The sequence below is a fragment of the Budorcas taxicolor genome, chromosome 7, assembly GCF_023091745.1.
Source record: "Budorcas taxicolor isolate Tak-1 chromosome 7, Takin1.1, whole genome shotgun sequence".
Lineage (NCBI taxonomy): Eukaryota > Metazoa > Chordata > Mammalia > Artiodactyla > Bovidae > Budorcas > Budorcas taxicolor.
In genome coordinates this window covers 11442832-11514920 of record NC_068916.1, presented here as the reverse complement: position 1 = coordinate 11514920, position 72089 = coordinate 11442832, and the positions used below count along the sequence as shown (strand labels likewise).

The window sequence follows — 72089 nt, the reverse complement described above, 5'->3', positions numbered from 1 at the left end:
ATATGTTCAGTTGCTTCTTGCTGTTCTTTTTCTTCCTTCAGCAAGTTTGAAGAAGCAGATGCCTCGTCTGGCCTGGAGGCAGGAGTCGGCCTCGCTTTCATGTTTTCTTTGGTTGGGGTGGAAGTGAAGACTGGAGTCTGGGGGCCATGCCTGGAAAATCCCATGGACGGAGGAGCCTGGTAGGCTGTGGTCCATGGGGTCGCTAGGAGTCGGACAGGACTGAGCGGCTTCACTTTCACTTTTCACTTTCATGCCTTGGAGAAGGAAATGGCAACTCACTCCAGTATTCTTGCCTGGAGAATCCCAGGGACAGGGGAGCCTGGTGGGCTGCCGTCTATGGGGTTGCACAGAGTCGGACACAACTGAAGCGACTTAGCAGCAGCAGCAGCAGCAGCTGGGAAAAAAAAAAAGCCAAGAATCCTCCCAGAGGAGGAGAGAGGTACTGCAAGCTCAGAGAACTCAGACTTTTTTATTTTGATTTTGAAATATTTAGTTTTATTTTGAAACATAAATTAAGAGGAAGTTGTAAAACACTGCCAAGCAGTCCTGTGTAATCTTCAGTCATTTTCCCACAAAGATTACATTTTTATATAATGATAGACCAATATTTTGGAGAAGGCGATGGCACCCCACTCCAGTACTCTTGCCTGGAAAATCCCATGGACGGAGGAGCCTGGTAGGCTACATGCCATGGGGTCACGAGGAGTAGGACACGACCGAGCGACTTCACTTTCACTTTTCACTTTCATGCACTGGAGAAGGAAATGGCAACCCACTCCAGTGTTCTTGCCTGGAGAATCCCAGGGACGGGGGAGCCTGGTGGGCTGCTGTCTATGGGGTCGCACAGAGTTGGACACGACTGAAGCGACTTAGCAGCAGCAACAGCAGTCCAATATTTAAATGAAGAAACTGACATTGGTACGATGTGTGTTGTAATTCCAAGTCGTTTTATCGCATATGTAGATTCCTGCAACTGTCACTGTAATCAAGATCCATCAATATTCCATCACCACAAAGATTTCCCTCATGCCACCCCAGCATCCCTAAACCTTGGCAGGTCTAAAACTAAGGATTTAATTCTTTTTTTTCTTTTTTTTTTTTTTTTAAATTCTTCAACAAAGCTCAACATAGTCTGAGATTCATATCTGATGACAAAAGAAAATATTCCTGATATGTTTTTAAAGATGAGAAACACATATCCCTCAAATTTTCTAGTAGTCTGTGTGATGGAATTATGATAATTTTCCTTGTTTGCATTTTTCACCTTTATTGTTTTCTATGTGGCCATGATTATCAGTTCTGCTAGAACTGCCACAACAAAATATAGACTGAGTGTCTCAAACCGCAGAAATTTATTTTCTCATAGTTTTGGGGCCTGGGTGTCCAAGATCAAGTGCTGGCAGGGTTGGTTTCCGAGGAAAGTGCTCTCTGGGCTTGTACCTGGCCCTCATCTCACTGCATCCTCATGTGACCCTTTCTTCTCTATGTGGAAAGACAGTGATGCCTGGCATCCTCTAGTTCTAAAGGTTGAGCTCTTATTGTCCATCTCTTGGACACGACAACACCAGTGCCCTATTCCCTTCACTCTTCCCTTGGCCTCTGTCCCCTTATCGAGGTGCTTCTGCTCCCTAATCCTACAGACACCCCGCAGTTTGCATATTGTTCTCCATAGTGGCTGCACCAGTTTGCTTTCCCATCAACAGTGTAGGAAGGTTCCCTTTCCTCTACACCCTCTTCGGCATTTGTTGTTTGTAGATTATTTGATGATGGCCATTGTGACCAGTGTGACCTCTTGAGAGTTTTGATTTGTATGTCCTAATATTTATTTATTTATTATTATTATTTTTTTCAGGAACTACAGGGTTTTTACTTAATTTCACTGATTGTACATCGTGTTTCCTTTTCCTCACGCCAATTCTTTCAACAAAAGCATAATTGCTCATCTTCTTTATTCCGTTACACACACACCCCAGTCTCAGAATAGCAAAATATCAATGTCGCCATCAACAATATGATGGAGTATGTCCTAATATTTAGTGACGCTGAGCATCTTTTTGTGTACTTTTTGGCCATTTTATATCCTCTTTGGAGTAATGTCTATATAGACCTTCAATGCATTTATTGATTGGATTGTTGTTGAAACATGAAATTGTTTCTTTAATTTCTCTTTCTAATATTTTGATTTTTGTATATAGAAAAGCAAGAGTCATACTCCATTGTGTATAGGTACCATAGCTTTCTTATCCATTCATCTGCTGATGGACATCTAGGTTGTTTCCATGTCCTGGCTATTATAAGCAGTGCTGCAATGAGATGGATGAAGCTGGAGCCGATTATACAGAGTGAAGTAAGCCAGAAAGAAGAACGCCAGTACAGTATACTAACACATATATATGGAATTTAGAAAGATGGTAATGATAACCCTGTATGCGAGACAGCAAAAGAGACACAGATGTATAGAACGGACTTTTGGGCTCTGAGGGAGAGGGAGAGGGTGGGATGATTTGGGTGAATGACACTGAAACATTTATACTATCATGTAAGAAACGAATCGCCAGTCTATGTTCAATACAGGATACAGGATGCTTGGGGCTGGTGCACGGGGATGATCCAGAGAGATGATATGGGGTGGGAGGTGGGAGGGGGGTTCAGGATTGGGAACTCATGTACACTCGTGGCAGATTCAAAACCAATACAGTATTGTAAAGTACAATAGGGTAAAAATAAAAATTTTAGAAAAACAAGAGATTTCTGCTTCTTAACTTCATATCCTGCACTTTTACCAAATTCATTGTTTAGATCTAGTATTAACAGTTTTCTCATAGCATGTTTAGGATTTTCTATATACAGTATCGTGTCATCTGCAATCAGTGACAGTTTAGCTTCTTTTACAATTTCAGTCATTTTCTTTTTCTTCTCGATTGACATGTCAAGGACTTTCAAAACTATGTTGAATAATATTGGTGAGATTGGACATCCTCGTCTTGTTCCTGATCCCAGAGGAAATGCTTTCAGTTTTTCACCATTGAGAATAGTATTTGTTGTGGGCTTGTCTTATATGGCCTTTATCATATTGAGATAGATTCCCTCTGTGCCCACTTTCTGAAGAATTTTTATCATAAATGGGTGTTGAATTTTGTCGAGAGCTTTTTTTTGCATCTATTAAGATGATCATGTAGTTTTTAGTCTTCAGTGTGTTAATATGGTGTATCACATTGATTGATTTGCGTTTACTGAAGAACCTTATATCCCTGGGATAGATCACACTTGATCATATGATCCTTTAAATGTGCTGTTGGATTTTTGTTTGCTACTATTTTGTTGAGGATATTTGAGCCTTTAGGGATATTGGCCTGATGATATCTTGGTCTGCATTTGTTATCAAGATAATGGTGGGCTCATAGGTTGAGCTTATGAGTGTCCCTTCCTCTGAAATTTTGGAATAGTTTGAGAAGGATAGGTTTTAACTCTTCACGAAATGTTTGATAGTATTTTCCTGTAAAGTCATCTGGTCCTCGACTTTTGTTTGTTGGAAGATTTTAAGCCACAGTTTAAAGTTCAATAGTTGTGATTAATCTATTCATGTTTTTTGTTTCTTCCTGGCTCAGTCTTAGAAGGTTATTCCTTTCTAAGAATTTGTTAATTTCTTCTGGGTAGTCCATTTTATTGGTGTCTACTTGCTTCAACTAGTCTCTTTTTAATTTTATTTTTTAATTGGAGGATAATTGCTTTGCAATATTGTGTTAGTTTCTGCCATACACCAACATGAATTAGCCATAGGTATACACACAGCTCCTCCAACTTGGACCTTTCTCCCACCTAGCACCCCATGCAACATCTCTAGGTTGTCACAGAGCACTGGGTTTGAGCTCCTTGCACTATACAGCAAGTTCCCACTGGCTATCCATTTTATGTATGGTAAAGTATATGTGTTGGGGCTTCCCAGGTGGCACTAGTGGTAAGGAACCTGCCCACCAATACAGGAGACAAAAGAGATGTGATTTTGATTCCTGGGTTGGGAAGGTCCCCTGGAGGAGAGCATCATAACCCACTTCAGTATTCTTGCCTGGAGAATCCCCATGGACAGAGGAGCCTGGGGATTCTACAGTCCATATGGTCACATAGAGTCAAACATAACTGAAGCGACTTAGTATGCACACATGCAAAGTTTGTGTTTCAGTGCTACCCTCCCAATTTGTCCCACCCTGTCCTTCTCCATCTGTGTCCACACAGTTGGGTTGTTTTCTTTTTTATATGGAGTTCTATGAGCTATTTGTTATTTTGCAAATTAACTCCTTGTTTGTTGCATCATTTGCAAATATCTTCTCCCACTCTGTATGTTGTCTTTTCTTTTCATTTATAGTTTCCTTTGCTGTGCAAAAACTTTTGATTTTAATTAGGTCTCATTTGTTTGTTTCTATTTTTATTTCCATTACTCTAGGAGATGAACCCCAAAAGATACTGCTGTGATTTCTGTCAAAAGGCGTTGTGCCTTTGCTTTCCTCCAAGAGTTTTATAGTATCTAGCCTTACATTTTGGTCTTTAATCCATTTTGATTTTCTTTTTTTGGTATTGTGTTTAAAAGTGTTCTAATGTCAATCTTTTATATGTAGCTGTCCAGTTCTCCTAGCACCACTCATTGAAGACACTGTCTTTTCTCCACTGTATATTTTTCCTTCTTTTGTCATAGATTAGGTGACCATGGGTGCATGAATTTATCTTTGGAATTTCTATCCTATTCCACTGTTCTGTATTTCTGTTTTGTGTGTGTGTGTGTGTGTGTGTGTGTGTGTGTGTGTGTGTGTGAGTACTAGGCAGTTTTGATAATTATTGTTTGTAGTGTAGTCTGAAATTAGAGAGCTTGATTCCTTTAGCTCTGTTTTTTCTTCTCAAGGTTGCTTTTGCAATTCCATACACATTAAAATTTTTTTGTTCTAGTTTTGTGGAAAAGGCCATATAAGAAAAACCCACAATTAACATCATACTGAACAGTGAAAAGATGAAAACATTTTCTCTGATTAAAAGTTTAAATGAATTCCTCCTAATCATCTGTGACAGCTAGATCATTGTTTTTTGGGCTTTGCATATGTGTATCAGTGTTCCTTCCTGATGGTCTCTCCGTGGATGATAGTGTCTTTTCTTAGAGTTTAGGTTACTTTGCTGTATATCAACTCTCTCTGAGTCCAAGAAAATGAATGACTTTGTAGTTTATCTGGATATTTCTTATGAGTTTGCTGTTACTGGTTGCCATTTTCTATTTCCTAAGCAGAAGTGGAAATACCCTCTATTCCTCCTGTATTATAATAATGTTATTTTTAAGTTTTAGATTTTATATCATCACCATATAGCAATAAAAATCCATGTATTTATATCTATTTACAAAGTTAGTTTTCTAAACCTCAAAATTCATTAGTATATATACTTTAGGAGTTAATAATTAAGCATTTATTTTATGATAGATTTTATTTATAAGTTTAAACAGAGAGAATTTTGTGTAATGACACATAAAATTATATATACTCTACCTTGAGACCACAGTTATTCACATAATGTCATATTAAAAATCCTTCACAATGTATTTACACATACATATATTATCCTGCTAATACATGATTTTCAGGGAACATACTATAACACTTTTTTCTTTAATATATTTTCATCAAACATTGAAGAGTTTATAGAATATGCTCTACATAATTATAATGCTATTATATCCAAGAAAATAATTTCATAATAACTTTAAATATCTCATACATATTCAATTTATCCCAATTATTTCCAAAATATTTTTATAGCATATATCCAAATCCGAGTGCTACTGAGAGGCTGTTGCTGAGCCATGAAAGATGCCAGGATTCTTGGCCTCTGGAGGAGAGAAATTCAATCTGGGGCCAGTGATGAGGCTTGTTCTCTGAGAACTATTGTGCAATAAAGTTTTATTAAAGTAAAAAGAGATAGAGAAAGCCTCTGACACAGACACTGGAAAGGGGCAGAGAGTGCCCCCTGCTAGCCTTTAGCTGCATGCTATATACCTGTCAGCAAGCTGTTAATTAGAGAAAGGAGGTATCTCAAAACTCAGAGTGGCACCAGGCCCCTCACCCACAACATGCATTTTGAGATAACATTAGCACCAGGTGAGTCATCCCGGGCCATAAAACGATTGACATGAATCGTGAAGAAAGGCAGGTTTTCAAGTAAATATATAGATTCATTAATATAGATTAGGAGAACAATGTATGAGTAAAACATACAGGTTTGTTGAGCCCTCATTGGTTCTGAGTCTTAAGCAAACAGACTTGAAGAAAGACAGAGTCTGGGGTAAATACATAGTTCATTAACAAAGCTTAAGACAAACATTTCCATAAGAAAAACGCATTGGTTAGCTCAAGGTTTGAGAAAAGTTAAGTTCAGGTGGAGCCAGGTGTCATCATGGCAACACAGAATTTTAAGAAAAAACTCTTTTTAAATTTATATAGAGAAGGGGGAAAAATCGAGCAGTTTTTTTCCTCTTGACGCTTAAGAAAGAGGTAAAAAGTGTCTGACACTTGCAGTCTATTTCCTGCATTTGGAGACCCCTGGCCTTCTTGCCTGTTACCCTCTCACTACTAAAGTTGACAGTGAATTTGATTGCCGTGCCCCTTTCGTCACTTTAATCTAGATAGCCTTATGCACCTTTTACAATGAGACTGACATTAGAAAAATTTCCTGTGGTCTATATTTGCCTGACTGCTTCATCATGGTTATTTAACTTGCATGCCTTTCCCCTGTGTTTCATGTGTACTGAAAGTCTGGTCTCAAAGAACAGGTACCAGAAAGATTTTTCTAGAAAGGGCAGGATTGTAAAAATTTTGGCTTTGTGGTCTTGCAGACTGTTTCATAAGCACTCAACTTCACACTGCAGCCTGAAAGCAACTATGGACAATAAACCAGTGAATAGTGTGGTTATGAACCAGTAACAGTTTATTTGCAAAGACAGGCAGCTTCCTGGATTTGCCTGCAGGTTATACTTTGCTAAGTCTTGGTCTAAAGCTTAGATTAGATATAGGTGAAATTGATTGGGCTTCCCCGATGGCTTAGTGGGTAAAGAATCTGCCTGCAATGCAGGAGACACAAGCAGATGAGGGTTTGATCCCTCAATCAGAAAGATGCCCTGGAAGAGATCAATACTAGAGGCAACCCACTCTTGTATTCTTGCCTGGAGAATGCCATAGACAGAGGAGCCTGGAGGGCTGGACATGACTGAAGCGACAGCACACACACACACACACACACACACACACACATTCTTTTGATATGGACACAAACCTTTATTTAGCACACACGGGATGTTTTCAGTTCATGTCTAATCAGGAAATATATAACATCAGAGTGATATTATTGATGTTAAGATTGATCATTAAGTTCGTTTGGTGCCTATCTGGTCTAACATTATAAAAATACACTTTGGTCCTTGTAATAAATCAATAATCATTTAAGAGAATACTTTAGCATTGTGAGATTGGCCAGTCTTTCAACAAGATTTTCCCCAGTGCTTTTAGTGGTGATTTACAGGATACTGAAAAATTGTCATTATCGCCTTCTCTCATATCTTTTACACTTATTTTCAAATATGTTAAGTATCATTTTGTACTCACGGATGTTTAAAATTTAACACGTTATGATCATTTAAAGTCATTTTCCATTTGGTTTAAATTGATACAAATCTGGTCAGTGGATGTCCATGGGACATTTCTATGTCCCACTGGACTTGCATCTTGCCAAGATCACATTCTGAGAATGAAACAGTTTGTTATACATGCAAGTAAAACTTAAAAAATGTGCAGTAGCAATATACTCTTTCTAACCCAGTACATCTTACAATTGTCAGGATGTAGAGATTTTATTTATTTACAGGTTCTGATTTTACTCTTAACAAAGCCTTTTCTTTAACATGTAAGCTCTGTGAAATTAGAAATTAGATCTCTTAATTTAGTGCAGTACATGGTGTGTACCAAGCTTCCATGGTGGTTTAGGTGGTAAAGAATCTGCCAGCAATGCAGGAGGCCTGACTTCAATCCGTGGGCCAGGAAGATCCCCTGAAGAAAGGAATAGCTATCCACTCCAGTATTTTTGCCTGGAGAATTCCATGGACAGAAGAGCCTGGTGGGCTATGGACAATGGGGTCACAAAGAGTCGGACACTACTGAGTGATTTACAAACACCCACATGTATGGTGAGTAGTAAAATATATTTTTCTCATGCATAAGTTAGTAATCTTTAGCTGGAGGGTGAAGAAGTTGAAATATGTATGTATTGAAACCAACTGTCCTGCTTGCTTGTAACTCAAGTGTTTTTAGGACATAATCCAGGAAAAATTTGGGACATCATAGCAATTGTTTACCCTCCATGTAGGTATTTGAACCTTACTTTCCTGTCATATGGTATTTTAAGACAGTTTTCTGAAGCTCATTTTCCTTATCATATACCTTCAAATATCTTCATATACCTATAAACTTGAGGAACTTTGTAGAAAAAGGTTGAAGCAGGTGATTTAACCTAAGGCAACTGAGGAATTGCATCAGATCCCTTTGACTATGCTGAGAGTGAGGGGAGCATACCATATGGAGTAGAAAAGCAAAATTCTCCCAGCAACCTAAATTTCAAGAATTCCCATCATACTTCCTTACACAATGGTTCTGTGAAGAGTTCCTGTAACAAATATGAAAACATATTTTAAAAGTTTTGCCCAAAGATGACGGTTCAGAATTTTCCTTGCCGAACAGGATGCAAGATCATCTGATTTAGCCGTTAATTTAAGTCTCCTGAGAAGGAATATGTAAAAATGACACTTAGTTAGAAAGTGCAAAAGTTTTACACCGAAAACTAAAGAAGATTGTCTTAAAGAAGTCAAAGAAGACCCAAAGAAATGGATCAACACACCACATTCATGGATCGGAAGACAATATTGTTAATATGGTAGCATTGCAGCAAATTGACCTATAGATTCAATGGATTCCTTATCAAATCTCAGTAACCTTATGATGTTGAATAAATATCCCCAGTTTCAATCAACTGATATTACTGTGGATGTTTTGTGCATATGGCTTTGTGCTGACCTTGTGCATTAAAAATAACACAGGCAAGATTTCTGATTTCACAAATCTTACCATCTAGTGGGAAGACAAATACAAATGGTCAGTTATATTTGTGAAGTGGGAGGTCCCTCTGCCCTGGTCCCTCCGAAGATGTCCCTATCTTTTTCCTCTCCATGAAATGACCTAGAGCATTCTCTGTCTAGATGATTCTGTCTGTGTTAATGAAAAGAAAACAACGGACCTCCGTGGCTTCTTAGAAAATGTGATAAGTGGATAGTGAACCTGATTTCACCAAGTACAGTAGTGTGGATGAGGGTAGTGGGAAGTGCATGAATAAAGATATGGGCATGAATTGGTATGCTGGCTCCTAGGTCAGGTATGACATTTATCAGTAAAATGTCAAATAAATAACAAGATTTCGAGATGATTTTTGATGTCCTGTAAGACTTGAGAGTCTTTAGTTTCACCAGCAACATATCTAAAGAGTGTCCCCCCACCCATAAGAAAAGTACTACAAGCTAATAGAAAAATATACCAAGGATATGAACAAATTGTTTCCAGAGATTGAAATATTACTGACTCATAAAGAAAGATGTTCCCTTCCACTAATAATAAAAAGGATACAAAGATACATATCTTTCCTTAGATATGCTATTTACATCTCAGATGGGTAAAAGTACAAAACTTGATAAGAACCTTGTGGTGAGGCTGTAGGGAAACATGTGGCTCAGAATAAAAAATCTGCCTGCCAATGCAAGAAATGCAAGAGATGTGAGTTTGACCCCTAGGTTGGCAAGATCCTGGAAGTGGAAATGGCAACCCACTCTAGTATTCTTGCCCAGAAAATCCCATGGATAGAGGAGCTTGCAGGCTACAGTACATGGAATCACAACACAGTTCACCAAAACTGAGCACACACACAGACATACTACTGGTGGCAGGGTCGATGGAGTGACCTCAAGATGTTGGAATATGGAAGTGTCTGCAAACATGCAGTTGTGAATTTGATGCAGTATCCAACCTAACTGCATAATCAAAAATGAGATCAATGAAGTAAGTGTAAACAGTTGCAACATTATTTGTATTAGCAAATGATCTAACAAAAACACTCACTATAAGAGCCTTATATGTAATTTATACAACAGAAAGCCACATGATCAAAAAATAACGGAGAATCTCTTTGTAGACTCAAGAGAAAAATCTATCAGATGTGTGAAAAAAGAAGGAACAAATAAGAAATACATAGATTGTTTTTACTGTGTAAAATATCTATTGACACGTGCAGGAGAAACCAAATTTGGTTTTTGGACCAAGAGGAACTCAGTGTCTGGGGTTCGAAGTGAGCTGGAGATGATTCCTTTCTTATTGTCTTGGCATTCAAAGCCCCAATATTTTAACTCTTCAAGAAATGTAAAATGGTGTATTAAGTAGGGATATTTTGACATCTAGTCACATGGCTGTAAGAAACATGGCCTTGGATTGTTGTTCAAACTTCTGGGGGCTCCTGTGATTCTTAAGCATTTTGTGCTACAGTCATTTCATGCTTACTTTCATGTGAGTGCCACTTTTATTTCAGTAAATTCCCCATTGTTTCCAGTTGCCAGAGAGTGTTGGTTTTGATGAGCCAGAGAAAGTAAGCAGCTCACTTGGTCAGGTGAAGAGGCAAAGATTTCTCCTGAATCACCTGTACTCACTGGTTCCTCTTGTCCCCCCTGACCTCTGCCATCATCAAATCTTTCTTTCTACAGCCCCTGTGCACTCTGTTCCAGAAGACCCTCATGGTATTGAGAATTCTATTGACAATCATATCACTGTCCCCTGCGGTATACATAACCACTTCCAGGTTTGAAGTCAAATGCGAATCTGGGTGGGCTTCCCAGGTGGTGATAAAAAACGCAGTAAAGAACACAGGAGAGATAAGAGACACAGCTTTCATCCCTGGGTTGGGAAGATCCTATGGAGAAGAGAATGGCTACCCACTCCAGTATTCTTTCCTGGGAAAGTCCATGGAAAAGCAGTCTGGGGGGGCTACAGCCTATTGGGTTGCAGGAGTTGGAGATAACTTAGAGACTAAACCACCATGGCTAATTCACATTGTTTTATCACTGAAACCAACACGACATTGTAAAGCAATTATCCTCCAGTTTGAGAAAAAAAGAAACAAACAGACAGACAAAAAGAGAACTTTCTTTACAAAAGAAAGCGAAACCACGAACTGAGCTTTTTTTTTTTTTTGGAGAAAAGATTCAAAGTTTAGAGAGTTTTCATGTAAGGGAGCTTCTCCTGATGGCCTCCAGATACACTGTGAGAGGGTCCAGGAGAGGCCACCTGAGAAGGAACACCTATAGGCCTTGACAGCTATACCAGCTCCCTTGCTGACAGATAGGAAGATGAGACCTCAGTCCGACAACCACAAGGAACTGAACTGTGCCAGAAGTCAGAGGGTTGGATGAGGACTCCAAGCCTCAATAAGAATGCAGTCCAGGTGGACAGAATGATTTCAGCATTGTGAAAATCTGAGCAGCCATCCCAGTTGTACCATGCAAGATTTACTTTTTTCTGGTTTTACATGGGTGGGAATTTGTTACCCAGCAGCACACGTTGAATGTAGCCACTCTGAAGGTTCTCCTCTGCACATCATAGTGGGCCATGAGGATAGCAAAGCTGCTGAGGTGGGTTCACTGGCAGGTGGTTCCCACCATCTTGCAGCCTCTGGTGGCCTGGTGACCACTTCCATTCTGGCCACGCTCCCAGAAGATGCAGTACACCTTCTTCTCTGGCCCAAGGATCACTGACTATAGGGACAGGAAGTAGGTGTGAGCAGGTGGGTCTATTGCTCAGAAATGCTGACCCAAAGCTAGCTCATGCTGGGCTTTCCTGGGGATATGATGCACTTGTAGGGGACCCCCCTGAAACCCAAGTCTCTGCCCAGGATTCAGGACTCTTCCACATCCACAGCTCCATCCCAGCAGGACTCACATGTTGGAAGACCAAGGTGGCAGGGGAGCTGAGGTTCTGGGTGTTATTGTTACTGATAAAGGTGGATACGCCGTCTGACATCAGGATGGGGGGTACTTCCCACAGCAAACCCCCTTGTGTCTTATGTGCAGTTGCCTGTTCCTCAGTATCCAGGACCAGGGGGACTTTATCCAGCAACTTTCCCATTCCAGGTGTGGAGATAAGCCCTACCACTATAGGACCTGCAGGACAAGGACAAGATTGACATCTGGGAGTGCCCAACATGACCCCTCTTTTAGATGGGCTCTTTCTTTGTAGCCCCATCATAATCTGCAATTCCTATTAAACTTTAATTTTGTTTCTTGGTTAGTGGCCACAAGAGGCTGCTCTAAGTGGGGCAAGGTTTCTCTAATAATTAGATACAGCAAAGTGACTCAGTTATGCACATATATACATTCTTTTTAGATTATTTTCCATTATGATTTATCTTAGGTGTTTAAAGTTTTTTGAATGCACTGTTCAGTTCAGTTCAGTTGCTCAGACGTGTCCAACTCTTTGCGACCCCATGAACTGCAGCACGCCAGGCCTCCTTGTCCATCATCACCTCCCGGAGTCCGCCCAAACCCATGTCCATTGAGTCGGTGATGCCATCCAACCATCTTATCCTCTGTCGTCCCCTTCTTCTCCTGCCCTCAATCTTTCCCAGCATCAGGGACTTTTCAAATGAGTCAGGTCTTCACATCAAGTGGCCAAAGTATTGGAGTTTCAGCTTCAACATCAGTCCTTGGGACACAGTAAAATTCCAGATTTGCAGGAATTGAGTAACCAAGAAGTCCACCACCATGACTTCTTTCACACTGATGACATGATGAATTTCTTGAAACACACAGAACTAAGTATCTTTTGTCCTCACTTAATGGCTCAAAGAATAACATTTCAGGTTGTCCATGGGATAAGAAGATACAGTGCTCAGTCTTTTGGACTCTGTGGGAGAGGGAGACGGTGGGATGATTTGGGAGAATGGCATTGAAACATGTATAATATCATATAAGAAACGAATCGCCAGTCTAGGTTCGATGCAGGATACAGGATGCTTGGGGCTGGTGCACTGGGATGACCCAGAGAGATGGTATGGGGAGGGAGGTGGGAGGGGGGTTCAGGATTGGGAACATGTGTACACCTGTGGCGGATTCATGTTGATGTATGGCAAAACCAATACAGTATTGTAAAGTAAAATAATAAAAAAAGAAGATACAGTTCAAATGATTTTTTTTCTGCCACTCTGTGCAGCTTGAGGGATCTTAGTTTCCTGAGCAGGGACTGAAGCTGGGCGCAGAGCAGTGAAAGTGCCATGTCTTAACCACTGGACTGCCAGGGAATCCTTCCAAAGATCTTTTTAAAATTAATTAATTTATTTTAATGGAAGGCTAGTTACTTTACAGTATTGGGGTGGCTTTTGCCATACATCAACATGAATCAGCTGTGGGTGTACATGGGTCTTCCCATCCTGAACCCCCCCCCCCCCCCCCATCTCCCTCACTTCCCCATCCTTCCGGGTTGTCCCAGAGCACTGGTTCTGAGTGCCCTGTTTCATGCATCAGACTTGCACTGGTCATCTATTTTCCATATGTAATATACATGTTTCAATGCTATTCTCTCAAACCGTCCCACCTTCACCTTCTCCCACATAGTCCAAAAGTCTGTTCTCTCCCTCTGCCTCTCTGTAGCTGTCTTGCATATAGGGTCATCATGACCATCGTTCTACATTCTATATATATGCATTACTATACTGCATTGGTGTTTCTCTTTCTGACTTATTTCACTCTATATAATAGGCTCCAGCTTCATCCCCCTCATTAGAACTGACACAAATGCATTCTTTTTTATAGCTGAGTAATATTCCATTCTGTATATGTACCACAATCTCCTTATCCATTCATCTGCCGTTGGACATCTAGGTTGCTTCCATGCCCTAGCTATTGTAAACAGTGCAGCAATGAATACTGGGGTACACATGTCTCTTTCAATTCTGGTTTCTTTGGTGTGTATGCCCAACAGTGGGATTGCTGGGTCATATGGCAGTTCTATTTCCAGCTTTTTAAGGAATCTCCACACTGTTCTCCATAGTGGCTGTACTAGTTGGCATTCCCATCTGCAGTATAAGAGGGTTCCCTTTTCTCCACACCCTCTCCAGCCCTTATTGTTTGTAGACTTTTTGATGGCAGCCATGCTGAAAGGTGTGAGATGGTATCTCATCGTGGTTTTGATTAGCATTTTCTGATAATGAGTGATGTTGAGCATCTTTTCATGTGTTTGTTAGCCATCCATATGTCTTCTTTGGAGAAATGTCTGTTTAGTACTTTGGTCCATTTTTTGATTGGGTCATTTGTTTTCCTGTTATTAAGCTGCATGAGCTGATTGTGTATTTTGGAGTTTAATTCTTTGTTGTCAGTTGCTTCGTTTGCTATTATTTTCTCCCATTCAGAAGGCTGGTTTGTCACTTTGTTTATAGTTTCCTTCATTGTGCGAAAGCTTTTAGGTTTAATTAGGCCCAATTTGTTTATTTTGTTTTTATTTCCTTTACTCTGAGAGGTGGGTCATAGAGGATCCTGCTGTGATTTATGTCAGAGACTGTTCTACCTATGTTTTCCTCTAAGAGTTTTATAGTTTCTGGTCTTATGTTTAGATCTTTAATCCATTTTAAGTTATTTTTGTGTACGGTGTTAGAAAGTGCTCTAGTTTCATTCTTTTATGGGTGGTCACCCAGTTTTCCCAGCACCACTTGTTAAAAGATCGTCTTTTCTCCATTATATATTTTTGTCTCTTTTGTCAAAGATAAGGTGTCCATAGGTGAATGGATTTATCTTTGGCTTTCTCTTTTGTTCCATTGATCTATATTTCTGTCTTTGTGCCACTACCATACTGTCTTGATGACTGTAGCTTTGTAGCATAGTCTGAAGTCAGGAAGGTTGATTCCTCCAGTTCCATTCTTCTTTCTCAAGATTATTGTGTCTACTCGAAGTTTTTTATGTTTCCATACAAATTGTGAAATTGTTTGTCCTAGCTCTGTGAAAAATCAAAGATCTTTTAAAGTAACTTGGAGAGGTAATATTTTAGAAATGATACATGAGACCATAGAAAGATAAATATTTCCTTTGAAAAAAAGAAAAGGAATTTAAGAAGACTTTAGTCAAAAAAATCTCCTTATCAGATGGACTTGTCAGGATAAGATCAAAATGCCTATCAGGCTGGATGAAATTAGGTTAAGCTTAATCTTTCTCAGAAGTCCCATCTTCCTACGTTTCTTAACCCTGAAGTTATAGAATATAATAACAGTTAAATGTCCTTCCCCCCCCCCCCCCCCCAAAATAAATCCATCTGTTTCTAAATGTATGTCTTGATTCCTCTGCTCAGAGTTTGGGAAATGTTTTCTTCATGGAGTCATAAAATAGGGCAATTTGAAAAAATTGATGAAATCTAGAAATGTTATCTGCTGTTAATCACCTGAGATGTAAAGGAAAAAACACTGAAGTCCTTTTGGGCAATCCTTACCACCCCCAGTATGAGTTATTTATTCCTAGGTCTAACGGAGAAGGCAATGGCACCCCACTCCAGTACTCTTGCCTGGAAAATCCCATGGACGGAGGAGCCTGGAAAGCCACAGTCCATGGGGTCGCTGAGGGTCGGACACGACTGAGCGACTTCACTTTCACTTTTCACTTTCATGCATTGGAGAAGGAAATGGCAACCCACTCCAGCGTTCTTGCCTGGAGAATCCCAAGGACGGGGGAGCCTGGTGGGCTGCCGTCTATGGGGCCGCACAGAGTTGGACACGACTGAAGTGAGTTACCAGGTCTATAGAAAGTTCAGGGAAAATTCTGGTGTTTGGGATGGGCAACTTCACTCAAGAAGGTTTCAAATATTGTGCTCCAGGAAATTATACACAATGGAACACCGATAAATTATTTTGTTTTTCTTGAAGAAGACGACAAGAAGCCATAGAAGAAATTCCAGGATGAAAGAAAGACATCCCTAACTTTTAAGCCCTAGAGAGACCAAATTTTAGGAGACAGTAGAAGATGTAATTACATTTAGCCGTGGATTTGTTTGGTCCTTTGTCCATAGATAGTAGAAATAGCTGACCAGATTACTTGAAGCTTAGAATCCTTCAATGGCTATCTGATGCCATTATTGTGTTTCTCTATAGAGAAAGTGTATTTCGTTTCTTCACCATGTATATCATCTCTGCAGGAAGTAGGGGACAGTGGCAAATATTTATTCACATATATATAATATGAAGAAGATTTCAGTGTTTCTACTATAAATCATGAGATTAAAAGATGCTTACTCCTAAGAAGGAAAGTTATAACTAACGTAGACAGCATATTAAAAAGCAGAGACATTACTTTGCCAACAAAGGTCTGTCTGGTCAAAGCTATGGTTTTTGCAGTAGTCATGTATGGATGTGAGAATTGGACTATAAAGAAAGCTGAGCACCAAAGAATTGATGCTTTTGAACTGTGGTGTTGGAGAAGACTCTTGAGAGTCCCTTGGACTGCCAGGAGATCCAACCAGTCCATCCTAAAGGAGATCGGACCTGGGTGTTCATCGGAAGGACTGATGTTGAAGCTGAAACTCCAATACTTTGGCCACCTGATGCAAAGAGCTGACTCATTTGACAAGACCCTGATGCTGGGAAAGATTGAAGGCGGGAGGAGAAGGGGATGACAGAGGATGAAATGGTTGGATGGCATGACTGACTCAATGGAGATGGGTTTGAGTAAACTCCAGGAGTTGGTGCTGGACAGGGAGGCGTGGCGTGCTGGAGTCCATGGGGTTGCAAGAATTGGACATGACTGAGCGACTGACCTGAACTATAAATCAAACCCATGCACAATAGATGTGCTAGCAGAATAATGATCCCACAAAGATGTCAACATCTTAACTCTGGAAGCTGGAAATATATTAGCTTACATGGAAAATGAACTTTTATGATCTTGAGATGGAAAATTTATCCTGGATTACCCTGATGAGCCAATGTAATGATCTGGGTTTTCATAAAGGAGAGAGGGAAGTAAGTGAGTAAGAGGTGGGGAAAGATATAATGACGGAGGTGAGGAAGAGAGAGAGAGAGGGATGAAGGAGGAGGAGAAGAAGAAGGGGAAGAAGGAGGAGGAGGATAGAGGTGAGCTGATTGATCTGAAAAGTACACTGAACAGACTCTGAAGATTGAGTGAATCATGAGGCCACTAACCATGGAATGCAGGCAGCACCAAGAAGTTAAAAAAAGCTGAAGAAATGTGTATTTCCCTAAAGTCTGCAGAAGGGATACAGACATTTTGATTTTAGTCCCATAAGGCCCATTTTGAACTTTTGCCTTCTAGATCTGTAGGATAAATTTGTTTGTTTTTAGCAGCAAGTGTGTGGTAACCTGTTACAGCAACGGTAGGAAACTACACTATGGACGTGCAAGTTTTCTTGGGTTCTAAAGTGAAGGAAGCTCAGATTCTGTTCTGGGTCTCCCTGGGACAGGGTTATGTCCTTGCTGAGGCTGAGTTGACTCAAGAACATGGAGAGTCACACACCTTTAGCATTCCCTTAAGCAGACACTCATGAGTTATTTGTTCTGTTCTCTCTGAATGAGTATAATCTATCAGTGGGACAGGGCTGTGGTAGAGCAAGGCATTGAATCTCTCAGATCTGTGGGGTCCTCCCCATGTGGACAGCATCAGTTGTATGAGGGAAGCCACATAAACTCCCGCTAGGTTACACTCTGCAACCTTGGGTGAATCAGAATTTAGTGTGAGGAGGATGTTCAGCCCCTCCTACCAAGACTTGACCCACTTAGAGTCTGCAAAGGGAAGCGTGTGATTAGTCCTGATTGAGTTAATCTAAGAAAATGGTCTTAATTTGGAGGGAGGAGACAAATGAAGCAACTGAGGGTTTAAAATGTTTCACAATTTGGAAACAAGTTGAAAAGCAATTTGACCAAGCTCACACAGCAAACACTTGGTTGAGCTAATATTCCATTCCAGATTTGTTGCAGCCTGGGAACTAGGATCTACATAATGTTCTGGGATCATGAGGAAATACTTTGGTTTAATTGGTAGACAGAATGGTTAATAAAAAAAAAATAGGACAGATAATTACCTTGATATTTCCAAAGGAAAGAGGCACCATAAAATAATCAACAATTTTTTTTTCTGATATTTTACCCCCTTAATGATCAGCGAGTTCATTCATTCATTCACCTTTGTTTAGTAAAGAATTTCTGATCATTTGGAAAATGTTAAACACTGGAGAGAGAGATTGATGAATAAGACAGTTTCTGCCCCTTCTTGCAGGTGCAGATTATTCACTCATTAATGTAACCAATCATGTAGCAAATATGCATTGAGTATTTCTCCATGTCTGGCACTGTGTGAAATGTTGAAGATATAACAGACAGGGAAAGCAAAATGGTGCCTGCAGACAGTAAATCTAGAAGGAAACAAATATTAATCAAATAGAGAAAATCAAGAGCAAAGCGACTCTGACAAAACTCTCTAGGGGCTATTGGAGAGAAACATGGAAGAATCTGATCTAATCTGAGCAGGTACGGGCTTCATGGAGAAATCAACATATAGAGACATGTCTAAAGCTGTACATAGTTTTGAGTCAAGGAATAAAAAAGAGTGTTTTAAAGAGAAGGAATATGTGCAAAACCTTTGTCCCAAAGAGGCACATTGAATTTTCAAAACTGAAAGAAATTTGATGTGGCTGGAATAATGGTGAGTACATGGTATATGAAGCCGGAGAGGAAAGCAGATGAATCAAACAAATTCTCACTGACCTATGGCTCTTGGTTTTGATCCTATATGTAATGATTTTACCAAAGAGTGCAATGCTTTTGTGTTTTGAAAAGATCTTTCTGATTTCTGGGTAAAGGATGTACTGGGAGGTGACAAGGATGGAAAGAATAGTCAGTTAGGTGAGCACAGCAGGTGTTTAGGCAAGCTGGCAGCCTGGCTAAGGAAGAGGTGATGGAAGTTGAGATAGCAGGAGAGATTGTGGACATATTGAAAAAATAAGAACAAAAAGATCAAAGGTGGTAAGTTGTGATGGTAATAAGATATTTGTTGAGAGTATCTTTCAGGATCCAAACTTGTGCCAAAGGATGAATGTGATGTTGTGAAGATTGAGAAGGACATCATGGGAAAGAACTGGATTAGGGTAAAGATTGCAAGCCTTAAATTGGAAAGCTGAGTTGATGATCACTTTGAGATACCAAAAATGTCAAATACTCCATACTCCTTTAGATTTCAGAGGAGAAGTAAGAGATAAAGAAACTAATGGTCACCATTGGCAGCTATTGTGGCTGAATCTAAGGAATAAATGTTGTTGTCTAAGAGAAAAGAATAAAACAGGAATTAAAGTTGTTCTGGAATCAATCCCTTGTATGGAATTACAAAGGAGACAGAGAATAGCAAGAGAGAATGGAAGAAAGACAAAGAGGAATGCATAAGTAGAATCTAATGAGGCTAAGGATGGAGTGTTTTACGAGAAAACAGCAGAGAATGATCAGAAATTCTGAAAGACTTTCTAGGAGATGGAGATCATTGTAAATCTAAGAGACATTTATTTTGGTGAAATATGGGGAAAGAAACTATAATTTGCATGGGCTGAAGGCATGAGTTTAAGGCAGGGAAATAAAGACAGAAATGTCAACTCTTGGCTGGTAGCTAGAAGATGGCCAAGTAGTACATGTTTGTAAGACAGAAGAGAACCAAACATGTATCCATACCTATGGGGAAAATACTGTTGAAAATGAGAGGAAAGAGTGAGGGAAGAAGGAGAAGGGGAAGAGAGAATGAGAGAATATGTGTGAAAAAGAATGTAAGGAAAATTGATGAGCATTAATAATGGTATTCAAAGCAGGTGGAATAATTGTCTTCAGAGAGGAGAAGGATCATTGTCTCAATGATACAAGAGGATGCACGTTGATATTTGTTATGGCATAGAGTTCACAAAGTATCATCACGAGAATGTTGATTTTCTTTGTGAAATAAGTGCTGAGAACATTTGTTGAGAAAGGGCAAAATGGTAGAAGATTCAATGGTGGAATCAGTGCTTATGGAAGTTGGGGGGACAGGTAACGTGAGAAATGCAGAAGGGCTTCACACAAATAGTAGTTTCCTTTCAATGAGATGATGATGGAAGGCATTAAATAGAAGATGGAAGAGGTCAGAAAATATAAGGAAAATACGTTTGTAAGGCTAAACCAGTAAGTGTTGTTTCTTGGTCCTCACTGCCATGAATTATTTTGTGTCACTACTGCTTATGTTTTTTTGGTTTTGTGGTGGGTAGAGGGTACCAAGGGGCTTCCCCAGTGTCTCGGGGGTAAAGAATCTGTCTGCAGTGCAGGAGACCTGCGTTCGATTCCTGGATCGGGAAGATCCCCTGGAGGAGTGCATGGCAACCCACTCCAGTATTCTTGCTGGAGAATCCCATGGACAGAGGATCCTGGCATGCTACAGTCCATGGGATAGCATGGAGTCAGACACGACTGAAGCGACTGAGCACAGCACAGCACGGAGAGTGCCCAACATATCAGGCAGTCTTGTTAAGAAAGTCTAAAATTCCAGCTAACACCTTTCTCTTTGGTGCACACAAAAGTACATAATCTCCCCCCATTTTCTGCAGTTTTGAGGGGTGCTGCTGAGTGTTACATAGAGACAGGTGTACAGAAAAATGTGACTCTGAATAGAATGTACCTCACCACTTCAGATCATTGATAGTTGCTTATTTAGTTAACCATGCATGGCACATAGTAAGTGTTCAATAAGAATACTGATATGAGTCAAGATGGACACAGTTCCCGAAGGAATACAAGTGAAACACATTTTGTAACCAAACTGAGACCACTGCTAATGGTTAGTGTGTGTGTGTGTGTGTGTGTGTGTGTGTGTGTGTGTGTGCATACACGCAAGCTCAGGAGTGTCCGGTTGTGTGCAACCCAATGGACTGTACCTGCCCGGCTCCTTTGTCCATGGAATTTTTCAGGCAAGAATAATATGAGTTCATTGCCATTTTCTACCTAGGGGGGATCTTCCTGACCCAGGGTTCAAATCCAGGTATCTGGCATCTCCTGCATTGACAGGCAGATTCTTTACCACCAATGCCACTTGAGAATGAGTCAAATAGTAAACAAAGGGTAAGCCATCCTAAGACAGCAACAGCTCATACGCAGTTGTCCAGTGTGCTAGGCATGTGCTGATCAATGAATTGGTTAGTGAAGTGCTCTGGGGGCAGTGCATGATCTTACCTCACTGTGTTTGCAATCATCAGACATGGTCCTGCTGGACAGCGTGTACTTCTCAGACTTGGCTTTGGATTTCCTGATTCTTTCCAACCACTCCCTGTATTGCTCACGGACCTGCAAAGCATGCTCTGAGTCAGCTCACCTGAGAGGACTGAGGTTGGGACGAGTCCTGAGAGGGAGTCAAGACAGTGGTACCTGCTGGCTGAGGAGGCAGTACACCAGGAAGATGAAGACACCCTGCAGGCTGTTGATGATGGTGAAGATGTAGGCCATGACGTGGGCAGCCGGTCCCACCTGCAGGAGTCCCAGAAACCACGTGCATCCCAAGATGAAGAGCTGAGCTGTGGCTTTAAATGTCAGCATCCTGGGTAGGAGGAGAGAGTAAGTTCCTGATACAACCAGAGCCATTCTCATCTTCACCCATGGATGCTCCTTCCTTTCCTGTTGGTAATGACTTCTCAGACTGGGTTGTGATTGGTTTTATTCTTTGCTGTCAATGATGCTCCACAACAGAAATGCCACTGAGGTCTAGAATGACATTTTGATTAGGATGGAAAGGGAAGTGACACTTCATAAGTTGCAAAAGCTTTATGGTCCTCTGTCGAGATACCTAATTTCATTCAACCAACATTCCAGAGGAAGTACTATGCATTACACTCTGTGTTGGGTCCTGGGCATTAAACATCACAAAGGCGAGATTTCTATTTTCATAAAGCTCATGATCTACTCAAATGACTAATACAACAAAACAGTAAGATGCCTAATTTAGAGAAGAGAATGGTAGAAATGCAAAAGAGAGAGCATCAGATATGCACAAGATTTCCTGGAACAAAGCACTGCCTAAACCTCCTGGAAGATTTAGTGTTCACTGGATTTTTACCAGGAAGAGGAGTGGGAGAGAGGTGAGAACAAGCTTCAAATGTGGGGTGTGAAAGTGTACTAGACTGTGGAAGTGGTCACAGATTCCTCTAAGTGCTTCATGGGAACACAACTGTTCTCTGCACATTTGTCATAGGACTGCTGACAAAGTCCAGAGAATGTTGCTGAGGAAGTCACAAGGTCACAAACTGGAATTAGAGATGGATTGAGAACACAACTGGGTCTGAACTTGCTGCCTTAGGACACCTCCCTTCATTTTACTCTGGGTTTCCTTAGAAAACCTGAGAATGGACACAAGCAACTGTTCAGGCACATGCCTTCACTTTTGCAACCACACATCTGCAGGGCTGACAGTCTCTTCTCCATCTTACCTCGTGTTCTGGAGGGTGGACACCTCACTGTTGAGGGAACAGAGTTTGCTTTTCAAAATCCAAAGGGTCATCAGAAAGAAAGCTAAATTGACCTTCAGGAAACCAGAAAAGATTTATTGAATAAAATTTCAGTCCATTGTCCAGCCTGTCCAACATCATTTCCACACTTAAGTAGTTTCTATTTTTAACCATATTAGTGTGTTAAGTTTTAAGAATGGTCTTAGAAAATGCAACCAAACCCGTGGTAACCAGGAATACTCCTGTTCTTGTCACCTCTGTCACCAACCCACGCCCCCCCCCCCCCCCCCCGCCCTTTTAGTTCTCCTCTTTAAATGATGCTTAGCTGAGTATTAAAGATGCCTTGATGTCATCACTCACAGAGAAGATGGCACAGACTGGTTCAAGGAAACCCCATTTAAATCCCTTTTCTGAGTGGAGCCAGCAGCTGAGAAGGGAGAGAATAAAAAATGCATTTGTGATTAAGAAGATGGTACATATTTACGATGGAATATTACTTAGTCAGAAAGAAACAAATAATGCCATCGGCAGTGACATGAATGGACCTAGAGATGATCACACTGAGTGAAGTAAGTCAGACAGAGAAAGACAAAATCATATGATATTGCTTATATGCAGTACCTTAAAAAAAGTGTATAAATGAGCCTGTTTACAAAACAGAAATAAAGTCGCAGATGTAGAAAAAAAGCTTATAGTTACCGAGGGGGAAAGAAGGGGGGATAAATTGGGTGACTGGGATTGACATATACATGCTACTATATTTAAAACAGATAAGTAATAAGGACCTACTATAGAGCTCAGGGTACTGTTCTCAATACTTTGTAATGACCTATATGCTAAAAGAATCTGAAAAGGGGCTGAATATATGTATATGGTAATTGATTCACTTTGCTGTACAGCAAAAACTAACAGAACTTTGGAAATCAACTATATTCCAATGAAAATTAATTTTAAAATGAATTTGCAATACATATTAGTGCATATATATGGAATCTAGAAAAATGGTACTGGTGAATTTATTTGTAGATCAGGAATAGAGTCACAGGCATAGAGGGCAGACTTGCAGACACAATGAGGGGAGAATGTGGAGTGAATTGAGAGAGCAGCATTGAAACGTATACATTACCATGTGTAAAATAGTGGGAAGTTGTTGCATAACACAGGGAGCTCAACCCAATGCCCTGTGACAACCTAGAGGCATGGGATGGTGGTGGGCGGGAGGTAGTATCAAGAGGGGGAAATATATGCATATTTATGGATTATTCACATTGTTGTACGGCAGAGCAAAACAGGACACTGCAAGGCAATTATCCTCCAATTAAAAACAGATATTAAAAAACTGACTCCCTTAAAAAATTTAAAAAATGCATTTATCCTTAAGGATCTATAATAATTATTTAATTCACTCATTACTCTAAAAGTATTGAGTGTCTCTTTTTTGACAGGTTCTGTGATTGTCTCTGACAATACAGTGGTGAAGAGACTATACATGTCAATCCCATATTGGCAGGAGATACACAATTTAATGATAAAAAAGGGAGGTTATGACAATGTATCTTTGAATGTAATGCTCAGTTTTGGGTCTAAGGAAATAGAATGGTTAAGGAAGATTCCCAAAGAAAACATGTTTTAGTAGAAACAAGACCGATGAGTAGATGTCCCTGAGATAAACAGGGTTGAAGCAGGGAAGTCTGTAAATGTGTTAGTTTTTGAGAGTCCTCTAAACCTAACATAGTTTTAAGAGCCTTTCTTGGATTATTCAATTTAATTTTTTATCTGCTGTAAAACTCATCCACTGGTTTTTTTAAAAAAATTATATATTTTTTTGAGATATGATTTCACATCCAATGAAATGTACCCATTAAAACAGTACAGTTCAGGGATCTCTGGATAGTCACAGAGTTGTGCAACCATCACCACAGTCTAACTTCAGAACACTTTCAACTCCTCAAAAAGAAACTGCACTCACATTAGCATGAGGAAATCCTCATTCCCACTTCCATGCATCCCAACCCTGATCCTAGCCCTAGGGTACCATTAATCAACTTTCTGTCACTATGGATCTGCCTGTTCAGGATACTCACATCAATGGAATCATACAGTATGTGGTCTTCTGCGACTAGATCCTTTCACTTAATGTTTTCAAGGTTCATCATGTTGCAAGTAGGTTTTATGGCTGAAAACTCATTTTTAGTCTTTCTTTATAGCTGAATAATATTCTATTATATGGCTATACTACATTTTGGTATGCCTTCATCAGTTGATAGACATTTCTGTCATTGTCAGGCTTTGGGTATTCTGAATAATGCTGCAATGAACATTGATGTAATTTTTTTGTGTGGATTTTCATATGTTTAGGATATATACCTAAGAGCAGAATTGCTGGGACCTGTGGTACTTACACATCGAAACTTTTGAGAAACTGTCTTCTACAAGTGGTTGCACTAATTTCATTTCAACAAGCAATGTATGAGGGTTATAATTTTTCCATAACTTTTCATTTTTTAAAATTGTCAGTCTTACCTTTAATTATTTAAGTGAATGAGTATGAAGTGACGTGTCCTTTTGTGAGTTTTGATTTGTATTTTCCTAATGACTAATGATGTTGAACATCTTTTCATGCACTTATTGTCATTTACTTATCTTTGGAGAAATCTTTATTCAAAATTAGCGTCCTTTTTTGGGGAATGGTGGCGAGTGGTAAAGAATCTGCTTTCCAATGCAGGAGATGCAAGTGACTCAGGTTTGACCGAGGGTCAGGCAGATTCCCTGGGTATGCCAACCCATTCCAGTATTCTTGCCTGGGAAATCCATGGACAGAGGAGCCTGGAAGGCTACAGTCCATGGGGTTGCAAAGAGTTGGATACATCTTAGTGACTAAGCAAGCAGGCAAGGAATCACTGTTGAACTTGGTATTAGAGACAGAAATTCTGTTTTCAGAAGAACAGTACTTGACATGAATACTTAACCAGATTGAGGAGAGGGTCATAACCAGCAACCAGGCAGAAAAATTGAAGAGACAGACCTGGAGTCAAACTGAAAGAGGACTTGGCCTTTCTGAGTCACAACCAAGAAAAGACCTACAAGTGAAAGGGAGCATGTCCAGGGCTTCTGGTTCAAGATGGAGGGGTAGAAGGATTCTGCTCATCTCCTCCTGCAAAAGCACCAAAATCGCAACTAGCTGTTGAACAACCACAGACAGGAGGATGCTGGAATCTACCAAAGAAAGATACTCCATGCCCAAAGACAAAGAAGAAATGGCAGGAGATGGTAGGAGGGGCACAATCATGATAAAATCAAATCCTATACCCACCTGGTGGGTAACCCACAAACGGGAGAACAATAATACAAAACAAGATCACCCGCCATTGTGAAGGTTTGAAACCGCATGTCAGACTTCTAGCCTGGGGACCCAACAAAGGAACTGGGAATCCTCAGGGAATCTTTCTGACTGGGAAGGCTAGTCGGATTTGATTACAAGACTTCCACAGAACTGGGGGAAATGGAGACTCTACTCTTGGAGGGCACAAACAAAACCTTGCATGCACCAAGACTCAAAGGAAAAGAGCAGTGACTCCTCAGGAAACTGAACCAAAACTACCTGCTAGTGTTGGAGGGTATCCTGTGGAGGTGTGGGTCAGCAGGGGCTCATCACAGGGACAGAGGGGACTGGCGGCAGCTGTCTGGGAATGTCTCCTTTGGTGTAAACCCGCTTGGAGAAATTAACCTGACCACAGAGCCCATAGACCTGCGGATTGGGTCACCTCGGCTAAAACACTACCAGAGAGGAAGTGCAACCCCATCCATCAGCAGATAATTGGATTAAAGCTTTATTGAGTAAGGCCCCACCCACCAAATCATGACCCAGGTTTTCCCACCACCAGTCCCTGCCAAGCTTACCCAAGCCTCTTAGCCTTCTCCATCAGAGGACAGACAGAAGAAGCAAGAAGAACCACAGTCCCACAGCAACCAAAACAAAACCGCACCACAGAAAGTTAATCAGCATAAAAAAGCTGAAAGTTACATCCCAGATGAAGGGACATGATAAAACCCCAGAAAAACAGCTAAATGATGTGGATACAGGCAACAGTCCACAAAAAATGTTCAGAATAATGATAATGAATATGATTCAGGATCTCGGGAAAAGTATGGAGGCAAAGATTGAGAAGATACAAGAAATGTTTACCAAAGACCTACAAGAACTAAAGAACAAAGAAGCAGAGATGACTAATACCCTAGAAGGAATCCATAACAGAATAACTGAGGCAGAAGCATGGATAAATGACCTGGAGGACAGAATGGTAGAAATCATTGCCATAGAACAGAATATAGAAGAAAGCATGAAAAGAAATGCAGGCAGCCTAAGAGACCTCTGGGACATTAAAGGCATGAACATTCACATTATAGGGGTCACAGAAGGAGAAGAGAGAGATAAACGACATGAGAAAATATTTGAAGAGATAATAGCTGAAAACTTCCCTAACATGGGAAAGAAAATAGTCAACCAAGTCTAAGCAGCACATTGAGTCCCAGGCAGGATAAACCCAAGGAGGAACACACTGAGACACGTGGTAATCAAATTTTCAAAAATTAAAGACAGAGATAAAATATTAAAAGCAACAAGGGAAAAATAGGAAATAACATACAAGGGAACTCTCATCAGGCTATCAGCTGATTTCTCAACAGAAACTCTACAAGCCAGAAGGAAATGGTATGATGTATTTAGAGTGAGGAAAGAGAAGAATCTCTAATCAAGAATGCTCTACCCAGCAAGACTCTCCTTCAGATTTGATGAAGTCAAATGCTTTCCAGACAACCAAAGTTAAGAGAATTCAGCACTACTAAACCAGCTATACAACAAATGGTAAAGGACTTTCTCTAGGCAGGAAACAGAAAAGGAAAAGCCCTACCTAGAGAAAATGCACCCAAAACAATTATGAAAATGAAATAGGATCATATATATCGATAATTATCTTAAATGTAAATGGATTAAGTGCACCAACCAAAAGACATAGGCTGGCTGAGCAGATGAAAACATGTCCAGGTATATCTTTCCACTTACCAAATCACTCCGCTTGACCCCCCAAATTGTATGTAATTATTTTACATTGTTAGCTTAATCATGTTCCCATTATGGTTTGCAATTGTAATCATCTTTTATTTTTTGTCTGGCTATCAATAGTAAAAACTGATGAGCATCTATTCTGTGATTCTGTAACTATTAAATTGCCAACACCTGTTGGATCATAGGAAAAGCAAGAGAATTCCAGAGAAACATCGACTTCTGTTTCATTAACTATGCTAAAGCCTTTGACTATGTGGATCAACACAAACTGTGGAAAATTCTTAAAGAAAGGGGATTATCTGACCACCATACGTGCTTCCTGAAAACATCTGTATGGAGGTCAAGAAGCATCAGTTAGAACCAGACATGGTACAACTGACTGGTTCCAAGTTGTGAAAGGAGTATTTTAAGGCTGAACATTGTCACCTTGTTTATTTAACTTATATGCAGAATACATCTAGTGAAATGCCTGACAGGATGAAGTGCAAGCTGGATTCAAGACTGCAGGGAAAATTATCAATAACCTCAGATATGCAGGTGACACCACCCTTAGGGCAGAAGGCCAAGGGGAGCTAAAGAGCCTCTTGATGAAAGTGAAAGAGGAGAGAGAAAAGCTGACTTAAAACTCAACATTCAAAAACTAAGATCATGGCATCTGGTCCCAGCTGCTGCTGCTGCTGCTAAGTTGCTTCAGTCATGTCCTACTCTGTGCAACCCCATAGATGGCAGCCCACCAGGCTCCCCCGTCGCTGGGATTCTCCAGGCAAGAACACTGGAGTGGGTTGCCATTTCCTTCTCCAGTGCATGAAAGTGAAAAGTGAAAGTGAAGTTGCTCAGTCCTGTCTGACTCCTAGCGACCCCATGGACGGTAGCCTACCAGGCTCCTCCGTCCATGGGATTTACCAGGCAAGAGTACTGGAGTGGGTTGGCATTGCCTTCTCCACTGGTCCCAGCACTTCATTGCAAATAGGTGGGAAAACAATGGATACAGTGACAGACTTTATTTTCTAGGGTTCAAAAATCACTGTCAAATGTGACTGCACCCATGCAATTAAAAGACACGCTCCTTGGAAGAAAAGCTATGATCAACCTAGACAGCATATTAAAAAGCAGAGACATTACTTTGCCAACAATGGTCCCTGTAGTCAAACCTATGCTTTTTCCAGTAGTCATGTAGATGTGAGTGTTGGACCATAAAGAAAGCTGAGCATCAAAGAACTGATGCTTTTGTATGGTGGTTTTGGAGAAGACTGTTGAGAGTCCCTTGGACAGCAAGGAGATCCAACCAGTCCATCCTAAAGGAAATCAGTCCTGAATATTCATTGGAAGGACTGATGCTGAAGACTGATGCAAAGAACTGACTCAAAGACCCTGATGCTGGGAAAGATTGAAGACAGGAAGAGAAGGGGAAGACAGAGGATGAGACAGTTGAATGGCATCACTGACTCAGTGGACATGAATTTGAGCAAGCTCCAGGAGTTGAGGATGGACAGGAAGCCTGAAGCTGTGCAGTCCATGGGTCGCAGAGACTGAGTGACTGAACTGAACGGAACTATTACTCACTTAGTATTATTGTATCATGATTGGCCAGCAGAAACATTATAGAATTGTATATCACCAAAACTAGCATTTATTAGAAAAATCTGTAATCACTTTTTAAAGTCCATATATATATTAGAATTATCTTGGAATATTTGGAAGATACAGGTGTCCAGGTATTGCATTTCTTTTTTTTGGCCAGAGCTCCAGATATGTTTCTAATGAGCAGCCACATTTAAAAACAACTGGACCTTTTACTTTCATCTAGTTTGTTTCACTTTTTCTATTTGATATTCAAGGCTCCCATTTCATTAAGTTTATCTTTTCCAATTTCTTCATCTCTTCTTTTTTTTTGACATTCTTCTCAAGGCTTTATCAAGTGTAGTACAAAAGTTTTGCTGGTGCTGCTGCTGTTAAGTCGCTTCAGTTGTGTCCAACTCTGTGCGACTATGTGGATCACAGGAAACTGTGGAAAATTCTGCAAGAGATGGGAATACCAGACCACCTGACCTGTCTCTTGAGAAATCTGTATGCAGGTCAGGAAGCAATAGTTAGAATGGGACATGGAACAACAGTCTGGTTCCAAATAGGAAAAGGAGTACATCAAGGCTGTATATTGTCACCCTGCTTATTTAACTTATATGCAGAGTACATCATGAGAAACACTGGGCTGGACGAAACACAAGCTGGAATCAAGATTGCTGGGAGAAATATCAATAACCTCAGGTATGCAGATGACACCACCCTTATGGCAGAAATTGAAGAGAAACTAAAGAGCTTTTTGATGAAAGTGAAAGAGGGGAGTGAAAAAGTTGGCTTCAAGCTCAACATTGAGAAAACGAAGATCATGGCATCCGGTCCCATCACTTCATGGCAAATAGATGGGGAAACAGTGGAAACAATGGCTGACTTTATTATTTGGGCTCCAAAATCACTGCAGATGGTGATTGCAGCCATGGAATTAAAAGAAGCTTACTCTTTGGAAGGAAAGTTATGACTCAACCTAGACAGGATATAGAAAAGCAGAGACATTACTTTGCCAACAAATGTCCATCTAGTCAAGGCTACGGTTTTTTCAGTGGTCATGTATGGATGTGAGATTTGACTATAAAGAAAGCTGAGCACCGAAGAATTGATGCTTTTGAACTGTGATGTTGGAGAGGACTCTTGAGATTCCCTTGGACTGCAAGGAGATCCCACCAGTCCATCCTAAAGGAGATCAGTCCTGGGTGTTCATTGGAAGGACTGATGTTGAAGCTGAAACTCCAACACTTTGGCCACCTGATGTGAAGAGCTGACTCATTGGAAAAGACCCTGATGCTGGGAAAGATTGAGGGCAGGAGGAGAAGAGGACGATAGAGGATGAGATGGTTGGATTGCATCATCAACTCGATGGACATGGGTTTGAGTGAACTCCGGGAGTTGGGGATGGACAGGGAGGCCTGGCGTGCTGCGGTTCATGGGGTTGCAAAGAGTTGGACATGACTGAGCGACTGAACTGAACTGAACTATTTAAATTATTAAGACATCATTCAAGATGCTCCCTATTGTTTTTTATGCAATTGATAAAATATTCTGAGAAATATTAATATGTCTTACTATAATTATATATTTTTTCTTTATATTTCTTTTTATTTTTGCTTTATATGTCTTTGTTTCTTTGTTGATAAGGTATTTAATGGTTTATGATATATACTGTCTTTGTGAATTGTACCTTCTATCATTAAAATATTAATCTTTGTTTCATTTAAAATAAATAAATTAAAGAAAATGAGCATGTCCACAGAGACTGATGGGTTAATTTGTCTCAGATTCCAGCACTGTCAAGTCTGGTGCGAGAGGCTGTTTGCACTATGAGCCTGGAGAGTGAACCCATCCTGGGATAGTTTGTGTGGGGAATGTGGGTGGAGAGTCATGGCTTGGCAGGGTAGGTTCTTATGAGGCCTTAGGACTTTCTCCTCTCCCAACTCCCAAAGGCTGTGTCCATTGTTAAATTGAGTTATTTGTCTTTTCCTGTTGAGTTATTCAATTTAATTTTAACAACAGTGAAAAGCAGAAGTTGTCTTATCGAGTAACTGATTAGAAACTGAAGCATAGAGAACTTAAGTCTATTGCTCAAGGTTTTACAGATAGAAATCACTCTTGGTCTTACATTATGGTAAACTAGAGAGTGAGACATTCTAGAACAACAGAGAGCATGGTGGGACATTTCAGGAAAATATAGCAGCCGCTGAGAAGAATGAAGTACACTTCATTGCATTAAGCATGAAAAATCTGAAGTGTTCAAGGATTCCTGGAGAGAGCTCAGTTGACACAGATAAACATCATCTTTAGCAGTATGGTATGATTAAGCGTGCACATTCTGGGCAAATGACTTCCTGATCAGGAGATTGACAACCTTGGTAAACTTGAACTCCTCCTAAAAAAACCAAAAGACAAGCAAAACAACTGAAACCAACCATTTCAAAACTCTGGCATTTATCCAAGGCCACAGAACGAACTGAAAATCATTGATCCAAGAGAAACTGTGGAACCTCAATAAGATGGGGGAAAAAAGTCTGTAATGTTTCCCTTTGAACTATTTCCATTCCATCTCTCCCCAGCTAAGTGGTGCAGCAGCCAAAAGCTAAGAGCATTGCAGGCAGTAAAGATGTGTGACTGTTTTTGGAACTTCATTAAAAGCATCACCATTTTACCCAGAGCACAGTCAATATCTTTTTCTGACCCTTTAGCTCCCTGGGAACTCTTTTTTAAATAAGTAAGTTTATTTTTAATTGAAGGATAGTTGCTTTACACTATTGTGTTAGTTTTTGTCATATATCAACATGAATCAGCTGTCAACAACAAAAAAAGATGTTTAACTTGAGAGTTGCGAGTTTAGTTTTATTTGGGGCAAAATGAGGGCTCCAGCCCGGGGGGAGGGGCAGCACCTCAGACAGCTCTGAGAGACTTCTCCAAAGCGTCAGTGGGGGAAAGTCAATATATAAGGTTTTGGTGAAGGGGGAGTTTAATGCCATGAAGCACTCATTTTACAAAAGGCTTTTGTTAGTTATGAGGATGTCACCATGAAGGGATTTAGAGCTTCTCTAGATGAGAAGCACTAAATGAGGAGATGCAAGGATTGAGATCATAAAATCTGTTCCTAAAAACATCCAACTCTCTAAAGACCTGTCTCACCAGATTCCCTGGAGCACAGAGTGCCTCACTCCACCCTAAACTCCCTCAGGGATTGTTGCAGGTCAACACTAGAGCAGCATGGGGTTCCATCTCCATAGAGGCAGATGGCAAATGCCTTTGTTGTTCAGTCGTTAGCAATGCTCTTGGTAAGTGCCGATTTGTAGTTGACACAGCCATAGGTATACCTATGATCTTTCCCCCTTGAACCTCTCTCCCATCCCATCCCACCTCTCTAGGTTGTTACAGAGCCCTAATTTGAGATCCCTGAGCCACACAGCCAATTACCACTGAGTATCTATTTTACATATGGTAATGTATAAGTTTCCATGTTGCACCCTCCATACATCCCACCCTCACCTCCTTCCTCCCAACACCATCCATAAGTCTCTTCCCTGTATCTGTGTCCCCACTGCTGTTTAGTCACTCAGTCATGCCTGACTGTTTGTGATGCCCTGGACTGTAGCCCACCAGGCTCCTCTGTCCATGCGATTTAGAAGGCTAGAATACTGGAGAGGGTTGCAGTTTCCTTCTCCGGGGGATCTTCCTGACTCAGGGATTGAACCCGTGTCTCCTTTATTGGGAGGCAGATTCTGGGAAGCCATTGGTGCCCTGAAAATAGGTTCATTGGTGCCACCTTTCTAGATTCCATGTATATGTGTTAATATATGATTTTTGTTTTCTCTTTCTGATTTTCTTCACTCTGTATACTAGGTTCTAGGTTCATCCACCTCACTAGCACTGACTCACATACATTCCTTATCATGACTGAGTAATATTCCACTGTGTATATGTACCACAGCTTCTTTATCCATTCATCTGCCAATGGACATCTAGATCGCTTCCGTGTTCTAGGTATTGTAAATAGTGCTGCAATGAACATTGGGGTACATTTATTTTTTTCAATTTTGGCTCCCTGAGAACTCTTTAGTCTCCAAATTTGGTGGTTTTTTGATTTGAGTGACAGCTCATCTTAGTGAGGGACATAACAAAAGCCCACCTTTAGGACATTACCAAAATAATACAAATTACTGTCACATCTCCAGTTTCCCAAAGATATGATCTCAGGTGCACTCAACTAGATTGTGAATTTAAAAGGAAGTACTGGAGAAAATCAGGGACATGGGGAATTTTGAAAAGCTCTGAAATATTCTCAGAAATCCTTGGATGCACAAGGATATGCCCATTCTCAGTGAAGACCTGAGAAAGAAGACAACAGTCTCTCATCTCTGGCTGATCTTGAGGCTTGTGCAGTCAGGAAGTGAAAGCCCAGACTGTTAAGTAATCTTCCTGAAGTCTGAAGGTGTGGCCTTTCACTCAGATGCCTTTGTGGAAGTGTGCGAAACATATAGGCAAGGCATTTAAGGAAATCTTTTGGCCAAACACTGTTTGACCACTAGATTATACTGAACCAGATATGAGCTCCTAGGTACCTAGAACCAAAAAAATAAAAATAAGAACCTAGACTAGAACTCAAAGGCCACACACTGCAGGCAATGATCAATACACAGAACTAGTCTAGGAATGTCATTAAACTATTAAACAAACAGCAGCAAACTAAAAACAGGAAACCTTGGAAGGCAGAGGGATCTGATAGTTGGAGTGTTACAATGTATTATCTAAAACATCTAGTTTTAAACAATAATTATAATATCTCTGTTGGCTCAGCTGGTAAAGAATCTGCCTGCAATGCAGCAGGCCTGGGTTCGATACTTGGGTTGGGGAGATCCCCTGGAGAAGTGAACCGCTACCCACCCCAGTATTCTGGCCTGGAGAATTCCATGGATTCTATAGTCCGTGGGGTTGCAAAGAGATGGACATGCCTGAGACTTACTTCTAAGCAACATACAAAGAAACAGGAAAATATGCTACATACAGAGAAAAAAAAAAAAAGGGAAGTGTCTCTGAGAGGCACAGATAAAGAGGATGTGGTACATATACACAGTGGAATACTATTCTGCCACAAATGTAACGAAGCTGTGCCATTTGCAGCATCATGGCTGCAACTAGCAACGATCACACTGGAGAAGTCAGTCAGACAGAGAAGGATAAATACCATATGACATCACTTATCTATGGAATCTAAAATATGACGAAAATGAACCTATCTATGAAACGGATACAGACTCGTGGACGTAGTGGCCAGACTTGTGGCTGCCAAGGGAGAGGGAGTTGGGGGAGGGATGCAGTGGGAGGTCCAGGTTAGCAGATGTAAGTGATTACTTGTGGAATGGATAAACAACAAGGCCCTGTTGCGTAGCACACAATATCCTATTGAATAAAGCAGATGGCTGATAAACACATGAAACGATGCTCAACATCACTCATTATTAGAGGAATGCAAATCAAAACTACAGTGAAGTATCAACTCACACAGGTCAGAATTCAGTTCAGCTGAGTTCAGTTCAGTTGCTCAGTCATGTCTGATTCTTTGTGACCCCATGAATCGCAGCACGCCAGGCCTCCCTGTCCATCACCAACTCCTGAAGTTCACTCAAACTCATGTCCATCGAGTCAGTGATGTCATCCAGCCATCTCATCCTCTGTCGTCCCCTTCTCCTCCTGCCCCCAATCCCTCCCAGCATCAGAGTCTTTTCCAAGGAGTCAACTCTTCGCATGAGGTGGCCAAAGTATTGGAGTTTCAGCTTTAGCATCAGTCCTTCCAAAGAACACCCAGGACTGATCTCCTTTAGAATGGACTGGTTGGATCTCCTTGCAGTCCAAGGGACTCTCAAGAGTCTTCTCCAACACCACAGCTCGAAAGAATAAATTCTTTTGTGTTCAGCTTTCTTCACAGTCCAATTCTCACATCCATACATGACCACTGGAAAAACCATAGCCTTGACTAGACAGACTTTTGTCGGCAAAGTAATGTCTCTGTTTTGAACATGCTATCTAGGTTGGTCATAACTTTCCTTCCACGGAGTAAGTGTCTTTTAATTTCATGGCTGCAATCATCATCTGCAGTGACTTTGGAGTCCCCCTCCCCTCCAATTAAGTCTGACACTGTTTCCCCTGTTTCCTCATCTATTTCCCGTGAAGTGATGGGTCCGGATGCCATGATCTTCGTTTTCTGAATGTTGAGCTTTAAGCCAACTTGTTCACTCTCCTTTTTCACTTTCATCAAGAGGCTTCTTAGTTCCTCTTCACTTTCTGCCATAAGGGTGGTGTCATCTGCATATCTGAGCTTATTGATATTTCTCCTGGCAATCTGGATTCCAGCTTGTACTTCCTCCAGCCCAGCGTTTCTCATGATGTACTCTGCATAGAAGTTAAATAAGCAGGGTGACAATATACAGCCTTGATGTACTCCTTTTCCTATTTGGAACCAGTCTGTTGTTCCATGTCCCGTTCTAACTGTTGCTTCCTGACCTGCAAACAGGTTTCTAAAGAAGCAGATCAGGTGGTCTGGTATTCCCATCTCTTTCAGAATTTTCCACAGTTTATTGTGATCCACACAGTCAAAGGCTTTGGCATAGTTAATAAAGCGGAAATAGATGTTTTTCTGGAACTCTCTTGCTTTTTTGATGATTCATCTGATGTTGGCAACTTGATCTCTGGTTCTTCTGCCTTTTCCAAAACCAGCTTGAACATCTGGACATTCATGATTGATATATTGCTGAAGCCTGGTTTGGAGAATTTTGAGCATTACTGTACTAGTGTGTGAAATGAGTGCAATTGTGCGGTAGTTTGAGCATTCTTTGGCATTGCCTTTCTTAGGGATTGGAATGAAAACTGACCTTTTCCAGTCCTGTGGCCACTGCTGAGTTTTCCCAATTTGCTGGCATATTGAGTGCAGCACTTTCACAGCATCATCTTTCAGGATTTGAAACAGCTCAACTGGAATTCCATCACCTCCACTAGGTTTGTTTGTAGTGATGCTTTGTAAGGCCCACTTGACTTCACATTCCAAGACGTCTGGCTCTAGATGAGTGATCACACCATTGTGATTATCTGGGTCGTGAAGATCTTTTTTGTACAGTTCTTCTGTGTATTCTTGCCACCTCTTCTTAGTATCTTCTGCTTCTGTTAGGTCCCGACACATTCTGTCCTTTGTTGTGCCTGTCTTTGCATGAAATGTTCCCTTGGTATCTCTAATTTTCTTGAAGAGATCTCTAGTCTTTCCCATTCTGTTGTTTTCCTCTCTTTCTTTGCATTGATTGCTGAGGAAGGCTTTCTTATCTCTCCTTGCTGTTCTTTGTAATTCTGCATTCAGATGCTTATATCTTTCCTTTTCTCCTTTGCTTTTCGCCTCTCTTCTTTTCACAGCTGTTTGTAAGGCCTCCTCAGATAGCCATTTTGCTTTTTTGCATTTCTTTTCCATGGGAATGGTCTTGATCCCCGTCTCCCGTACAATGTTGCGAACCTCATTCCGTAGTTCATCAGGCACTCTATCAGATCTAGTCCCTTAAATCTATTTCTCGCTTCGACTGTATAATCATAAGGGATTTGATTTAGGTCATACCTCAAAGGTCTAGTGGTTTTCCCTACTTTCTTCATTTTCAGTCTGAATTTGGCAATAAGGAGTTCGTGATCTGAGCCACAGTTAGCTCCTGGTCTTGTTTTGCTGACTGTATAGAGCGTTTCTATCTTTGGCTGCAAAGAATATAATCAATCTGATTTCGGTGTTGACCATCTGGCAATGTCCATATGTAGAGTCTTCTCTTGTGTTGTTGGAAGAGGGTGTTTGCTATGAGCACTGCGTTCTCTTGGCAAAACTCTATTAGCTTTTGCCCTGCTTCATTCAGTATTCCAAGGACAAATTTGCCTGTTACCCCAGGTGTTTCTTGACTTCCTACTTTTGGATTCCAGCTCGCTATAATGAAAAGGACATCTTTTTTGGGTGTTAGTTCTAAAAGATCTCATAGGTCTTCATAGAACCGTTCAACTTCAGCTTCTTCAGCATTACTGGTTGGGGCATAGGCTTGGATTACTGTGACATTGAATGGCTTGCCTTAGAAACAAACAGAGATCATTCTGTCGTTTTTGAGATTTTATCCAAGTACTGCATTTCGGACTCTTTTGTTGACCATGATGGCTACTCCATTTCTTCTAAAGGATTCCTGCCCACAGTAATAGATATAATGATCATCTGAGTTAAATTCATAGCCATCATCAAAAAAACCTACAAACAACAAATGCTGGAGAGGGTGTTGGGAAAAGGGAACGTTCTTGCACTGTTAATGAGAACGTAAATTGATACAGACACTATGGAGAATGGTATGGAGATTCCTTAAAAATCTAGGGTTAAAAAAAACATACGACCGAGCAATCTCACTACTGTGCAATTACCCTGAGAAAACCATAATTAAAAAAACACATGTACCCTAGTGTTTACTGCAGTGCTATTTACAATAGCCAAGACATGGAAACAACCTAGATATCCACTGACACATGAATAGATAAAAGAAGTTATGGTATATATATACAATGGAATCTTACTCAGATGTAAAAAGAACGAATTTGAATTAGTTGTCAGGAGGTGGATGAACCTAGAGGCTGTTACCCAGAGAGAAGTAAGTCAAAAAGAGAAAACCGATATCATATAGTAATGCAGTTATATGGAATCTAGAAAAATAGTACTGATGGAGCTATTTGCAGGGAAGGAATGGAGATGCAGACGTGGAGAATGGAATTGTGGATACAGTGAGGGAAGAGCAAAGTAGGACCAACTGAGAAAATAACATTGACATAAATACAACACCATGTGTACAACAAATGGCTGATAAGTTGTTGTATAACACAGGGAGCCCAGCCTAGTGCTCTGTGATGACCTGGAGGGGTGGGATGAGGGGAAGGGAGGGAGACTCAAGGGGGTGCGATATATATGTATGTAATTATGGCTGACTCACCCTGTTGTACGGCATAAACCAACACAACATTGTAAAGCAATTAGCCTCCAATTTTAAAAAATGCATAATTGAAAAGAATATTTCAATTTCAATATCAAAACTGAATATTTAATTCAATATTTAATTTCAAAAAAGAAATTAGAAAGACTATATATGCATATGTTCATATATAAGTGAATCAGTCTGTTGTACAGAAGAAATTAATAAGACATTGTAAATCAACTATATTTCAGTTTAAATATAAACCTAAGAAATTATGAAATACTTGATATAGGCCAGTAATTAATATGATACCCTTTGGGAGGATGTGACTTTTTATTCTGAGAAGAGTGAAAATCATTTTCACTTAAGATGGGTGACTGCATCCCATCAGGTAGAAACAAAATCTATATCGCTCTTGATGATGGATATGTGGATATCTTCTTCAAATATGTGTCGAAATATGTACATAGTTCTAAGGAGCCCAAGGAGTGGATTCTAGAAGTTACTAACTTTTTGCCTGTTGACTGCAATAACATCCTGCTTTGTTCTGCTTTGCAGTTTCATTTGACCCGATAGACATTTCTTCCTTGAGAGCTGGATTCATGTCACGACTTTACGATAATCCAATGCCATTGTTTTTTCTGAAAAGGCATTACCTGGTATTTTCAATGCCAATATTAATAAAATCAAAATTTCCAAAAAAGGTAAAATATTTGAATATGTGTTTCTCTAAAGAAAATATGCAAATGGCCAATAAGCAGGTGAAAAGATGCTCAACATCAGTAGACACTGGAGAAATCACAAATGGAAACCACAGTGAAATTTGACTCCATTCTCATTAGGATAGCTAAATTTTTATTATTATTGTTTTTTACATTTCCTTTTTATTTCTTGAAACTGCTCATATTGCAGGTTTCTCATGGATGAAATATGGACCTGAGCAGATTCTTTTTTCTACAAAATCATGGTATAAACTTGCTCAATTTTCTATCTTATTGTTAACAAACCTTACAGGTGCACAGTTTGTAAAATAAACCCCTTAAGGACTGAATGCATAAAGCATGATGCAAGGTACAAGAAATAAGCTAAAAATGAGCATATAAACCTATATCTGGACCAACACAGTACTGAATGCTGGCAAACATTTATCACAACACAGGGAAAGATTAATAAAAGGAAATACAGTTCATTCCTGAAAGGGTTAAATAGAAACCCTAATATATTATTGTTTCTACCACATTACAGCACTTGAAAACAAAGTCAAACGTTTGGCACAGAAAATTACACACATTTGTTCAGTATTCATCAGAAACACAGCTGCTTTTGAAATCAAAAGTAAGTGACTTAGTTAATAATTGAATAACATTTTGATTCAAAAAGAACCCCACCATCCCCACCCCCTCATGGATTATCTGATTAAGCATGAATAGTTTAGTTCTTAAAAACTGTTGACAATTTCCTGTGAGGGCACAGACAGTACTAGTTTTGTTAAAAAAAAATAACCAATTAATATCGCAAATAAGTCTGTGCAGTAAGAGTGACAAATAGTTTACCAGTTAATACACACATTCGGATATCTTTACTTGTCGTGGTTTAAGAAAAGTCAGCAGCAGATTATACTAGAGTTCAACTCTGAAACCATTCAAAATAAAAAACCATTTTATATTTATAGCTTTTTGTTTGCCTTCTCAATCTATGTAATCAATTAAAACAATATATTAGATAAGAGACAGCGTCTATGCATATTTTCAGAAACTGCATAGAATCATAAAAGCACAGGATATACTTCTAATACATGACATAAAAAAAAATCTTGAACGTACTATACTTTAACTGAAGTGGTTACCATTCTGAGAGCCTTTATGAGGGAAAATGATCAGCATCTCTAATAATGCCACAATTGGAGGAAGGGCCACGTTCTACAATACTATAACTGGAGGACGAGGCTCCTGTAAATTTTACACTGAAAATAATTCACAAAAAATTTTTTAAGCAGCTGACAAAAGAACTACCGATAAATGATAAGCCATAGCAGACAAATCATTTCAGTTTGTGGTATGTAGAATGGCATAAAACAGTGGCAGGGGGTGGAGGTGGGGGCCTGTAGGAGTATACTCTTAAATCTTAAAAAAGGAACCAACAATGAAAAGGGTTTACAGTCCAATATTTCAATTATCTTATTAAAATAAACAGAGCCAAAATTAGACATAGTTAAACAGTGAAAAAGCAAAAGTTCATGTTAATAAAGTCATAAACTTGAAAAAAATATTTTGAGTTGCAGTGCTGGGTAGCAATAGTTTGTGCTTCAAAAGCATCTTATTTGTTATCAGTCAATTTAATATAAGTTGGTAACTAAATAACAAACTTGGGAAGTGCAGGAAACATGTGGCCCATTTCAGCAGCATGGAAAACATTTCTGCGCTCTGAACAAAAAGCACTGTGTGAAGGCTACTTCCAGACTCAACAGAGAGCAGAACAAATACTACTCAGAAATAAGCAAGCTTGCAAGGAAAAGCCAGTAAACAGTTAAAACAAAGAAAGATAAGGCCACAAAGAATTCTGCCCTTGGTCACTGAAATAGATTTAAAGTATGAGGCAGGATTAGCTTACAAGAGAAGCTAGTGACGGGAGCGGACTTAAAGAGAGAAAGGCTATATATAGCGTAATGCAGCCTGTAGTAATTAAAAAGGCTTGCAGTAAAGAAAAGACCACAATAACTTTAACTACGTGTTTTACAAATGACTTCACCCTTGAAAACTGAGGAAAAAGCAATTTTAAGATGTTAGGAACTATATTTACAATGGCATAGTCTGAGCAAAAGAATGAGTAATGAAGATTTATCAAAGCTGTGGGGTGGGAATGGGGGGGAAGCTACTAATGATGATGTTTTAAAAAGCCTACAGGTGGAAACTTTTCAAAATAGCCCAGGACACCAACAAGACAATTTCTGTATGGAAAGATATGCAGGAAGTTACAGTTTTGCATCCTTAAGGTACTTGTGGCTTCTGTTTTATGGGACAGGAAAAGCTTACCACAATCTAGAGATAGTTTTTACTCAAAGAAGGATGATTGTATTACTAGACCATGTCCTGTAACATAAATTTTTAAACATAGAATATAACTATTGATAACGACATGGAGAAACTGAAACCCTCATATATTGCTAGTTGGGATGTAAAATGGTCCAGAAGCTTTGGAAAACAAGTGGTGGTTTGTCAGAAGGCTAACCAGATCTTCCATTTGACCCCAGGGTTCTACCTGTAGAGTGGATATATAACCAGGAAAAGTGAAACTTGTACATATATGTTTATAGTGATCTCATTCATTATAGCTTTACAAAAAGGTAAATAATCTAAATGTCTATCAGCTGATGGATGGATAAACAAAATGTGACATATCCATATAATGGAATATTATTTGCAAAAAGATAGCAACAAAAACAACAACAGAAAGTGAGGTCATGATATATACTACGATATGAATGAACCTTGAAAACTTCAGGCTAAGTAAAAACATCCACCAAAGACCACATGCATAATTGCATTTATGTGAAGTATCCAGTAGAGACTGAAAGTAGATAAGTATTTTTCAGGGGCTGGGGCAGAGGAGTGGGTAGAAGGAATGAGGAGTGAATTTTATTGTGTATGAGGCTTCTTTGGGGAGTTGAAAATGTAAAATTAGACTGTGATGATAGCTGCACTACTCTGTGACTATTCTAAAAGCCACTGATTTGTACAGTTTCAAAGGGTGAATTTTGCAGTGAGTGAGTGAAAGTTGCTCAGTCATGTCTGACTCTTTGTGACCCCATGGACTATTCAATCAATGAAATTCTCCTGGCCAGAATACTGGAATGGTAGCCTTTCCCTTCTCCAGGGTTTCTTCCCAACCCAGGGATTGAAGCCAGGTCTCTCACATCTCAGGCAGATTCTTTGCCAGCTGAGCCACAAGGGAAGCCCTACAGTATATGTAGTATATGTCAATAAAAATGCAAAAACATTAAGTCTAGTATTAAAAGCTGAAAATAAAAGTGTAAGCTAAGAAGCTTGACTCTGAATTTGAATTAAGCTTGGCTACCTACGAAACTGAATTAAACTGCACGTTTCCTCATTGACTTAAATTATTTGTGCCTCAGTTTACTTATCTGTAAAGTGGGGTGAATTACAGTGTCTACCTCATAGTATTGTTATGAGGATTAATTGAATTAACACACATTAAAATGGTTGCAAAAATGCGTTGGCACAAAGTAAGCACCTTGTAAATGCTAAATTATGATACAGTCTATTATTCTAATTATTTACATCAGCTCTACTATTAGAAATGAAAAATTGAAACAGCCTATAGAATTAGGATAAAAAAGCAGGTTATATTTTTCTAAATGATGTCCTAAGCACTTCCTTTGATTTCCTCTTTGTATTTCTTGAACAGAGGTTGAAGGCATTCTACTTAATTATTATCATCCTCTACCAAAGATAACCTAGGGATTATTACTTAGTGTCTATATATTATGATCTGTCACAATCAAATACTACCTTTGTTCTACAACACATGATTGTGCTGGAGAGATAAGAACAGTTGGAAGTTAATTTACCTGGTGGGTGTCCCATAAAGATGAGGCCTGGATGCTGCAGAAATGGCCACAATCACAGCAGGGACTCCATAGCCAACAGGGAACATGGCCTTCTTCATGAACCTGTTGATACCGGAGTAGTTGACCACCGTCAGGTTGCGGGCAGACAGGAAGAGGTGCAGGCCCACCAGCAGCATCCAGGTGAAGGAGGCCAGGTAGAGATAGTGTAAGGCACCTGCGATGACGGCACACAGCACCTGCGGAGGAGGAAGGTGTCACCAGGAGGGACTGTCAGGGAGGAGCACGGCCCGGTACTTCTATAACTTGCCACTAGGGAGAACTTTGATGTAGATGAAGGAGTTGTCAACAGAGTGTTTGTCTTCTAGTTGTGGCAGTCAATGTGAAACTGCTTATTTACCAATTTAACCTTACCTGGAACCCAAGTCATTTTATGAAAGTGTCCAAAGCAGTGTGGCTCCATGAACTCAGAATCCCCTGGGGAGGAGTATTTTGGAAAAGTATACGAACCTTGTTCTCAGTTCTATCGATGGCTGTGAGGAAGAGCAGGTGGGCCAGGAAGAGGCAGAGCGAGAGCTGCAGGTGGAGCGAGGTGCTGGTGTTCTGGATGGCTTTGCACAGCAGGAAGGTGAGGGCCGCCAGGAGGAGGCACAGCAGAGAGAGGCTCAGCCCCACGTAGGTGATCACAGTCAGTGCGGGATCCTTTTCCTGGGACCCAGCAGAGAGGGGACCACAGTCATATTTTCCTGCTCTGGGTAATGACCCTTCCACCATTTTTATTTTTAGACATAGAAAAATCAGAATAGAAGACCTAGATAGAGTTGGTATATTTGTGGATAGCTTTCTCCAGGTTCTGAATGTTAGAATTTTATGGGATCTGAATGATTAATTCTGCCCCTGGAAGGACAGAGAGACAGGAGAATCTTTAGTCAAGAACAAACTCTGGAACTCACAAGGGTTTATTTTCTTGTAGACTGCTGAGCATGACTCAGCCTCCTGGTTACCACGGTAGGTACACAGAGGCATGAGATTTCATGCTGAGCATCACCCTCCATCCCCACCATGTGATGGTGTGTGACAGAGTCTGTACCTGAGACTCTCTGTCCAGGTATTAATCACCTGCCTTGGATGCCACTCGCCCATCCCTGAAATATCCATTCTTAGAAGGGAACTAATGATTATAGATTAGAACTGAACCCTTGATGGAGGAAGTCTACTGTATTTTGGCAATGGTAGTAGCATAAAATTCGTATTTTCTGCAGCTCCTGAGCAACCTCTTGTGAAGACCCTGGGGTAAACAGAATTTTAATTTGGCAACCACACCCTCATCTCCACCTTCTGCTAGATGTTCAGTCAAGAGCCAACCCAGGTGCTGCTGTGAAGAGAGTGTTGCAGGTGAAATTCAAGCCCTCCATCAACTGAATTAGAGAGTTTATCCTGGTTGGACTTGTTGTAACCAGAAGAGCCCTCAGAAGAGGTAGGCTCTTCTTGCAGAAAACGATTCAGAGTTTGAGAGAGTTCTGACATGAGGGAGTTTCTCCTGCTGATCTCCAGACAGATTCACTGGTGCACTGTGAGAGGTCCCAGAGGAGAATTAGGACCAGAAAGAAGGCTGAGCGCTGAAGAATTGATGCTTTTGAATTGTGGTGCTGTAGAAGACCTCTGAGAGTCCCTTGGACAGCAAAGAGATCAAACCAGTCAGTCCTAAAGGAAATCAACCCTGAATATTCATTGGAAGGACTGAGCTGAAGCTCCAATACTTTGGCCCCTGATGCGCACAGAGTCCACTCATTGGAGAAGACTCTGATGCTGGGAAAGAATGAAGGCAAAAGGAGAACGGAACAGCAGAGGATGAGATGATTGGGTGGCATCAATGTCTCAGTGGATATGAATCTGAGCAAAATCTGGGAGATACTGAAGGACAGGGGAACCTGTCATGCTATAGTATATGGGGTCGCGAGGTGTGGGACTTGACTTAGCAACTGAACAACAGCAACAGATGAGAAGGAATGCAGGCAACCATGGCAACTGAGCCTGGTTCTCTGCTGCCAGAGATAAAGAAAACACTACCTTAGTCCTACTAACACCAGGAACTGATATCTGCCAGAAATCAGGGAGTTGGGGATGACCCCAATTTTCTGATGAAAGGATTATAAGACTAGTAGGAACTTGAACAGAAAGCTCATCTGAACCATGACTATTTGCAAAGTTGAAGAAACTATGAGATAATAATAAATCTATGTTTCTAAAGCTGCTGTGTGGGGGGCAGTTTGTTACACAGCAGTAGCCCTTGAATGCTGCCTGTCCGAGGGGTCTCACCTGAACACTGTAGTGGGCCATGAGGACAGCAAAGATGCTGAGGTGGGTGCACTGGCAGGTGGTGCTGTTGTCTCTGGTGTTGGTCACCCAGCAGCCTCTGGTGTCCCAGTGACCACTTCCATTCTGGCCATGCTCCCAATAAACACAGTGCACCTTCTCTCTTGGCCCAGGGGTCACTGACTGTGTTTACAGGAAGAGGAAGAAGGTGTGAGTTCGGGGATCTGTTAATCAGAAATGCTGACCCAAAGCTGGCTCGTGAAGGGCTTTCCTAAACAGTTTATGCACCCATGGCAGAGCCCCCCGAAGCCCAAGGCTGGGCCCAGGACTCAGGCCTGTTCCACACTCACCACTCCATCCCATCTGGACTCACATGTTGGAAGACAAAGGTGACTGGGGACCTGAGGTTCTCAGTGTCCTTGTTGGTGATAAAGGCAGATATGACATCTGACAGTAGGATGTGGGAGGTTTCCTGCAGCAAACCCCTGTGTGTCTCACGTAGAGTTGTCGGTTCCTCAACATCCAGGACCAGAGGGGCCTCAGCCAGGAATCTGTCCATCCCTGGAGTGGACAGGAGGCCCACCACAGCAAGACCTGCAGGACAAGGCTAAGGTTGACATCTTGCAGTGCCCAAAAGGAGCTCTTCTTCTACAGATGGACTATTTCCTTTTGCCCCACCATACTCCACAATTCCCTTTAAACTTCAATATCCCATTTGTCATATCCTTGGGCATCTTGACACACAGTGAAGACTTACCTGCTTTCTCAGCCATTACCTGAGTCACCAGAATCATGCACTGTATCCCAGGTCAGCATCATCCTTGTCTGATTCTGAATCAAGGTGATATTTCTGTAGCTTGGCGCCTGTACCTCCAGTGACAGTTCTATGAATTGTGGGAGTTAGATTAGTAATTGTGATTGTTTCGATGACTATAACACCATGCTGTTCAGTTGCTAAGTCGTGTCCAACTCTTTGCAACCCCATGGACTGTTTCATGTCAGGCTTCCCAGTGCTTCACTAACCCATGGAGTCTGATCAAATTCATGTCCACTGAGTCAGTGATTTCTATCTAACCATCTCATACTCTGCTGCCCCTTTCTCCTTATGCTTTCAATCTGTCCCAGCATTAGGGTCTTTTACAACGAGACACAGATATACTATATGTTTTTATATAGTGTATCTGTTTAATTATTACGATGGAGAGTTCCTAGCCATCTAGTGGTTAGAACTTGGGCTTTCACTGTGGTGACCTGGGTTCAATCCCTGGTAAGGGAATTAAGATCCTGCATGCTGCATGTCATGGCCAAAAGAAAAAAAAAAGGCAAAAGGACTTGAGTAGATAGACATATTTCCAGGAAAGGTACAAAAATGCTCAACAATGACATAAAAATATTAAACATCCTTAGGTACTAGAGAAATGCAGATTAAACCATGATGCAATCTCTCCTGACAGCTACTAGAATGGCTATAATGAAAGAAAAAAAATGGAAGCAACAGGTGTCACTGACAATAAGGAGATTGGAACCCTTGTACATTGCTGTTGACAATGGCAAATGGAAAAATAGCCACTTTGGGAAAATAGTTAGGTAGCTTCTCAAAAAGTTGAAAATAGAACTACCACATAACTCAGCAATACCACTCCTAGCTTTGTGACTCAAATGAATGAAAATAGATATTCAAGCCAATATCTATACATCAATATGCACAGTAGCACTGTTCACAACAGTCAAAAAGTAGAAACAACCCAAATGTTTATAGGAAATATACTTATTTCTATTTATAGGAACTATCAAGGATGGAAATCCATAGGGACAGGAAACCAATAACTGATTTCCAGGGCTGAAGGAAAGGAGAAATTTGTGACTGTTTAGTGGACAGAGAATACCTTTGCAATTATGAAAATTTTCAGAAATAGAGGTGAAGGTTATATACCTCTGTGAATACATTACTACATGTCTCCAAATTGTACACTCTGGTTAAAATGGTGAATTTATATTAAGTGCATTTCAACTTAAAACAAATCAGACTTAAATGGCAAATAATACTAGATTTATACACTTCCAAATTTAATACCTTGTTTTCTTTTGAAAAGAAAGTGACAGTATTAGTGACTCAGTTGTCTGACTCTTCGCGATCCCATGGACTGCAGCCCACCAGACTCTTCTGTCCTTGGAATTCTCCAAGCAGGAGGACTGGGAGAGGATTGCCACTTCCTTCTTTAGGGGATATTACTGACCCAGGGATCGAACCCAGGTATCCTGCATTGTAGGCAGATTCTTTACCGTCTGAGACACCAGGTGGTCTTGTTCTGAAGCCATTTATATTTTATCGTAAATTCTTCAGTATAGTTATTTCCTGTGCTGATACTTAATTTTACAATGAAAGTTTAGTTTTTCATTTCTTTTTAACCTTTTTTTCTCTCTGTTTTTCACTGAAGTGCAATTGAACTAGAATATTATAATAGTTTCAGGTGTTTGATACAATGATTTGATATTATCATACATTACAAAGTGATCACCACACTAACTCTAGTTACCATTCATTTCCATATATCATTGACTACATTCCCTATGCTGAACATTGTTGGTGGTGGTTTAGTCAACACGTCCTGTCTGACTTTTGCGACCCCCTGGACTGTAGCCCTCCAGGCTCCTCTGTCCATGGAATTCCCCACGCAAGAATACTGGAGTGGGTTGCCATTTTCTTCTCCAGATTCTGTACCTTACATCCTTTTATTTATTTTACAACTACAAGTTTGTACCTCTTAATCCCTCTCAACTATTTTGCCCTTAACCTTTTATTTTAATTTGTTTATGACATTAACTGGGAGATATAAAAATGGTCACTTTGCTCTAGTGGGATTGGAAGAGCAAGCAGGCAGGGAACAAGCAAAGCAGGAACCTGCGGTCAAACTCAGGTACTGACTTACCTATGCCTGCAGATGAACCGAAGTTAAATGACCCTTTTGGTAGTGCCTTGCTCACCCCTCTCAGGACATTTTCCAGGCCAAAGAGCAGGTTAGTGACCACAAAGTGCTGCTCTGAGAAGGGCAGGGTTTTCAGGTCCCTGGGGGTCTCCAGCAGATCACCCACCTCCTGTACGAGGTCCTGGGGGGATGGGGACACAAAGCCAGTAGCCCATGCATCTGAGAGGCCATATGAAGCTATGACCCAGTCACAGAGGACAGACTAAAGAGACTGTCTGGGTGATATAGGTGGTACTGGATGGGATTCCCTGGGTGATTTTTACCCCTGCCTTCCAGCCACTGAGAGGTCAAGATTTTTCATTAGTGTCAAGGATGATGTAAACCCAATACCCAGAAATAGGGAAAGGGAGAAGGCATTAATAGGTGTGCCGTGGTGTTCAATAGTTGCTACACGTGTCCACTTTTCCCGCCCACCCTGTGGGAGAGTGCGCCATTGTTGTTGGGGTGTCCCCTTCCAGACCAAAGTTTCCCAAGGCTTCTATGGGATGCTTCTACCTGCCTCCTATGGGTCCTGCCCTTACCCGAACAGTGTTCAGGACAGAGGCCGAACTGAAGTTTCTGCGCAGATCCTGGATTCTGTTAAAGAAGTGAGAGAGCACCTAGGGGAGAAGACAAGGTGGTCAGAGAGCCTCATGTGAGTGCGGGAGCTTGGGGGAAATGAACGGGCTTTGCGGAGAGATTTCCTGCTGCCTGTCCGTTTGGGGCCACTCACCTGGCTCTTGATTCCAGAGGGAGCAGTCCAGGTGGGGAAGGAGATCTCTGCAGGGGACAGGTGAGCAACTCATTAGGTGTGGCAGTGTCTGTGTTTGCTGTGGGCGGGTCTTAGATCAGGACAGTACAGGTACCTTCGCAGATGGTGATATTTTGCTTATCCTGGAATCCAGGTCTAGGCACCCAGCCTTGGCGGCAGTGGCACGTGTATGAACCCACAGTGTTGACGCAGACGGTGGAGTTGTGACACCGATGCTGCCCGGAGCTGCACTCGTCCTTATCTGGGGACAAGAAGAAGGGGGTCAGACTCTGCCTCAGTCCTGTGAGGCCCCTGTCCTCCTTGTGCTCCTCTTTTTTTTCCCCATATTAGTTCCCCAGGAGGTTATGCCACCTCCTAGAATCAAGGACAGCACATCCTTGAGTAGTGGATGCTGTGAAAATATATATAGGAAGTGTGTAGGGTTCTGACAGACAGCAGATGAGACAAGTACAGCTTGTGAAAATACTGAAATATCCTCTTTCCAGTTGGTAATTAGCTGTTGTCTGGGGTCCCTGGGAGCCTTCTGCTTGGTACCCCAGCTCATTCCCTAGGAACCCCCCCCACCCCTCCAAGATCTTTTCACATTTAGCCTCAAAATGCTTAACACGTTACACAGAAGGGGACCCCCAGTGATCTTTCTGTTTGGTTTGTGTGGGTACCAATGAGTACGTGGTCAGATGTTTTGAGTGTGGGTCTCCAAGAGTGTAGCATCTGAGCTCCAAACCTTCACAGACTGTGTTGTTTGGGCCATTGGGGGACCAAGGGATAGGCTTCCAGCCGGGGCGGCAGCGGCACTCAAAGCTGCCCACGGAGTTGAGGCAGTGGGTGGAGCTGTGGCATGGCTTTCTCCCAGAGGTACATTCATTCACATCTGAGGAAAAAGCCAGATCAGAGCTACCCCTCTTCACTCACTGCACCCATTCTTCAAGCCCTTTCTCAAATTTCTTAGCGCTGCTCTCTGAGGACACTCTCTCTTTGCAAGTTACCTGGCCTGTTGGGATATAAATGTGTGATAACATTTTCTATGTAAAAGTTTCATAAGCTCAGATCCTACCTGCAAAGTGGACAGGGCACAGCTTTGTGGGTGCAGGTGTAATCCCAGACCAAGCTGAATCCCTTCACGTCTGGTGCAGGAGGCTCTGTGGGCTTCTAACCAGGGAGGTTGTAGCACTGATCATGACCCACATGTGATGTGGTGGGTGAGGGGGAGGCACCACTGCCATCTGGAGCTGCATCCCTGCCTTTATTAGAACAGGACCCAGAGGACCAGTCCTGTGCAGCCCAGGTGTCCCAGCTCCTCACTGTGCCGAGGACACAGCTCTCCTCATAGTGCAGCTGCCTCTTCACTGCCAAAGCTTGTCATGGCAGCTTCCCTTAAGATGACTCCAGCTGGGACATTGTCCCTATTTTTAAGAAGAAAAATGAGGCAAAGATAGAAACTGAGTCATGGAAGCTTGACTCCCCCATCAAGGCTCTTACTCACGTTCTCTTTAGCCCTGGACTGAGGTTCCCCCTCTGAAAGCCAGAGGTGACATCTCTCTCTGATCCTATGTGACAGATGAGGAGGGGATGAGGTCTGGGGATGTTCATGGGGGTGGGGAACTCCACAAAGAAACCCCAGGCCCAGAAGGCTCTGCTGTCTCCTTGGTCTGTGGTGGGGCCATTCGAGGAGGTGATCCCTGGGCAGGGCCCCAGCAGGCCCTTGGTGTCACAGGAACCTGAGTCTTGTCTCCCTCATTCTTGGGGTCCCTGAACCATCTCAGCTCCTTCCCCAGCTCCAGGCCTGCCTCACACTGTCTTCTGAGGGTCTACCTGTGCAATGCCTCGGGTCCTCTGGGTTGAATTCCAAGCCGGGTGGGCACTGGCAGGTGTAGCTTCCCTTGGTGTTGATGCAGATGCTGTGGCCTTTACAGACTCTGGTCTGTGCTGACATTTGTCCATGTCTGCAGGGGGAAGGAGAGCCCCATGGATGCCTGCAGCTGTGGACAACCTTCCAGCCTGGGTGTCAGCCACGTTTCTCAGCATAGAAGCATCCAGAAGGGCCTGCTGTCTCTTCCTTGGTGAGTGGGGGCCTCTCCTCATTCATATGGAGGTATCCTATGGATGAGCATGGTGACCCGGAAGTTCTGTTGCCCAGAAGTGGCCAGAAGTGGCCCAAGTTACCCAGTCTGCCATCTCTGATTCCATGAGCCTCCCTGGGAAGCTCCCAGCTGGGATGAGGGCATCACAGATGCTCGTGTTCCAGGCTAAAGATTTGGACAAAGGCCTGGGTGGGTCTTCTTGGTAACTGAGTACAGCTGTGATCCTTGAGCAGGGCCCATCTTGGCTCCCGGTGATGCACTGTGTCCTGACTTCCCTAGGGTGAATGCTACCAGCTGAGTTCTCCTTGGATCCTGCCGACCCTGGCAGGACAGCGCTTTTCCATCCATGCTAACTCTGAGACTCCAGCTCCACGGACATGGACGAAGACCCACCTCTGAGTCATGCAGCTCAAGGATGAGGCTTGTGGGCAGTTGCACAGAAAATGAGGATGATGATAAAAAGGCCAGAGCCACCTGAGCAGTGGGCACCAGGCTGTGCTGGACAATGGGTCTGATGTTGGCTAGTCAACTTTAGGGCTGTGAAGGTGCCTTTATCTGATTCCCATGATGGCATCTCCCAGACTGGCAGGAAGTGATGAGAATCCACAGCTGAGCAAGGCTCGTGATGGGTGAGGGCTGGGTGGCTGGAGCAGGGAGAAGGTGCTCATGGGCGAAGGGTGGTAGGTGTTTCTGCCATCTTGACACTTGGCCTCCCACTAGAGACATGGACATGTGCACACTGCTGAGTGGGGTTCAGCCTCCACCTTCTTCCTCACATGGTCTGGGTCATTGTGCAGTCTGGGTTGACCTCCTAAGTAGAGGGTCAGACCAGAGGAAATGGTCCCTGGTGACAACTTATCATTGAGACCAGATGGAAACCTTTTCATTTACCGGATTCTTCCAGTGGGTTGGGGGTTGATGTCACTCTGCCACACCCTTGACACAACATCCTCCCAGGCCCCAGTCATCAGAGCTACCTCAGGTCCATGAACTGAAGTTATGGGAGAGGGTCAGGTGGAGCCTTGGGTGGGAAAATAAATGGAAGCTGAGCAGTTGAGATGTTGTGTCAGGGTGCCAGGAGGCATCTTCTCCAGGCAGTTGCTGGCAGGGTCAGTGATGGCTGGGGACAGTGGAGCATTCCTTGCGTCTTCCTCCTCTCACATTTCTGGATGGGGCCCCAGAGTCCACCATGACCCAGGGTCTCAGAGGCCCCAGTGGGGGCAGGTCTTCTCCCCGATGGCACTAACAGTGGCAATGAGGACAGATAGTGTTCTGGAACACACGGTGCTGTGACCACACTGAGTATCTTGAATGTCATTTCCTCTTTTAAGAAGATAAGATGCCATGTGATGGTGGGATGTTCTGAACATCCAGAAGAGACCCTCTGCAGAGGCTCTGAGTCTTGGGGTTCAGAGAGGGTTGGGAGACTAGATAGGCACACAGGACAGCCGTCTGATGCCTGGAAAAGTTGAACAAGCATCCCAGGGACCCAGCCCAGGTCTTCTTCTCATAGCAGACCTCACAGCCTGAACATGGATGGACATGAACTTGGGTGCAGCGAGGGCTGGAATGCTGAGGTGGGGAGTGTAAGACAATCCGGCTGAGCCTGTCACAGTTCTAGGTCTTCAGGCAGAATGTTTTGATGCAAACCAGCAGGCGGGTGTCTCCCTGTCATCCACCTTGAGGTCTGTTGAGGTCCCCTCCCACTTCAGTCTTGTACATCTATGTCTCTGGAGGGTCTCACAACAGTGGGTGTGCAGCCCCCTTAGTGCAGACACTCTGAGTGGGATCAATGATCACCATGTGCAGTTGTGCAGGTTGCTGACTGCACAGGAGTATGTGGCCAATGAGGCAAATTGGGAGAGGAATGTCAACTCAATCTCCATTCTCCAAACACACAGTAGGCCTGGAGATGAGGGACCATTACTAATTTACTGAAGGCTCTGTCTTCTGACCAGATCATGAGGTCAAGCACAACAGCTACCCACCGAGGCTGCTATGGGCTAGCGGAGACTCCACACAGATGCAGATCCCCTCTTCCCTCCCACCAGGGAGGATCTGCTGCCCTCTGTCTGCAGGGCAGGAGAGAAGGGACTGGGCCCACGGTTGCTGGCTCTTCCCCCTGTAGCAGAGTGGGTCAAAGAACCCTCTTCAGAGTCCTCTGAACCCTGAGCTCAGCATCCTTCTCACCTCCCACCTTCACTCTCCTCCCCTCCCCATCCTCAGTATTCAGGTCTATCCCTCTTCATGGACCCCTCTCTGGAGTCCTGTCTGACCCACTGCTGGCCTCTTGCCCCTTTCCCTATCTGCCTGCTCCCCCTGGAAGTGGGGCAAAGCCTGGTGATGTATGGAGGCCATGCTCCTCCTGGTCCTGGTGAGGGAGTGAGCAGGACAGCTGCTCCTGAGTGCCCACCCTGGGGCAGAGCTCCCAGGGATGCCCATCATGGAGAAGGTATGTTAGATCATGATGACCATAATTTAAAAGCCCAGCAGCCATCAGTGTTTTGTGCTTTGTGACCTCATATACCTTTCCAGCAATTCTGTGAGGTAAACACCATAATTCCCCCCGCCCCCATTTTTTGTAGTTAGGTAAGCTGGGGCACAGAGAGAGGTGAAGTAACTCATCCAAGATCACGTAGTGATCTTGGCAAAGCTGCTTTTGTTTTGATTTGTGCAAGATAGGGGTACTTAAAAAAGAAAACAGAAAATCACAATAATATTATCACATCTCCCATGTTAACAGTGATTTCTGAATAAATGTCCTGGCCAGTGTCACACATGCAGCTCTCAGGTGGCAAAGCTGGGACCTGGGTCCCTGGCTCATACCATCTGCCTCTCTGTGCAGGTGGGACAGGTACCTGTAAACTGTCCCAACTCAGACCTGGGTGCTACACCTGTAACCAAGGTCCTGTCCCCTGGATGCTTCAGAAATGACTCAGCATTTTGGCCTGGAAGCCTCAAAAATGAGAGGCGGAGAATGCAGCTGCGTTCTTACCTCGACATGTGTTCTCACTCTCATTCCGAAAGACCGCTGCCCCAGAAACAGGCTCATAGCCTGGGCTGCATGTGCAGTAGTAGTCCCCTTCCGTGTTCTGGCAGTCTGCAGAGCCTCTGCAGTCCACTGGTGAGGGTGGTCCACACTCATCAATGTCTGGAACACAACAGGGCAAAGGGTCACTGCCCAAAGATGTGTGTCCCCTCAAGACAGAGATCCCCATCCCTACCTGACTCTGCAGCACTGGGCCTGATATGTAATCCATGTCTTTTTAGAATGATTTAGACTCTTGGTCAATACTGCTGAGTCTAAGACGCAGCTGGAACAAGCCATCTCTGAAGCTTGTGCCATCAGCTCTGATCTTCCTAGCCCTCTGACTGGCACCCCAGATTGGGACACAATGGGCAGTGCTGAAGTGGGGAGTGGGTAGAAGTTCTGCATCTCCCTCCTCAGTCCTGAAAGGACAAACTGAGGCTCAGACTCCAGACTCCTGAAGACCTAGCTCCTCTCCAGGAAGCCAGGATTTTTCATGTCTCATCTCTCCACTTTTGCGTCTTTTTGTTTTTCTTTTTCCTGTGCTTGACTGTTCTGAGGACAAAGACTGAAGCACCCATTGAATATCCATGTCTCCCATGGGTACTGGGCTGTACCTCACATTCTCTGCATGTCCTGCCACCACCCCAAGTCTTCGTACCATCACAGCTCTCCAAGGGGTCCGTGAATATTTCCCCAGAGGTAGAAATGAATCCTGGAGCACAGCGGCAGGCGGTGCCATTGACACATGAGGAGCTCGGAGGGCACCACAGAGCGCAGGCTGTGAGGGGCAGAAGTGAGGACGGAGACCATCATCAGAAGTTCCAGAGAATGAAAGAAAGCTATCTTCTGGGGGTCCATGGGCAGAAGAAGGGAAGGAAACATGAATGGGGGTAAGGGAGGGAGGAAGAGGGAGAGACAATGCTATCCAAAGGGGAAGAGCTCAGAACACTCTGGGCATTTGGGTAGAAGAAACAACTTCACTTGTTCCCAGAGAACCATTTCTGAACCTCACTTGAAAAATAAGTCTCCTTCTCTCTCTTGTTAGTGAGAAAACCCAGACCCTGGCATGCATTCTCCATCTTTCCCCAGACTCACCTTTACTGTTCTGGGCTGTAGGTCCCATTGGAAACAGCAGCAGCACCAAGAATCCTGGGGCAGAAAGACAGATATGACAAAGATAGGAAAGTGGAGCTTCAATTCAACCCTTTCCATGTGGCCACTGCCTCCTGGGGAGATGGTGGTGTCTCCACTGCCCACCACTTTCTCAGCCTCCCCAAGGTTCCTGTGCTTTGCACAGAACTGAGGTCTCTGCCTTCCCCCTGCATCTCCTGGGACTCCCCAAGGAATCAGTTCCTGATAGGCACAGCCCTCATGGAACCTTAGGTGCTAGATGTAAAGGGACAGAGTATACACAGCTGATTGCAAGGACACATCTTAGAAACTCCAACCTCTCCCAAATGAGGGGGCATATTTGAAGGAGGAAGAAAGTCCTCAGATTGGTGCCTTTGCCCATACTCAGGTTCTTGGTCCTCTGGCAATGGCCGAAATCTCTCTGGATTTCTCTCCAGGATGGTTTCTCCTGTTGAAGTTGCATGTTTCAGGACACATAGGAAGAGCATGGATATTGCAGTCCAAGTTTGGAGTTAGACAGTCCAAGCCCTACCTCATGAGGATGTCAGCCGGACATGGAACCCTGGAATCAGGAGCGGGTGAGGACAGGTAGATATGAGAGCTAAGGTATCTGCAGGTAGATCCAGTCTGCCCTGGATAAGGGGCCTCTCTAGGTTCAGCAGCCGTGGCTGCTATGGTTCCCTGCAGATGAGCGCCTGGCCTTTCTAGAGTGCACTGAGGTCACAGCTCCTCTCCTTGATCTCAGTCCAGCCCTGAAATAAATCACTGACAGCAGTAGGCTTTGTGATATGAAACCACTGTGGGTGTAAAGGTATGAAGTCTACCCTACAATCAGTAGCCAGTCTGTCATCCCATCCAAGTGAGCAGTTGAACCCTAAGAAAATCTTTTCAGAGCTGTGTGCCTTATAGGATCTTTCTTCCTAGGCAAAGATAAAAAATTCCTCTTCCATGCTGTACTGCCATTTCAACACTGTTATGTGACAGAGGATCCTGGTGGAGAATGGATTTGAAGACCCAAGTCTGCATACAAACTTTCACTTGGTGGCCACGTGTCTATCGAAATCCCACCTGTCCTTTGAATCACAATTTCCCTAATGCAAAATGAGTTGTTTTTCAGTTGCTAACTCGTGTCCACCTCTTTGTGGCCCCATAGACTGCAGCACATCAGGCTCCTCTGCCCTCCACTACCTCCCAGAATTTGCTCAAACTCACGTCCACTGAGTCAATGATGCTATCCAACCATCTCTTCTATTGCCCCTTTCTCCTCATGCCCTCGATTTTTCCCAGCATTAAGGTTTTTTCCAGTGTGTCAGCTCTTTGCATCAGTTAGCCTAAGTATTGGAGCTTCAGCTTCAGCATCAGTCCTTTCAATGAATATTCAGAGTAGATTTTCTTTAGAATTGAGTGGTTTGATCAAATGAGTGTAATGGTAGTAATAGCATAATAGCATGAGCTTTATTTCAGTTGTAGATGACTGAAGACTAATAACGTTTAGTTGATATTATGGTTAATTTTATGTAGCAATGTGGCTGGGCTGCTGTACCCACATATTTGGTCCCACACTAGTCGAGATATTGCTGTGAAGGTTTTACACAAACTAGCATTGTTTGGCAGGAAAAATAATTTCTTTCATCTTTATCTTATATTGGACCATAGCTGATTAACAATGTTAGGTTAGTTTCAGGTGTATAGAAAAGCGATTCAGTTATACATATACATGTATCTGTTCTTTTGCAAATTATTTTCCCATTTAGGCTATTACAGAATATTGAGCAGAGTTCCTTGTGCTATGCAGTAGGTGCTTGTTGATTATCTATTTTAAATATAGCAGTGGGTACATGTGAATCCCAAACTCCCAATCTATCTTTCATCCCCCACTTCCCCCCGCAATCATAAGCTTATTTTCTAAGTCAATGAGTCTGTTTCTGAGTTAACATTTAAATCAGTAGACTCTGAATAAAGCACATTGCTGCTGCTGCTGCTAAGTCGCTTCAGTTGTGTCCGACTCTGTGCGACCCCATAGATGGCAGCCCACCAGGCTCCTCCATCCAAGGGAGTTTCCAGGCAAGAGTACTGGAGTGGGGTGCCATTGCCTTCTCCAAATAAAGCACATTACCCTCCATAATTTAGGTGAACCTCATCCAATCAGTTGAAGGCCTAAGAGGAAAAAGAAAATTGACCTCCTTGAAGAAAAAAAAAATCGCTTCTGGAGGCCCTTGAATGTGAGATGCAACATCAGGTCATCCTGGGTTTCCAGTGTGCTGCTGGTCCTTGAGATTTTTGGACTTTCCGACCTCCACAATTTCATGAATCAGTTTCTTAAATAAAATCCTTTCTCACCTCTATAGATTCACCCTATTGGTTCTGTTCCTCTTGAGAACCTGGGCTAATACAGGTGGTAAAATGAGAAATCTTAGTTAAGTTTCACTAGGAATGCATTTCACTAACTTGGGACTTTCCTGGTAGTCCAATGGGCAAGAATCTGCCTGCCAATGCAGAAGACACAGGTTCGATTCCTGGTACGGATGGTCCCACATGCTGCAGAACAACTTAGACCCATTAGCCACAGCTACTGAAGCCCACCCACCTAGAGCCCACACTCTGCAATGAGAAGCCACCATAATTTGAAGGAAAATGGGTTCATATAGATGTATGGCTGAGTCCCTTGCTGCCCACCTGAAACTATCATAACACTGTTAATTTGCTATGAAAAGTAAAAGTGAAAGCCGCTCAGTTTTGTCTGGCTCTTTGGACCCCATGGACTATACAGTCCATGGAATTCTCCAGGCCAGAATAGTAGAGTGGGCAGCCTTTCCCTTCTCCCGGGAATCTTCCCAACCCAGGAATCAAACCCAGGTCTCCCACATTGCTTGCGATTCTTTACAAGCTGAACCACAGTGGAAGCCCAGGAATACTGGAGTGGCTAGCCTATCCCTTAATCAGCTATATGCCAATATGAAATACAAAGTTTTTTAAGAGAGAGAGTTGGGGGCGGTCCTAAGATGGCAGAGGAGTAGAATGGGGAGACAAATTCATCGAAAGAACATTTGAACGCTGAGCAAATTCCACAAAAGAACTTCTGAATGCTGGCAGAGGACATCTGGCACCCAGAAAGGCAGCCCATTGTTTTCGAAAGGAGATAGGACAAAATATAAAAGATAAAAAGAGAGACAAAAGAGGTAGGGACAGAGATCTGTCCCTGGAAGGGAGTCTGAAAAGAGAGAAGTTTCCAAACACCAGGACACACTCTCACCAGTGGGTCTGTGGCAAGTATTGGAATCTCAGAAGGCAACATAACTGGGAGGAAAAATAAATAAATAAATAATTAAACCCCACAGATTCCATGCCTAATGGCAACTTCCAGCAGAAAAGCAGCCCAGATGCTGGCATCCACCGCTAGCAAGTGGGGAGGGGTCTGGGCAGGGAGGCGAGGGCTGCATTGCTTAGGGTAAGGACAAGGCCTGAATGCCCTGAAGGGCAATCTGAGGGAACTAACATGAGATATCAACCCAGACTGGGGGATAGCCAGAGAGAGAGAGGGAGAGAGAGAGAGAGAGAGAACTATCCGGTGAAAAGCCCTAACCTAAGACACTGCCAGGTGTGCTCACAGAGCAAAGGACTGAGCAGAGCTAGCCAGCTGTGGACCAGCCCATCCCCCACCAGAGACAGGGAGGCTGGGGCCGCCAGAGCTGGAAGGGGGCAACTGTGTCTCCAGAGAGGCATCCTCTACCAAACTGCAAGCAGGCTTCATTGCTAACCAAGATTTCTTGGGATTCTGGATGGTTGACATTCACCGGGAGGGTCGTAGCCAGAGATCAGCTTCCCAGAAGAGACACACGGCACATCTGAGAAGGTGCGCCCATTGTACACCCAGAAAACTGAGCGGCTGGGACAGGGGGAGAGGATAAGATGCAACCCCAACCTGGGGGTGACTCTGCTCACCAAGCACCTGATCACCTGAGCTGCTTGGACCTGGGAAGGGTACAAACTGCAGGCCCAACCCAGTCTGTGCCTTTGTGGAGTACCCGAGAACCTGAACCTGAGCGGCTTAGGCCTGGGAAGTGCACGCAACCCAGGGCCCGCCTCAGACAGTTCCCAGCAGAGCAACCTAGAGCCTGAGAAGTGTAGACCAAGAAAGCACCCATGCTGTGAGCGGGGGCAAACCCAGTGTGGCCGAGACACTGTGAGCACTCCCCACACACGCCAGTGATATTTGTTTGCAGTGTTCCTCCCTCCCCACAGCACAACTGAACAAATGAGCCTAAAAAAGTGATCACCATCGCCCCCTTCTGTCAGGGCAGAAATTAGACACTGAAGAGATCCGCAAGCAGAAGAAGCTAAAATAAACAGAAGGAACCGCTTTGGAAGTGACAGATGTGAAAGATTAAAACCCTGTAGTTAGCACCGACTACATAGGAAGGGGCCTATAGATCTTGAGAAGTGTAAGCTGGATCAAGGAACTATCTGAAAATGAATTGACCCCACACTGTCTGCAACAGGTCCAGAGAAATTCCTAGATATATTTTTACTATTATCATTATTTAAATTAAAAAAAAATTAAAAAATTTTAAGTCCTCTATTATTCCTTTAATTTTCATTTTTATGGCCTACTATTACCTTGAAAAAAAAGACCCTATTTTTAAAGCAAACTTCACCCATATATTTTATAATTTTTGTGACTTTGTTCTGGTTTTTTAATATTGTATTTTTGAGAGTCTAACCTCTACCCTAGATTTTTAATCTTTGCTTTTTGGTATTTGTTAGACCCTGGTGGCTCAGACAGTAAAGTGTTGCCTGCAAGGTGGGAGACCTGGGTTCGATTCCTGAGTCGGGAAGATCCCCTGGAGAAGGAAATGGCAATTCACTCCATTTGCCTGAAAAATTCCATGGATGGAGGAGCCTGATAGGCTACAGTCCATGGGGTCGCAAAGAGTCGGACATGAATGAGCAACTTCACTTTCACTTTCTATCAATTTTGTACCTTTAAGAACCCAATCTAACACCGCACACAAAAATAAACTCAAAATGGATTAAAGATCTAAATGTAAGACCAGAAACTATAAAACTCCTAGAGGAGAGCATAGGCAAAACACTCTCCGACATAAATCACAGCAGGATCCTCTATGATCCACCTCCCAGAATTCTGGAAATAAAAGCAAAAGTAAACAAATGGGATCTAATTAAAACTAAAAGCTTCTGCACAACAAAGGAAAATATAAGCAAGGTGAAAAGACAGCCTTCTGAATGGGAGAAAATAATAGCAAATGAAGCAACTGACAAACAACTAATCTCAAAAATATACAAGCAACTTATGCAGCTCAATTCCAGAAGAATAAACGACCCAATCAAAAAATGGGCCAAAGAACTAAATAGACATTTCTCCAAAGAAGACATACGGATGGCTAACAAACACATGAAAAGATGCTCAACATCACTCATTATTAGAGAAATGCAAATCAAAACCACAATGAGGTACCACTTCACACCAGTCAGAATGTCTGCAATCCAAAAATCTGCAAGCAATAAATGCTGGAGAGGGTGTGGAGAAAAGGGAACCCTCCTACACTGTTGGTGGGAATGCAAACTAGTACAGCCACTATGGAGAACAGTGTGGAGATTCCTTAAAAAACTGCAAATAGAACTGCCTTATGACCCAGCAATCCCACTGCTGGGCATACACACTGAGGAAACCAGAATTGAAAGATGCATGTACCCCAATGTTCATCACAGCACTGTTTATAATAGCCAGGACATGGAAGCAACCTAGATGTCCATCATCAGATGAATGGATAAGAAAGCTGTGGTACATATACACAATGGAGTATTACTCAGCCGTTAAAAAGAATACATTTGAATCAGTTCTGATGAGAGGGATGAAACTGGAGCCGATTATACAGAGTGAAGTAAGCCAGAAAGAAAAACACCAATACAGTATACTAACACATATATATGGAACTTAGAAAGATGGCAATGATGACCCTGTATGCAAGACAGCAAAAAAGACACAGATGTGTATAGCGGACTTTTGGACTCAGAGGGAGAGGGAGAGGGTGGGATGATTTGGGAGAATGGCATTGAAACATGTATACTATCAAGTAAGAATCGAATCACCAGTCTATGTCCAATGCAGGATACAGCATGCTTGGGGCTGGTGCACAGGGATGACCCAGAGGGATGTTATGGGAGGGAGGTGGGAGAGGGGTTCATGTTTGGGAACGCATGTACACCTGTGGTGGATTCATGTCAATGTATGGCAAAATCAATGGGGAGGGAGGTGGGAGGGGGGTTCATGTTTGGGAACACATGTAAGAATTAAAGATTTTAAAATTAAAAAAATAAAAAACTTAATACTAAAAAAAAATAAAGATAATAATATCAGATTAAAAAAAATACAGTATTGTAAAGTAAAATAAAGTTAAAAAAAAAATAAAAGAACCCAATCTTCAGTACCCAGTTTTACTTGGGAGTGAGATTACTAGCCTGACTGCTCTCTCTCCCTTTTGACTCTCCTTTTTCTCCACCAGGTCGCCTCTATCTCCTCCCTCCCCCTTCTCTTCTCTATCCAACTCTGTGAATCTCTTTGTGTGTTCTGAACTGTGGAGAACACTTAGCGAACTGATTACTGGCTGGATCTGTCTCTCTCCTTTTGACTCCCCTTTTTATCCTCTTTGCCATCTCTGTCTCCTTTCTCCCTCTTCTCTTCTCTGTGTAACTCCATGAACATCTCTGAGCAGTCCAGACTGTGGAGAGCACATAGGGAAGTGATTACTAGCTAGATTGCTCTCTCCTCTTTTGATCCCCCATCGTCTCCTCCTGGTCACCTTTATTTCCCTCCTCCCTCTTCTCTTCTCCATGTAACACTGTGAACCTCTCTGGGTGTACCTCACTGTGGAGAAACTTTTCATCATTAACCAAGATGTTTTATTATTGGTGCTATATAGATGGAAAAGTCTTGAGGCTGCTGTAAGAATAAGACTGAAAACCAGAGGCAGGAGGCTTAAGTCCAACACCTGAGAACACCAGAGAACTCCTGACTCCAGGGAACATCAATCAATAAGAGCTCATCAAAAGCCTCCATACCTACACTGAAACCAAGCACCACCCAAGAGTCAACCAGTTCCAGAGCAAGACATACCACGCAAACTCTCCAGCAACACAGGAACATAGCCCTGAGCTTCAATATACGGACTGTCCAAAGTCACACCAAACCCATAGATATCTCAAAACTCATTACTGGGCACTTCATTGCACTCCAGAGAGAAGAAATCCAGCTCCATCCACCAGAAAGCTGACACAAGATTTCCTAACCAGTAAACTTTGACAAGCCACCCGTCCAACCCCACCCACAGCAAGGAACCTCCACAATAAAGAGGAACCACAAACTGTCAGCATACAGAAAGGCCACCCGAAGCAGAGCAATATAAACAAGATGCACAGGCAGAGAAATACTCAGTAACTAAAGGAACAGGATAAATGCCCACCAAACCAAACAAAAGAGGAAGAGATAGGGAATCTACCTGATAAAGAATTCCAAATGATGATAGTGAAAATAATCCTAAATCTTGGAAACAAAATGGAGTTACAGATAAATAACCTGGAGACAAGGACTGAAAAGATTCAAGAAATGTTTACCAAGGGCCTAGAAGAAATGAAAAAGGGTCAATATATAATGAATAATGCAACAATAAGATAAAAAACACTCTGGAGGGAACCAAAAGTAGGATAACGGAGGCAGAAGATAGGATAAGTGAGGTAGAAGATAGAATGGTAGAAATAAATGAAGCAGAGAGGAAAAAAGAATTAAAAGAAATGAGGACAACCTCAGAGACCTCGGGGACAATGTTAAACACCCCAACATTCGAATCATAGGAGTCCCAGAAGAAGAAGATGAAAAGAAAGACCATGAGAAAATACTTGAGGAGATAATAGTTGAAAACTTCCCTAAAATGGGGAAGGAAATAGCCACCCAAGTCCAAAAAACCCAGAGAATTCCAAACAGGATAAACCCAAGGTGAAACACCCCAAGACACATATTAATTAAATGAAACAAAGAGCAAACAGAAGGAACAAATATTAAAAGGAGCAAGGGAAAAACAATAATAACACACAAAGGGATTCCCATAATGATAACAGCTGATTGTTCAATAGAAACTCTTCAGGCCAGAAGGGAATGGCAGGACATACTAAATGTGATGAAAGAGAAAAACCTACAACCCAGATTACTGTACCCAGCAAAGATCTCATTCAAATATGAAGGACAAATCAAAAGCTTTACAGACAAGCAGAAGCTGAGAGAATTCAGCACCACCAAATGCTAAAGGATCTTCTCTAGACAGGAAACACAGAAAAAGTGGATAAACTCGAACCCAAAACAACAAAGTTAATGGCAACTGGATCATATTTATCAATAATTACTTTAAATGTAAATGGGTTAATGTACCAACCAAAAGACAAAACTGGCTGAATGGATACAAAAACAAGACCCCTATATATGTTGTCTACAAGAGACCCACCTCAAAACAAGGGAAACATACAGACTGAAAGTGAAGGGCTGGAAAAAGATATTTCATGCAATTGGAGACCAAAAAAAAAAAAAAAAAAAAAAAAAAAAGCAGGAGTAGCAATACTCATATCAGATGAAATAGACTTTGAAAGAAAGGCTGTGAAAAGAGACAAAGAAGGATACCACATAATGATCAAAGTATCAATCCAAGAAGAAGATGTAACAATTATAAACATATATGCACCCAACATAGGAGCATTGCAATATGTAAGGCAAATGCTAAGAAGTAAAAAAGGGGAAATTAACAATAACCCAATAATAGTGGGAAACTTTTATACCTCACTCACACCTGTGGATAGATCAACTAAACAGAAAATTAACAACGAAACACAAACTTTAAATGATACAATAGCCAGTTAGAGATAATTGATATCTATAGGACATTTCACCCCAAGACAATGAATTTCACCTTTTTCTCAAGTGCACATGGAAACTTCTCCAAGATAGATGACATCCTGGGCCATAAATCTAGCCTTGGTAAATTAAAAAAATTTAAAATCATTCCAAGCCTCTATTCTGATCACAATGCAGTAAGATGAGATGTCAATTACAGGAGAAAAACTATTAAAAATTCCAAAATATGGAGGCTGAACAACACGCTGCTGAATAACCAATAAATCACAGAAGAAATAAAAAAGAAACCAAAATATGTACAGAAATGAATGAAAATGAAAACACAACAACCCCAAACCTATGGGACACTGTAAAAGCAGTGCTAAGGGGAAGGTTCATAGCAGTACAAGCTTACCTCAATAAACAAGAAAAAAGTCAAATGAATAACCTAACTCTACACTTAAAGCAACTAGAAAAGGAAGAAATGAAGAACCACAGGGTTAGCAGAAAGGAAAGAAATCTTAAAAATTAGGGCAGAAATAAATGCAAAAGAAACAAAGGAGACCATAGCAAAAATCAAGAAAGCCAAGCTGGTTCTTTGAGAAGATAAATACAATTGACAAACCATTTGCCAGGCTCATCAAGAAACAGAGGGAGAAGAATGAAATCAACAAAATTAAAAATGAAAATGGAGAGATCACAATAGACAGGATCGCAAGAGAATACTATCAGCAGCTATATGCCAATAAAATGGAAAACTTGGAAGAAATGGACAAATTCTTAGAAAAGCACAACTTTCCAAAACGGAACCAGGAAGAAATAGAAAATCCTAACAGACCCATCACAAGCATGGAAATTGAAACTGTAATCAGAAATCTTCCAGCAAACAAAAGCCCAGGACCAGACGGCTTCACAGCTGAATTCTACCAAAAATTTAGAGAAGGGCTAAAGTGAAGAGGAACTAATAAGCCTCTTGATGAAAGTGAAAGCAGAGTGAAAAAGTTGGCTTACAACTCAACATTCAGAAAACTAAGATCATGGCATTTGGTCTCATCACTTAATGGGAAATAGATGGGGAAACAGTGGAAACAGTGTCAGACTTTATTTTTTGGGGCTCCAAAATCACTACAGACAGTGATTGCAGCCATGAAATTAAGAGGCTTATTCCTTGGAGTTGACTCATTGGAAAAGACTCTGATGCTGGGAGGGATTGGGGGCAAGAAGAGAAGGGGATGACAGAGGATGAGATAGCTGGATGGCATTACTGACTCGATGGACATGAGTTTGAGTGAACTCCGGAAGTTGGTGATAGACAGGGAGGCCTGGCGTGCTGTAATTCATGGGGTTGCAAAGAGTTGGACACAACTGAGTGACTGAACTGAATTGAACTGAACATCTGTCCTACTCAAATTCTTCCAGAAAATTGCAGAGGAAGGTAAACTTCCAAACTCATTCTATGAGACCACCATCACCCTAATACCAAAACCTGACAAAGATGCCACAAAAAAGAAAACTACAGGCCAATATCACTGATGAACATAGATGCAAAAATCCTTAACAAAATTCTAGCAAACAGAATCCAACAACATATGAAAAAGATCATACATCATGATCAAGTGGGCTTTATCCCAGGGATACAAGGATTGTTTAATATCCACAAATCAATCAATGTAATACACTACATTAACTAATTGAAAGATAAAAATCATATGATTATCTCAATAGATGCAGAGAAAGCCTTTGACAAAATTCCACATCCATTTATGATAAAAACCCTCCAGAAAGCAGGAATAGAAGGAACATACCTCAACATAATAAAAGCTATATATGACAAACCCACAGCAAACATTGTCCTGAATGGTGAAAAACTGTGAGCATTTCCCCTAAAGTCAGGAACAAGACAAGGGTGCCCACTCTCACCTCTACTATTCAACATAGTTTTGGAAATTTTGGCCACAGCACTCAGAGCAGAAAAAGAAATAGAAGGAATCCAAATTGGAAAAGAAGAAGTAAAACTCTCACTGTTTGCAGATGAAATGATCCCCTACATAGAAAACCCTAAAGACTGCACCAGAAAATTACTAGAGCTAACCAATGAATATAATAAAGTTGCAGGATATAAAATCAACACACAGAAATCCCTTGCATTCCTATACACTAATAATGAGAAAACAGAGAAATTAAGGAAACAATTCCATTCACCATTGCAATGAAAAGAATTAAATACTTAGGAATATATCTACCAAGAAACTAAAGACCTATATATAGAAAACTATAAAACACTGGTGAAAGAAATCAAAGAGGACACTAATAGATGGAGAAATATACAGTGTTCATGGATTGCAGGAATCAATATAGTGAAAATGAGGATATTACACAAAGCTATCTATAGATTCAATGAAATCCCTATCAAGCTACCAACGGTATTTTTCACAGAGCTAGAACAAATAATTTCACAATTTGTATGGAAATACAAAAAACCTTGAATAGCCAAAGCAATTTTGAGAAAGAAGAATGGACCTGGAGGAATCAACCTGCATGACTTCAGGCTCTACTACAAAGCCACAGTCATTAAGACAGTATGGTACTGGCACAAAGACAGAAATATAGATCAGTGGAACAAAATAGAAAGCCCAGAGGTAAATCCATGCACCTATGGACACCTTATCTTTAACAAAGGAAGCAAGAATATACAATGGATTAAAGACAATCTATTTAACAAGTGGTGCTGGGAAAACTGGTCAACCACTTGTAAAAGAATGAAACTAGAACACTTTCTAACACCACACACAAAAGTAAACTGTAAATGGATTAAAGATCTAAATGTAAGACCAGAAACTATACAACTCCTAGAGGAAAACATAGGCAAAACACTCTCCGACATAAATCACAGCAGGATCCTCTATGACCCACCTCCCAGAATATTAGAAATAAAAGAAAAAATAAACAAATGGGACCTAATTAAACTTAAAAGCTTCTGCACAACAAAGGAAAATATCAGCAAGGTGAAAAGACAGCCTTCAGAATGGGAGAAAATAATAGCAAATGAAGCAACTGACAAACAACTAATCTCAAAAATATACAAGCAACTCCTGCAGCTCAATTCCAGAAGAATAAACGACCCAATCAAAAATGGGCCAAAAAATTAAACACACATTTCTCCAAAGAAGACATACAGATGGCTAACAAACACATGAAAAGATGCTCAACATCACTCACTATCAGAGAAATGCAAATCAAAACCACAATGAGGTACCATTTCATGCCAGTCAGAATAGCTGCGATCCAAAAGTCTACAAACAATAAATGCTGGAGAGGGTGTGGAGAAAAGGGAATCCTCTTACACTGTTGGTGGGAATCCAGACTAGTACAGCTACTATGGAGAACAGTGGAGATGCCTTAGAAAACTACAAATAGAACTGCCATATGACCCAGCAATCCCACTGCTGGGCATACACACTGAGGAAACCAGAATTGAAAGACACATGTACCCCAATGTTCATTGCAGCACTGTTTATAATAGCCAGGACATGGAAGCAACCTAGATGTCCATCATCAGATGAGTGGATATAAAGCTGTGGTACATATACACAATGGAGTATTACTCAGCCATTAAAAAGGATACATTTGAATCAGTTCTAATGAGGTGGATGAAACTGGAGCCTATTATATAGAGTGAAATAAGTCAGAAAGAAAAACACTGATGCAGTATACTAATGTATATATATGGAATTTAGAAAGGTGGTAACGATAACCCTATATGCGAGACAGCAAAAAAGGTACAGATGTATATAACAGTCTTTTGGACTCTGTGGGAGAGGTTGAGGGTGGGATGATTTGGGAGAATGGCATTGAAACATGTATATTATCATATGTGAAATGGATCGCCAGTCCAGGTTCAATGCATGAGGCAGGGTGCTCTGGGCTGGTGTACTGGGACCACCCAGGGGGATGGGATGGGGAGGGAGGTGGGATGCGTGTTCACGATATGGAACACATGTACGCCTGTGGTGGATTCATGTTAATGTATGGCAAAACCACTATAATACTGTAAAGTAATTAGCATCCAATTAATATAAATAAATTTATATTAAAAAAATAAAAGAGAGAGTTGCCCCCAAAATGAGAAGCCCATGCACTGCAGCCAAGAGGAGCCCCCATGCACGGCAAACAGAAAAAGCCCACATACAACAGCAAGGACCCAGCACAACCAAAAATATAAATTAATTAACTAATTAAAAGTTTCACCAACTTTTTCCTTTGAGAACTTAACATAATGAGTTAATACCCTTCTTAAATTTCTTTCCCTGCTTTCCTTTGTAAAGATAGAGGGAAAACCAGAAATAAAGCAAAAGCTTTGAAAAGTAAAGAACAGAGAAAATTCTCAAACTGGATAAAGAATCTCAGACGGCTTTAGTTGTCTAACTCCATCGTTATAATTCTACTTACCTGGAAGCAAACTTAGATACCTGTTTCTCATGGTGCAGAGACCAGCAAGCCCAGCCACAGTAGATGTCTTATCTTTCTCTGTGTGTCAGGGAGGGACTTCTGGCTTTCAGTATGACTTCTGCTTTTCATGGGGCTCTTCCAGGTGGCGCTAGTGGTAAAGAACCTACTTGCCAATGCCGGAGACTGAAGAGACATGGGTTCAATAGCTGTGTTGGGAAGATCCCCTGGAGGAGGGCATGGCAACCCACTCCAGTATTCTTGCCTGGAGAATCCTGTGGACAGAGGAGCCCGGCAGGCTAAGGCCCCTGGGTCACAAAAAGTCGTACATGACTGAAGCGACTTAGCACACACGAATGCTGCTTTTCATTATCTAACACATGCATGTTGCTTCTCATTATCTAACAGGAAGTCACTGGTCTGGATGTTTCTTCCTCCTGTTTTGCCTGATGATTACTTCTCTGAAATTTCTAAGCATTTGCATAGCATTACTGGTATTTGTCGGAGAAGGCAATGGCAACCCATTCCAGTACTCTTGCTGGGAAAATCCCCATGGGCAGAGGAGCCTGGTAGGCTGCAGTCCATGGGGTCGCGAAGAGTCGGACACGACTGAACGACTTCACTTTCACTTTTCACTTTCATGCATTGGAGAAGGCAATGGCAACCAACTCCAGTGTTCTTGCCTGGAGAATCCCAGGGACGGGGGAGCCTGGTGGGCTGCCATCTATGGGGTTACACAGAGTTGGACATGACTGAAGCGACTTAGCAGCAGCAGCAGCAGCAACTGGTATTTGTACCACAAGACTCTTCAGAAGTGGTTTTTATATTGTTCTGATATATGAAGACCTCCTATATCAAACATGAAGACGCATTTTATTGGTCTTTTGCATGTATGAGGACCTTGGTTCAGGGTGAATAGAATTATTTATTTGCTATATATTAACAGATTAAAAAGTTTTTTTTGTGTACACATTTAGTTTTATTGTAACCAAGCAACTTGTACACTTTAACGTTTAAAACTGAGCATTCTCTTTCCTTTCCAGTGAAACAAGAAGAAAAGTTTAAGAATAAACAGCAGCAAAATCACAATAGAGAATTTTGATTGCAAACAAGAGCCTGCATGTTCTGCTGATTCTCCCATCAAGCAGCAGGGCTCAAGTCATCATTAGGAGAGAATTTTATCTTAAAAGTGTCATCTTAAACTGCAAGGATTTCCATTAAACATCACAATGAAACACGCCAAAGGAGAAGCCATGTTGTCAAAATGCCCTCTTAACCCACCCAAACATCTGAAACCCACCCTTTGCTAACTTTCTATAAACCCCATTTTATAGTATTTTTTCTTTTTTTTAAAGACGAGAAAGAAGACAGATACATGTTGGTAAATGGTAACTGTCCTTATTCATATAGAGACACAGTGTACTCTCTGAGCCCAATATACGGAGAAGGGAGGGAAAAAGCTAGAATTCTATGCACTACTAACAGGGGCCTAGCACCCTCCAGTTTCCAGCAGAGCTAAGGGAGCAGAAGGTTTTTCTTGTTTTCCCACAAAGCATGGTGGTATTGATTCCATAAAATTTTTGTTGAGACAGGAAGGGATAAAAATGAATTTGGAACAGAAATGGGTAGAGATTCTTTACTGAAGCATCTAGTATTCTTCTAGTATCACTGAATTCTGCTCAAGGTACCCTCCCCCCCAAATAAGTTTTGAACCATGGTATAAAGGGAGCAGAGACTTTAAAAGCAGGGCGACTGAGAACAAGAGGAGGAAAAAAAGACTGCTACTTGCTCCCAGGGACTGGAGAAAACAAAAAAAGGTTGGAATCCATGTGTTCCTTCCATTAGTCATCTATCTTCTTCTTCATCTTCCTCTCCTACCTCCCCCTCATCTTCTCCACCTTCATTCTCATTCGCTTCTTCATCAGTGTCTTCCAATCCTTCATCCTCTTCATCATCGTTGTCCTCTTGTCCTTCCCCTTCCTCATCATCCGTGTCAGGAACCAAGTAGTACTGTAATGGGTTTGGCAAATATAATCTTCGATGACCTCTCCTAACTCATCTGCACCTGCATCAGAATGATCAGTAAACCAGATGAAGACGCTTTCTGGTTCCTGATGCTGTCTCTTCCTGCTGGCTTTATTCTGTTTGACCTGATTGCTTCATCAAATCCTTTTCAGATTTCCATTTGATTTCAGTAGACTTTGAAGATGAATCTCCACTCGCATTCAGATGAAATTCTTTGGAGAAAACTTTATTTTCAAAGTAAGGGTTTTCATCAAAGTAAAAATCTATTCTGTAACCTGATTTAATGTTTTCAAATTCTGTCACTTTGACTCTTGTCAAATAATGCAGTGCCTCTTCATCCTCCTCCCCAAGCTGCGCAGACACTTGTGGATGGTTATCAAATGTCGTTACCCAAAATTTTTTGATTTTTGCCATCAATGCTGACCTCTTTTGAAAAAATGGTTGGTGAAGTTTGTTATATTTCTATTCTACTTTCAAAATCTCCTCACTGGCTTATTCATTAAGTCTATCTCACTTTGCACTTCATCAATATGTTCAATTGCTTCTTGCTATTCTTTTTCTTCCTTCAGCAAATTTGAAGAAGCAGATGCTTCATCTGGCCTGGAGGCAGGAGTCAGCCTTGCTTTCTTTGGTTTCTTTGCTTGGGGTGGAAGTGAAGACTGGTGTTTGAGGGCCATGCTGGGGAAAAAAAAAAAAAAAAAAAAGCCAGGAATCCTCCCAGGGGAAGAGGGCAGTACTGAAAGCTCAGAGAACTCAGACTTTTTTATTTTTAAGTTTTATTTTGAAATATAGATTAAGAGGAAGTTGCAAAACAGTACCAAGCGGTCCAGTGCAATCAGTCATTTTCCCACAAAGATTACATGTTTATATAATGATAGTCCAATATTTAAATGAAGAAACTGACATTGGTAGGATGTGTGTGTGTAATTCCATGTCATTTTATCACATATGTAGATTCCTGCAACTGTCACTGCATTCAAGATCCATCAATATTCCATCACCACAAAGATTTCCCTCATGCCACCCCAGCATCCCTAAACCTTGGCAGGTCCAAAACTAAGGATTTTATTCTTAAACAAAGTTCAACATAGTCTGAGATTCATATTTGATGGCAAAAGAAAATATTCCTGATATGTTTTTAAAGATAAGAAAAATATATCCCTCAAATTTTCTGGAAGTCTGTGTGATGGAATTATGATAATTTTCTTTGTTTGCATTTTTTAACTTTACTGTTTTCTATTTGGCCATGATTATCAGTTCTGCTAGAACTACCACAACAAAATATAGAATGAGTGTCTTAAAGAGCTGAAATTTATTTTCTCACAATTCTGGGGCTGGATGTCCAAGATCAAGTGCTGGCAGGGTTGGTTTCTGATGAAAGTCCTCTCTGGGCTTGTACCTGGCCCTGTTCTCACTGAGTCCTCATATGACCCTTTCCCATCTATGTGGAAAGGCAATGATCACTGGTGTCCTCTAGTTCTAAAGGTGAAGCTCTTCATGCTCCATCTCTTGGACATGACAACACTGGTGTCCTATTCCCCAACTCTTCCCTTGGCCTCTATTCCCCTGATGAAGTGTTTCTGTGCTGCACCTTAGTGTCACTGACACCCCCAAATCTCCATACTGT

The 72089-nt window shown here is 41.8% G+C and overlaps 1 protein-coding gene and 2 pseudogenes across 1 annotated transcript; all 3 read right to left on the bottom strand.

Annotated features, from left to right (window-relative positions):
• Nucleotides 1-148, bottom strand: part of LOC128051324 (protein SET-like) — a 1037-nt pseudogene extending 889 nt beyond the window's left edge.
• A 21103-nt stretch (nucleotides 149-21251) lies between these two features.
• LOC128050472 (adhesion G protein-coupled receptor E2-like) lies at nucleotides 21252-68471 on the bottom strand. Its single transcript, XM_052642721.1, is given in 21 exon segments — nucleotides 21252-21326; nucleotides 21328-21447; nucleotides 21529-21697; nucleotides 22584-22675; nucleotides 22962-23028; nucleotides 42802-43037; nucleotides 43309-43506; nucleotides 45118-45297; nucleotides 45488-45708; nucleotides 45891-45998; nucleotides 48045-48222; nucleotides 48623-48700; nucleotides 48814-48860; nucleotides 48947-49093; nucleotides 49577-49723; nucleotides 50665-50769; nucleotides 50772-50795; nucleotides 53929-54084; nucleotides 54623-54742; nucleotides 55060-55113; nucleotides 68441-68471. Coding segments are annotated over 21 exon segments (2553 nt in total).
• A 1811-nt stretch (nucleotides 68472-70282) lies between these two features.
• Nucleotides 70283-71139, bottom strand: LOC128050469 (protein SET-like; annotated as a pseudogene).
• Between the last annotated feature and the right edge of the window lie 950 nt (nucleotides 71140-72089).